This window comes from Triticum aestivum, chromosome 3B, assembly GCF_018294505.1.
Source record: "Triticum aestivum cultivar Chinese Spring chromosome 3B, IWGSC CS RefSeq v2.1, whole genome shotgun sequence".
NCBI lineage: Eukaryota > Viridiplantae > Streptophyta > Magnoliopsida > Poales > Poaceae > Triticum > Triticum aestivum.
The window spans coordinates 815,223,404-815,295,492 of NC_057801.1; the positions used below are offsets into that span (position 1 = coordinate 815,223,404).

Sequence of the window (72,089 nt, forward strand, 5' to 3'; positions counted from 1 at the left end):
ATAGTAGGTTCAACATTATTAGAAGTTAAGGATTCTCCAATCTCACTTTTACCAAATTTAGCATTAAGATCTAAAGACTCTGAATTCTTGGGACGCCTTCTAGGCAAAGTTGATTCATCATCAGTCCCATAATCATCAAAATTCATATTGCAAAACATAGACATCATTATTTTTGCTAGGTTGAGCATCAACATGAACGTCATTGTTTTTGCTAGGTTGAGCATCAACATGAACATCATTATTAGCATTATCATCAGGTTCATGTTCATCTCCGGATTGTGTTTCAGCATCAGAGATAGAAGTATTATTAGGATTCTCAGGTGTTTCTACATTAGGTTCACTAGAAGTTTGCAAATTCCTATCATTCTTCTTTTTCTTCTTCTTAGAAGAACTAGGAACATCTAGATTATTATTCTGAGAATCTTGTTCAATTCTTTTAGGGTGGCCTTCAGGATACAAAGGTTCCTGAGTCATTCTACCAGTTCTAGTAGCCACTCTAACGACAAAGTCATTTTTACTGTTCAATTCATCAAGCAAATCATTTTGAGCTTTGAGTACTTGCTCGGCTTGAGTAGCAACCATAGAAGCATATTTGCTAACGCGGTGAAGTTCATCTTTAACTCTAGCCAGATTATCACCTATGCATCCTATCTCGAAAGCATTATTCTTTAACTCTCTACCAACATAAGCATTAAAACTTTCTTGTCTAGCCATAAAGTCATCAAATTCATCTAAGCATGGGCTATGAAATTTAGTAGAGGTTATTTCAATTTTATCATATCTATAGAGAGAATTTACCTTTACTACCTGTGTCGGGTTATCAAGACAATGTGGTTCGTCAGGCGGCAAATTAAGTCCATGTATTTCTTCAATAGGTGGCAAATTCTTAACATCTTCGGCTTTAATACCTTTTTCTTTTATTGATTTCTTTGCCTCTTGCATATCTTCAGGACTGAGAAATAAAACACCTCTCTTCTTCGGAGTGGGTTTAGGAATAGGCTCAGGAGTTGGCTCAATTGGTTCAGGAATTACTTCAGGAACTGGCTCAGGAAGAGTCCAATTATTTTCATTAGTCAACATATTATTCAATAATATTTCAGTTTCAGCAGCTGTTCTTTCCCTGAAAACACAACCAGCACAACTATCCAAGTAGTCCTTGGAAGCATCGGTTAGTCCATTATAAAAGATATCAAGTATTTCATTTTTCTTAAGAGGATGATCAGGCAAAGCATTAAGTAACCGGAGAAGCCTCCCCCAAGCTTGTGGGAGACTCTCTTCTTTGATTTGCACAAATATATATTTCCCGCAAAGCAGCATGTTTCTTATGAGCAGGGAAATATTTAGTAGAGAAGTAATAAATCATATCCTGGGGACTACGCACACAACCAGGAGCAAGAGAATTATACCAAGTCTTAGCATTACCCTTTAATGAGAACAGAAATATCTTAAGGATATATAAATAGCGAGACTTCTCATCATGAGTAAATAGGGTGGCTATATCATTCAACTTTGTAAGATGTGCCACAACAATTTCAGATTCAAGGCCATAAAAAGGATCAGATTCAACTAAAGTAATAATATCAGGATCAACAGAGAATTCATAATCCTTATCAGTAACACAGATAGGTGAAGTAGCAAAAGCAGGATCGGGTTTCATTCTAGCATTAAGAGATTGCTGCTTCCATTTAGCTAATAATTTCTTAAGATCATTTCTATCATTTCAAGCAAGAATTTCCATAGCAGCTGCTTCATTCATAACATAACCCTTAGGAACAACAGGTAATACATAATCATTGGGGGAACGTTCATCATCACTATCATCAATAATAGGTTCTTCAATATTTTCATTCCCCCTAACTCTAGCAAGTTGTTCATCTAGAAATTCACCTAGTGGCAAAGTAGTATCACACACAGAAGTAGTTTCATCATGCATAGCAGAAGTGGCATCATCAATAGCATGCGACATATCAGAATTCATAGCAGTAGCAGGTTTAGGTGTCGCAAGCCCACTAATAACGGAAGGAGAATCTAGTGCAGGGCTAGATGGCAGTTCCTTACCTCCCCTCGTAGTTGAGGGCAAAATCTTGGTCTTAGCGTCTTTCAAGTTCTTCATAGTGATCAATAGATATAAATCCCAAGTGACTCAAAGAATAGAGCTATGCTCCCCGGCAATGGCGCCAGAAATTAGTCTTGATAACCCACAAGTGTAGGGGATCGCAACAGCTTTCGAGGGTGAAGTACAACCCAAATTTATTGATTCGACACAAGGGGAGCCAAATAATATTCTTGAGTATTAGCAGTTGAGTTGTCAATTCAACCACACATGGATAACTTAGTATCTGCAGCAAAGTGTTTAGTAGCAAAAGTGGTATGATAATAATGGTAACAGTAGCAACAGTAAAGATAAATGTTTTCGGGTTTTTGTAGTAGTTGTAATAGTAGCAACGGAAAAGTAAATAAGCGGAGAACAATATATGAAAAGCTCATAGGCAATGGATCAGTGATGGATAATTATACCGGATGCGATTCCTCATGCAATAGTTATAACATAGGGTGATATAGAGATAGCTCCAATACATCAATGTAATGTAGGCATGTATTCCGTAAATAGTCATACGTGCTTATGGAAAAGAACTTGCATGACATCTTTTGTCCTACCCTCCCGTTGCAGCGGGGTCCTTACAGAAACTAAGGTATATTAAGGCCTCCTTTTAATAGAGAACCGGACCAAAGCATTAACACATAGTGAATACATGAACTCCTCAAACTACGGTCATCACCGAGAAGTATCCCGATTATTGTCACTTCAGGGTTGTCGGATCATAACACATAATAGGTGACTATAGACTTGCAAGATAGGATCAAGAACACACATATATTGATGAAAACATAATAGGTTCAGATCTGAAATCATGGCACTCGGGCCCTAGTGACAAGCATTAAGCATAGCAAAGTCATAGCAACATCAATCTCAGAACATAGTGGATACTAGGGATCAAACCCTAACAAAACTAACTTGATTACATGGTAAATCTCATCCAACCCATCACCGTCCAGCAAGCCTACAATGGAATTACTCATGTACGGCGGTGAGCATCATGAAATAGGTAATGGAGGATGGTTGATGATGACGACAACGACGAATCCCCCTCCTCGGAGCCCCGAAAGGACTCCAGATCAGCCCTCCCGAGAGAGATTAGGGCTTGGCGGCGGCTCCGTGTCGTAAAACGCGATGAAACTTTCTCTCTAATTTTTTTCTCCCCGAGACGGAATATATGGAGTTGGAGTTGAGGTCGGAGGAGGTCCAGGGGGCCCACGAGATAGGAGGTCGTGCCCTAGGGGGGGACACCCCCCTGTCTCGTGGACAGGCTGTGGTCTCCCTGGCATTAATTCTTTCGCCAAAAATTCTTATTAATTCCAAAAAGTGCCTCCGTGGATTTCCAGGACATTCCGGGAACTTTTCTTTTCTACACATAAAACAACATCATGGTAGTTCTGCTGAAAACAGCATCAGTCCGGGTTAGTTTCATTCAAATCATGCAAGTTAGGGTCCAAAACAAGGGCAAAAGTCTATTAATAGACATACTATCGTCCTCGGGAATATCAAGAATAACAAAGTCTATTAAGATAGTGACATTTGCAACCACAACAGGCACATCCACATAAATGCCGACAGGTATAGCAGTTGATTTATCAGCCATTTGCAAAGATATTTTAGTAGGTGTCAACTTATTCAATTCAAGTCTACGATATAAAGAGAGAGGCATAACACTAACACCGGCTCCAAGATCACATAAAGCAGTTCTAACATAATTTCTTTTAATGGAGTATGGTATAGTTGGCACAACCGAGGAAGGTTATACAAACATAGAGTCACAGGCCACGTGCTATGGTTGCTGCTCTGCTCCCCAAACGGATTAATGCCATCTGCGCTTAGACCAAACCATACGTTCCTTGGGTCACCTACAAACTCCTCCCTGTACTTTCTCTCGATTTTTCTCCACTGCGACCCGTCAGCGGGTACTCTCAACTTTCCGTCTTTCTTACGGCCTTCTCCGTGCCATCGCATCGCCTTCGCATGCTCTTTGTTTTGGAACAAACGTTTCAACCATGGTATTATAGGAGCATACCACATCACCTTGGCAGGAATCTTCTTCCTGGGGCGCTCGCCCTCGACATCACCAGGGTCATCGCAACTGATCTTATAACACAATGCACTGCATACCGGGCAAGCGTTCAAATCCTCGTACTCACCGCGGTAGAGGATGCAGTCATTAGGGCATGCATCTATCTTCTGCACCTCTAACCCTAGAGGGCAGACAACCTTCTTTGTTTCATATGTAATCTCGGGCAATTCTTTGTCCTTTGGAAGCATATTCTTTATCATTACCAGCAACTTTCCAAGTCCCTTGTGAGATACACCATTCTCTGCCTTCCATTGCAGCAATTCCAGTGTGGTGTCCAACTTTTTTTGTCAGCTTCGCAATTCGGGTACAACAATTTCTTGTGATCCTCTAACATGCGCTGCAACTTCTTATTCTCCAAATCACTTGCGCAGTTTCTCTTTGCATCGGCAATGGCCCGACCTAGATCATCAGCGGGCTCATCTGATGCCTCTTCTTCAGCTTCTTCCCGCATTGCCGGCTCAGCTTCTTCCCCCATTGTTGTATCATCGTATTCAGGGAACCCATGGCCAGGATAGCTGTCGTCGTCCTCTTCTTCTCCGTGCTTGGTCCAAATATTATAGTGGGGCATGAAACCGGACTCAAATAAGTGGACGTGAATGGTTCTTGACGTAGAGTAATTGTGATCATTCTTACAGCCAGCACATGGACAAGGCATAAAACCATCCGCAAGCTTGTTTGCCTCAGCGGCAAGCAGAAAAGTATGCACGCCATTAATGAACTCGGGAGAGCATCGGTCATCATACATCCATTGTCGTCTCATCTTCATTATACAGCACCGAAAAGACCAAATTAATACAAGTTCATACATAAAGTTCATACATATATATAGTTCATACAACACTTAAATGCAACAAATAAATAACTCTCTAGCTAAAGCATTTAAATGCAACAACAAATGCGATCAAGATTAACTAAGGTAACAATTGATCCAACAGCATAATGATACCAAGCCTCACTATCAATGGCATATTTTCTAATCTTTCTAATCTTCAAGCGCATTTTCTCCATCTTGATCTTGTGATCATTGACGACGTCGGCAACACGCAACTCCAATTCCATCTTCTCCCCCTTAGTTCTTTTCAATTTTTCTTTCAAATACTCGTTTTCTCTTTCAACTAAATTTAACCTCTCGACAATAGGGTCGGTTGGAATTTCCGGTTCACATACCTCCTAGATAAAAATATCTATGTCAACTTGATGGGCATAATTTGTCATAAACACGAAATGCAACAACTAGTTTTAAAAGAGAATATACCACATCTGAATCATAACAAGGACGAGGGACGACGGGGACGGATATCAAAACCATGGCACTATGTATAACAAACAACGTACGGGTAAGATAATTATACGAGTAACTATATATCCAAATCACACAAACATCAATTTGGTAATGTAAAACATTCATGAAAAAGAGCCTCACCACAAGGTGGTGCCGGCGACGGGACGGTGCGGGCGATCGACGGTGGTTACGACGGAGATTTAGAAAGCACTAAGTAAACCACACCTACATATGCAAACTAAGTGTTATTTTTTACCTCTAATTGCATATAAATCAAATACTAGCAAATATAATTCCTCCCAAATTACTAAACTCACAAAGTAATCACTATACAAAGCATTGCAAGAGCTAATCTAGCAATGAGAGATGAAAGGACAAAGTTGCTAACCTTTGTGATCATTTGAATGGATGGGGGCCTTCAAATCTTGACAAATTTTTGGGAAAATGTGTGATGAGCTCAAGGAAGAGGGGAAGAACAGAGGAGGAGAGGGGAAAGGGGAAGAACAGAGCGAGCTCGGGTGGACGAAGGGTTTATGTAGGACGATCTTTAGTACCGGTTCGTAACACAAACCGGTACTAAAGGTGCTGGAGGGGCCCCAGACTGACAACATCCTGCCACCACTCACTTTAGTACCGGTTTGTGGCACGAACCAGTGCTAAAGGTTTGCCACGAACCGGTACTAATGAGAGCGGCCGGCTAGCCGTTGGAACCGGCACTAATCGACACATTAGTGCCGGCTCAAAATCAAACCGGCACTAATGTGCTTCACATTTGACCCTTTTTCTACTAGTGGTTTCGGGTCGTTTCGGATATTTACCGGAGTACCGAGGGGTTACCGGAACCCCCCGGGGAAGTAATGAGCCAACATGGGCCATAGGGGAGAGAGAGGGGAGCCCACAAGGGGTGCCCCCCCCTGGGTTGTGTGAATTGGACAAGGGGAAAGGGCATGCCCCCCCCTTTCCTTTCCCCCTCTCCCTCTCCTTCCCCCTTTTTCCCCTCCATGAGAAGGAATAAGAGGGGGGCGAATCCTACTAGGACTAGGAGTCCTAGTAGGACCCCCCCTCATGGCGCGACCCCAAGGGACGGCCTCCTCCCTCTCCCTCCTTTATATATGTGGGCAGGGCACCCCTTGGAGACACACCAATTGTTCCAAGCCGTGTGCGGCGTCTCTCTCCACAGTTTACTCCTCCGGTCATATTCATGTAGTGCTTAGGCAAACCCTGCACGGATCACATCACCATCACCGTCACTGCGCCATCATGCTGACGAAACTCTCCCTCGACCCTCTACTAGGTCAAGAGTTCGAGGGACGTCATCGAGCTGAAAGTGTGCTGAACTCGGAGGTGTCGTATGTTTGGTACTTGATCGGTTGGATCGCTAAGATGTTCGACTACATCAACCGTGTTAACCTAACACTTCCGCTTTCCGTCTACGAGGGTATGTGGAGACACTCTCGCCGTCTCGCTGCTATGCATCTCCTAGATAGATCTTGCATGAGGGTAGGAAATTTTGAAATTGCATGCTATGTTCCCCAACACAGACAAGATACGAGAGAGTTACAAGATCGAGGGGTACGCCCCGGGGGCTAGGGGTGCCCCTGAGCTTGTGGCCCCATGCAACTCCGTTTGACCTAATTCCACTTCTATAAACTCGGAAATATTCCCAAACCAACAGAGAGCCACCTGAAACATTTTTTTCCGCCGCCACAAGCTTCTGTTCTTCCATGATCCCATTTGGAGGCCTTTTGCGGTACTCTGCCGGAGGTGGAATCGATCACGAAGGGCTTCTACATCATCCTTATCGCCTTCTGATAATGCGTTAGTAGTTCACAGCAGACCTACTGGTCCATAGCTAGTAGCTAGATGGTTTCTTCTCTCTCTTTGATCTTCAATACCATGTTCTCCTCATTGTTCTTAGAGTTCTATCCGATGTAATCTTCTTTTGCGGTGTGTTTGTTGGGATCCGATGAATTGTGGGTTTATGATCTGAATATTCATGAGAAGTAATTGAGTCTTTTTCAAACTTTATTATGCATGATTATTATAGCTTTGCATTTATATCCGATCTATTTGTTTGGTTTGGCCAACTAGATTGATTTATCTTCAGTGGGAGAGGTGCTTTGTGATGGGTTCAATCTTGCGGTGCTCTATATCCCAGTGACAGAATGGGACAAGACACGTATTTGTATTGTTGCCATTAAGGGTAAAACAATGGGGTTTATTCATATTGATTGGGTTTACTTTGTCTACATCATGTCAACTTGCTTAAGGTGTTACTCTGGTTTTCATGAACTTAATACCATAGATGCATGCTTGATAGTGGTCGATTGGTGGAGTAATAGTAGTAGATGCAGACAGGAGTCGGTCTACTTGTCTCAGACGTGATGCCTATATACATGATCATTGCCTTGGATATCGTCATAACTATACGCTTTTCTATTAATTTCCCAATAGTAATTTGTTCACCCAGCATATGCTATGTGTTTGACAAAGAAGCCTCTAGTGAAAACTATGGCCCCCAGGTCTACTTTATCATGTTACAAAAACCAAAATTCCTTTGCTACAATTTTATTGCCTTTATTTTGTTTTGCAACTTATCCATATACCTATATAAGATTTGATCCTTGCAAGTAACGAGTTCAAGGGGATTGACAATCCTCTTGCCGGCGCTTGGTGCAAGTATTTGCGTTTGTGTGTGCACGTGTTGTTCACGAGGCTCTGCGTGATTCTCCTATTGCTTCGATAAGCCTTGGTTCTCACTGAGAGAAATTACTTATCTCTATTGTACTGCATCTCCCTTCCTCTTCGGGGAAAATCCCAATGCAACTCACAAGTAGCAGTTGCGAATGCTTGCGAGAGGGGGTAATCATAAGTGGGTTACTTGTTCAAGTAAGTACATCACCTAAGCACCGGTCCACTGACATGTCAAATTATCAAAGTAGGGAACACGAGTAAACTAAAGATGATGAACATGACTAGACGATAATTCCCATGTGTCTTTTAGAGCAATTTGCTTTATATAAGAGAACTTTCCGGCTTGTCCTTTGCTATAAAAATGATTGGGCCACCTTGCTGCACCTTTGTTACTATTGCTACCTGTTACTTGTTACGAATTACCTTGCTACAAAACTATCTATCACTGCAACTTCCAGTACTTGCAGAGAAAACCTTGCTGAAAAACCGCTTATCATTTGCTTCTGCTCCTTGTTGGGTTCGACACTCTTAATTATCGAAAGGACTACGATTTATCCCCTATACTTATGGGTCATCAAGACTCTTTTCTGGCACCGTTGCCGGGGAGTGAAGCGCCTTTGGTAAGGAAACTTTTTCATTATGTGATGAAATTTTCTGTCACTTGTCACTATGGAAAATAATCCTTTGATGGGTTTGTTCGGGGTATCTTCACCTGGAAGCAATAAGAGTATCCCCTCAACGAACTGAACCTACTAAAAATATTTATTATGAGATTTCTTCGGGTATGTTAGAGAAACTGCTAGCTAATCCTTATGCAGAAGATGGAACAGTACATCCTGATATGCACTTGATATATGTAGATGAAATTTGTGGATGATTTAAGCTAGCAGGTTTGTCCGAGGATGGAGTTAAGAAGAAGGTATTCCCTTTGTCTTTGGAGGGAAAGGCATTGACATGGTATAGGCTATTGGAAGATACTGGAACATGGGATTGGAACCGGTTGAAATTGGAATTTCATCAGAATTTTTATCCTACGCATTTGGTTCATCGTGATCAGAATTATATAAATAATTTTTGGCCTCGTGAAGGAGAAATTATCGCTTAAGCTTGGGGGGGGGGCTTAAATACATGATGCATACATGCCCCAATCATGAGCTCTCAAGAGAAATAATTATACAAAACTTTGACGCTCCACTTTCTTATAATGATCAATCCATGGTCAATACTTCTTCTACTGGTTTGTTTATGAAGAAAAATATTGAATTCAGATGGGGTCTTCTGGACTAAACGCAACTCTGAAGATTGGGAAATCAACAAAGGTAAAGAGTCGGGTATAAATCTTGAGTTTGGTTGTGTTAAATCTTCTATGGAAATGTATGCTTTTCATAAGTTTAGTACCAAATATGGACTTGATTCTGAGATAGTAGCTACCATTTGTGAATCATTTGCTGCTCATGTTGATCTCCCTAAGGAGAAGTGGTTTAAATTTCATCCACCTATAGAAGAAAATTGTGAGGAACTTGTCATAGCTAAAGATGAAACAATCATTTATAATGTTGATCCAGTTGTGCCTACTGCTTATATTGAGAAACCACCTTTCCTTGTTCGTATTCAGGAACATGCTAAAGCCTCAACTGTGGCTAATAAAAGTAATATTAAAACACCTAGACCCTCTAAACAAATAAGTATGGAACCTAATGTTGCAACGATCAAGGATCTGATAATATTGATGGACATGTCATATATTTATGTGATGAGGCAACTAGGATTGCTAAACCTAATCCTATAGATAAAAACAAACATGTTATTGGCATGCCTATTGTTTATGTTAAACTAGGAGATCATTGTTATCATGGTTTATGTTATATGTGTGCTAGTGTAAGTGCTATGTGTTTTACTTTATATCAAGAAGTCATGAATGATATTGCACCTATTGAGATAGAAGATATTGATGTTACTATTAAGCTTGCAAACGGACATACTATTTCACAACTTGGGATTGTTAGAGAAGATGAAGTCTTGTGTGGTAAGATTAAATACCCTACTGATTTTCTAGTTCTTGGATCTCCATAAGATGTTTTTTTCCCATTATATTTGACACCTTTCCTGAATACAGTTAATGCTAAGATTGATTGTAGTAGGGGAAACAGTCAGTGTTAATTTTGGTGATGTATCTCATGAGTTCAATTTCTATAAATTTCGTAGAAAACCTCATGATAAAGAATTGTCTAGTAAAGATGAAATAATTGGTCTTGCTTCTATTGTTGTACCTCCTACTGATCAATTAGAACAATTTTTGCTAGACCATGAAAATGATATGCATATGAATGAAAGAAATGGAATAGATGAAATATTCTTTAGGAACGCACCTATCCTTAAACACAATTTGCCTGTTGAAAGTTTGGGAGATCCTCTCCCACCTAAGAGTGATCATGTGTTTGAATTAACGAAACTGCCTAATACATTGAAATATGCTTATCTTGATGAAAAGAAGATATATCATGTTATTATCAATGCTAACCTTTCAGGGCATGAAGAACAGAGATTACTTAAAACTCTGAGGAAGCACCGTGCTGCCATTGGGTCTACTCTTGATGATCTTAAGGGCATTAGTCCCACCTTATGTTAGCACAGCATTAATATGGAGCCTGACGCTAAGCCAGTCGTTGATCACCAACGCCGTCTGAATCCTAAAATGAAGGATGTGGTAAGAACTCAAATATTGAAGCTTCTTTAAGCAGGTATAATTTATCCTATAGCTGATAGTAGATGGGTAAGTCCTGTTTATTGTGTTCCTAAGAAAGGAGGCATTACCGTTGTTCCTAATGATAAAAATAAACTTATCCCACAAAGAATTGAAATTGGTTATAGGATGGTAATTGATTTCAGTAAATTAAATAAAGCAACTAGAAAAGAGCATTGCCCCTTGCCTTTTATTGATCAAATGTTAGAAAGATTATCGAAGAATACACAATTTTGCTTCTTAGATGGCTATTATGGATTTTCTCAAATACCTATGTCAAAGGAAGATCTAGAGAAAAATACTTTTACTTGTCCTTTCAGAACTTATGCTTATAAATGTATGCCTTTTGGTTTACCCAATGCACCTACTACCTTTCAAAGATGTATGACTGCTATATTCTCTGATTTTTGTGAAAAGATTGTTGAGGTATTCATGGATGATTTTTCCATTTATGGGACTTATTTTGATGATTGCTTAAGCAAGATTGATCGAGTTTTGCAGATATGCGAAGAGACTAATCTCGTCTTGAATAGGGAGAAGTGCCACTTCATGGTGAACGAAGGTATAGTCCTTGGGCATAAAATTTCTAAACGAGATATTGAAGTAGATAAAGCTAAAGTTGATGCAATTGAGAAAATGCCATGTCCTAAAGATATTAAAGGTATAAGAAGTTTTCTTGGCCATGCTGGTTTCTAAAGGAGGTTCACTAAACATTTCTCTAAAATATCTAGGCCTCTTACTAATCTTTTGCAAAAAGATGTTCCCTTTTTTTATGATGATTGTGTAGAAGCCTTTGAAATACTCAAGAAAACCTTAATTTATGCACCTATATATTGTTCAATCACCCGAGTGTAATTTGCCTTTTAAAATTATGTGTGATGCTAGTGATTATGATATTGGTGTTGTTCAAGGTCTAAGAGTTGATAAGAAATTGAATGTTATTCATTATGCTAATAAGACTCTAGATAGTGCTCAAAGAAATTATGCAACTACTGAGAAAGAATTTTAGCAGTTGTGTTTGCATGTGATAAATTTAGACCTTATATTGTTGATTCCAAAGTTACTATTCACACCGATCATGCTGTTATTAAATATCTTATGGAAAAGAAAGATGCTAAACCTAGACTGATTAGGTGGGTTCTTTTACTTCAAAAATTGGATTTGCATATTATTGATAGAAAAGGAGCTGAAAATCCTGTGGCAGGTAATTTGTCTAGGATGGAAAATGTTCTTGATGACCCACTGCCTCTTGATGATAGTTTTCCTGATGAGCAACTAGCCGTTGTAAATGCTTCTTCTCGTAATAGTCCTTGATATGAAGACTATGCTAACTACATTGTTGCTAAATATATACCACCTAGTTACACCTACCAAGAAAAGAAAAAGTTCTTCTTTGATTTAAGACATTACTTTTGGGATTACCCATATTTATATAAAGGAGTTATTAAACGTTGTGTACCTGGGCATGAACAGGAACAAATCCTACGGAAGTGTCACTCCGAGGCATACGGAGGACACCATGCGGAAGACAGAACTGCACATAAGGTATTACAGTCTGGTTTTTATTGGCCTACTCTCTTTAAAGATGCATGTAAGTTTGCGAAAAGTCCATTCTGCACCCGAGCTCATATGCACCCGCATGAACAGTAAAATCGAAAAAAAATCGAAAAACATTCAAAAAATTCCAATTTTTTTTTGAGAGAAACATTGACAAAAGTTCTAAGTGCCTGCAAAAATTCATCACGAAATCACATTCCTGTAAGGTGTGGCAAAAAAAAACAAATTCAGTGCTTCAAAATGCGTTTGAAAGTAGCTTTTTCAGAGTACTATTTTTGTTTTTTTGCCACGCCTTCTAGGAATGTGATTCAATGACGAATTTTTGCAGGCACTTAGAACTTTTGTCAACGTTTCTCTCAAAAAAAATTGGAATTTTTTGAATTTTTTTCGATTTTTTTTATTTTACTTTTCGTGCGGGAGCATATGAGCTCGGGTGCAGATTAGCCGCGTCCGTAAGTTTGTCCTTTCTTGTGATGAATGTCAAAGAATAGGTAATATTGGTAGACATCGGGAAATGCCTATGAACTATTCACTTGTTATTGAACCGTTTGATGTTTGCGGTTTTGATTTTAATGGACCTTTTCCTTCCTTTAATGAGTACACTCATGTTTTAGTTGTTATTTAAGTTACTAAATGATGAGTGATACTTTTACATTCATTTCACCTTTGTTTAAATCGAGAGATTTCAATCAAAAGAGATATTTGCTCCGATATTGATACTAATGACTAATCAATCGTCCCACCCGCGTCGGATTTTCCGGTAAAAAACGTCCACTCCTTTGCTTTTTTTTTCCTCCTCAAATTGTTCCCGTGCCCCGCTAGATCTCATCTCATCCATCCTGTCTCTCCCGGTACGAGCACTCCAGCGCCGCCACCGCGCACTGCACCACTCCATCGACCGAGCACAAGTATTATGCTCCTCCGTCCTCCTCCCTCACGCGCGCGTGTACGCTCCTCCCATCTCACATGTGTCGGCGCCCTTACTTGCCCCACCCGCCGGTCTGGTCCACCTTCCCCTCCACATCTACTTTCCCACCACGGCTGCAGGAATTCTCCTCTTCTCGTACATGCATGTTTGTTGTTGAGCCGAAGCCTCTCGATTTTACCATCTGCTATAGTGTTCGGTTGTGATTTTATTTCCTGGATCAGCACATGTTGTTCCATGCTCTCGGGGACGCCAGGCTGTTGCGGCGGGGACTTTGCACCGTGTGCGTCCACGCCGACGACCCGCACCGCTGTGACGTGATCGCCACCTGGCTCCGGTATGAGCGTCGCGGTACGAGCGCCACCTGGCTTGGTCTGTGTCGACTTGCTCGGTGGACGCCGTTCGGCCCCTCAGGACGCTGAAAAGGCGCCGTCAGGGGCCGAACCGGCATTTGCTTTCGGCGTGGGGGCGATTGTTCCCAGTCGTCGCCCCCAGTTCGCCCCCAAAATCGCGCAAACTCGACGATCTGATACGAATCTGGCACAAACCCAGTGATTTTTCATTGAAATTTATACAAAAACAGATAAACATACAAGCTACACCTAAAACTACGCCTAGCCCTACTACGCCGCGGCCGCCGCCCGCCTTCTACATGCCGAGGAGCCTGTAGAACTGGGTGTAGTCACCGCAGCCGTCGTCGTCGTCGTCGCCGCCTTGCGCCCAGCCGCCGCCATCCCAACTGCACCCCTGACCAGGGTCGCCGACGCGCGGAGAGTTGGACGGCCCGGGCTTGTCCTCCTCATCGCTATCGAGGACGACAATGCCGCCCTCCTCGCGTCTGTAGCACCGGGCATTGATCTTCGCGTACGCCCGGCGCTGGCGCACCACCTGCTCGCGGACGTAGTCCGCCTTCGCCTACTTGAGGGCGGTCTCCTCGTCGGCGACCATCTCCACGTGCTCCGGCTTCACGGGGAGCAAACCCGGCTCGGTCTTCGGCCGGACTAGGCGGAGGGAACGCGGGGAGGGGCGGCCGCCCTCGTTGATGACGAGGGCGTCGCTACCGGTGCGGCGCCCAAGCGGCGTCTCCTGCGGCCCCGGCTTGACAGGGCGGAGCGCCGGCGAGCCGGAGGAGAGCGAGCCGGAGTCCGACGATGAGGTGGTCCCCGCCTCCATTCGTCGCGGCGTCCAGGAGCTGCCACGGCGGCGAGAGATTGACGGGCGCGGCGGGTACTCGAGGCGCGGCGTGTTGCTGGTCTCGATGTGATCGAGGACGGCCTCGAGGGTGCGGCCGGCATGCCCCACCACTCGCGCCACCCGTCGGCGTTGAGGTGGACGCGGGGGATGATGCCGTTGGCGGAGGCGATCTGGTCTTCACGGCGGCGCTCGAAGTACATTGTCCATAATGTGTGGCTGTCGGCAGCGTACCTCGACTCGTTCCGCTGCACCTCCGTCAGCGACGAGCGGATGCGGGCGATCTCGGCCTGTCGTTCAGCCCCGGTGGGCACCGGTGGTACCGGGACGCCGTCGGCGCTCAACTTCCACGAGCCCGACATCCGTATGTCTGGGGCGCCGGATAGTCGGCCTCGTAGAGGAGGCGCACCTCGTCCTCGTGGAGATGGCGCCACCCGAAGCCGTTCGCCGCTGCGGAGTCGCCGGGGTACCGCTCAACCATTGCTCGTCAGCGGGGAAAGATGGGGGGAGAGGTGGCTTCTGTGGGGAGACAAGGCGAGAGAAGGAGAGTTGTGGCGACTGTGGCGTTCATCGGCGGGGAGGTCAGCTTTTATAGCCGAAGCGGGGCGGTGAGAATCTGCATGTCGGACGACGCGTGGCGGGAGCGGGCGGGGCGCGCGTCGCGGCGCCTTCACTGCCCCGCCTGTGAGGCATCAATGGAGGCTGACCGGCGCGGTAGCCTTGGCATTGATTCCCGTGGGAACTAAGGCGTTGAGGACGACGAAGCGGCGTGTCGCTGACTCGGCAGGCCCATTCCCGTTTGCGCCAAAATCGCTTTCCCCGACGCCCCCCAGCGCGTCGGGTTTGGCCTGGGTCCGCCGGCGCCAGTTTCGGCGAAAGCGGCGAAAAACGTGCTCCTAAGGCGCGACTGGGCCGTTTTTAGGCGCCGACGGCAAAAAATGGCCTGGGGGGCCTGTTGGGGGCGCGGCTGGAGATGCTCTTAGGGACTCCATGCTGCGTGGTGCTGATCAAACTGTTACGGTCCCAGTTACGTGTTGAACTTGATGGTGCTCAACAACTTCATGTTGTTTATGTTACAATGTACAAACAGGTATTGTGAGCTACTGATTTCCTCTTTGTACATACATGAACCTGGGCGGAAGTCAAGGCATATGCAACTATTTCCAATATTCTTTTTTTAGGAGATTATTTCCAATGTTCTGTTGGTTAACTAACAGTGGAGAAATAGTTCACTTCATATATCTTACTTGTCAAAAAGGTATTCCTTGTGCTTTCTAGAGAGGAATTTAAATAAATGTGTCTTGGACTATGTGGTGATTATGTTGGGCTCAAATGAGAGTATTGTACTTCATCAAGCAAAAGAGGGAAAGAGAAAAAAAGTTAAAAGCAAGAGAACAACTAGTGACAGACTATACCATCTGTAATTCATGTAGCCATCGATCATATAATTAGATTTGTGTGATGCAAGGAAGACTGTTAAGGAGACACGATGACTGCAGATGAGGAAAGAATCCGGATTTGTTGCTATATCCATGGAAAACATGTGTCATCTCTTTTCGGAAGATCGTCGAATTGGTAATTATTGAATCAGATGTTTGATTTCTGTATCTGCTTTTTTTTTACATTTGTTTGATCAATTTATATGCATTCTTTTGTTGTTGAAAGATTTGGTGGCAAAAGGCTGAATAGAAAGGGCTTGTGGTCTTGCTCTAAACAAGGTGGAAATACATTCACGCTAGAGAAGAGATTCGTTGAGGAGAACCCAAAAATATATGACATGACCATTGGAATATGGTGACCCCGTTGCAACGCACGGCCAATTACCTAGTCACAGAAAAAAAATGTGGAGGCCTTGGAGAAAGAGGTCGACATCCTGAATACCAGTGTTGTCAATACTCGTGGGAACTGCTATGAACTATCGAAGCTGCTTGGTCCAGCGATGCGCGCCGCAGAAGAAAAGACCAACGCAATTGAGGCTTCAGTTGAATTCTGCTTATCTGTTGGCATCGTGAAATTGCTCACTTTCCTCAACTTGAATCTGCTTTTCCATCCTCCAGGCCTGGTTTGAGTTTGATATTTATGACAGAAAGTCAAGGGACTAATGTGATAGCTAAGTGCTAAATCAGGTTTTAGGCCAAAGAGCTCAGTTTATCGAGCATCGTTTTAATTAACTATGAAGCTTTTTTAGTAAACAACAGAAGATGTAATGGTGCGGAATCTGAATTAAACTAGACAGCTAACTAACTGAAGGAACATGACAGCTAAGCTCGCGACTGAATTAAACACTGGAGCCCCTCTCCGGACAGGTTTCCGCACCACTGCGAGATTGTACTCCAGATGTTTACAACTCCAGCATACTCCGCATAGATTCAGGGAAGCTTACTCTCTAAAAAAGAAAAAACAGCAACAAAACAAAACATCTCCTCGTCGATCTCTTACTGATACAAGTAACGAACAACAAAATTTAGAAAGGCCTCTGCATCCAAAAAGGCGCCTCGTGAGCAGAAACCTGTCGATACTAACTTGCAAAACACCTATAGAAAAACACCAAAAAGAAAACTACAATCAGTGTACGTCAAAGCAGATATCACATGGAACCTAGAAGCACACGCAACCATCAAATAAGATAAACATGCCCCTCCACCATAAAATTTGAAGACACAGCTACATTTGCAACTACCACAGATTTATAACACAAACAAAAGAAAAGAAAAAAGGAGATGCCATCACAAGATAATAGCTAAATCATTGGCAACGAGTACTTTAGATGAATAACAATAATAACAAATCCTACACAAGCCACCAACCATGGGCATCCCCAACCTGGCCCATGCAGTTCCAAGAAATATTTGCTGGATAGACTACAAAACTTCACAGGAAGTTTCCTCACAGAACGCAAGACGGGTGTACTCTGTACACCACATTATATCAAATACAGATCGCAATATAGGTGTACAACATGGCAGCCTTGCAGAGAACTGTACCTAGGTATTGAAGTTACAGCATGAAAAGAAAAAGAAACATGCATCGCATAACCGACCTTGTTTTGAAGAGGGCAAAAACATTCTTCATTGCCTTCTTCTAGAAGACTTCTCCTGCACATCATACAAACATCAGCAATAACAACTTTCAAGCAATACTTGTTAAACCACAAACAGCAAACCCTACCCGCTAGCAACCTATGCAGGATAAGACACAATTCTGGCTGGTGCTTTTGGACAGCCACATCCACTGATATTTTCTTGCGTTCATGATCTTCAATCGCATCCTGGAAGAACAATTTTAATAACATGTGTTGTTATTTATTTTGTTTCAATCAATTAATGTACTCAGGTTTTAGTGCTTACCAATAATTTGTCTTGGTGGGTGTAGGCCCCACTCATACATTGTATGTTGTGAATTGGATCGTTTCCATCGTAATGATGTTTTTTCAGCTCCTCTGGACCTGGATCTTTTCCATCGTATTTTTCTTCTATAGCAACTTCTTCACGATACTTGTTCATAGCTTCTATGAGTCCCCCATGTGGATTAGCGTCCCATGGTAACTGCCACGTGAGGTTCCTCGCCCATTTAACAAGCTCCTCATTTTTCAGCAAATTTGGGACCTCATGAATGAAAAATATTGTCCGTATTCGACTGTCCCAAAAATACATATCATTGAGGATCTCCTCTTTTAACATTGGAAGACGGGAACTAAAAGAGAAGAAAAACGGGTCAGGAAAAGAAAATTATATCTCAAAATCCCAAGGGTCAATTATGGAGCATGAGACGTCAATTCTTTAAGACATACGTATCTGTTAACAACTCCAGTTTTGATGCCAGGCGGTCAATTATGGAGCATGAGGCATGCATATCAGCATACGTTGCTGCAACTGAAATAGCACGAAGAATATGACCTAGCCCAACCCAGTCCTGTAACTGTGCCGCCGCCAAATCCATAGCTGAAATTGCAAAACTTGTATTTACATCCAAAACTACGCCACTATTGAAATGGAGGAATTCAAAGCAGATACCAGAAAACAATAAAGACTATATACATGATGCTGCAAGAAACCCAAAACACAGTATGACCTTCTGAGGCAAATACAATGGCATTGTTTTGAAATTAAGATACTCTAATTGTCAAGCATCTGAAAGTGGAATATATTCAGAAATCACCAAATTTCAATGATCATGTAAGAGCCCATTTTGCATTACTTAAATGCAGCCAAATCATGCATTTATGACTATTGGTATTATAGATCATAAAAGGTAGAAATGGTCTGTCTGTGATTATGAGCTTGCACTATTCCTGTGGGATGAAGATTGAAAAAATCACAGAGAGCTATTCGATAATTATTATTCACAGTATCCTTTTAGTGCACAAACATCTCACCCCTATATTTCCATTTTTATAGTTCATATTATTTCTTCATCTAGTGCTGAACTCTTAGTCATGCCTGTTTTTCTTGTTTGCCAAATTACTATCCTAGATTATACATGAGGATACAAGTTGGCAAAGAGATTCTGGTCGGCTGTACAGATAGGCATGATGAACAAACAAATAAAGTATAAAAATCAAGATTTAGTCGAGTCTAAATACCTCTCTTTCGGAAATTAAAGAACTTAACTACGATAGCACCATCAGCTTTAGAATAATATATGTTATGGATTGTAAGATCCCCATGATAAAATCCATTTATCCTAAGCTCCTCAATAGCATACACCATTTGTCTGCAATGGTATTTCAAGTTACATACTAATAGTAAAAATGCAAACACATATGGAAACAAAATGAATTGTATTTTTACCTTGTAACAACTCTGAGAGATTGTGATGGGACAGCCATAGTGTAAGCCTCAAATAGATCCAACCACATCAAAAATAAAGACAATGGTCCGTCATGAGGTTCCACAAAAACAGCAAGATTTTTCTGGATCACATCAGACTTCGCCATTTCCTGTATAGCTTCAATTCGTAAAATATTCGGATGCTTTAGGTTCATGATAGATAGTAGGGGTGCATCTTCCGACTCTAGATCCAAACAGACTGTAGGCCAATCTTTTCTTTTGAGTTGAGCAGATGAAATCAGATCTGAAGGCTTATTTATTTGATAGTAAGCCACTACATCATCATCTCCTCGATTTTTGATTGCCAACCGATGTAACTCCAAAGGAATAAGTTTATCAAATTCCGTAAGTACGGGTGGTGTCATCTGACAGAAAAAACAATTTAGCATGCATCAGCTAATGTGGAATTCAACTTACAGTTCCATTACTTATGCAAAAAAAAAACAGATCTAAAATGTCTACTGTTTCATGGTTACGGACATTATTGTAAGCTTAGACTACATTATGGTCAACCAACAAACAAAATTACTACAAAGACAAGGCTATTACTGAAATTAGACTACATATCAAACAAAAACTTACGTGTGCATGAAATAAATTACGAAACTTACGTATGCACGAAATAAATTACGACAGGATAGCAATAGCACACGAAATTAGAGAATATACCATGCATCAAGCAAGGCATTGCAATTACACATCCCAAACTAACAATAAGCAATAGTAGAGAACAAATAATTTCAAAACATCAACATATGAAGTACTGAACTTTAAAGAAAAGCCAACGACGGCGGTAACTGTTGTAATAAATCATAGGTCAAATAGACAAAAAAAACATGCAAAGGTCTACTCTGTCTGGCACAACATCGATGCATGATTCGTGTATTAAGCACGTTCAAAATGTGACAGGGTCAATCAATGTGAAAATGAATCAACTTCACAAAGCAACGCAACACAAGCTGATCCATCAACTAGTAAACAGCTCATTAATTTTCAAAAGCGGTAACACTTAACAGAATATACGGATCCATTGCTGACAAGCAACTGCAGAATTATAAAAGTACTTCCAGCACAGGAAATTAACACAGCACAAATGCCAGGTCCTTCACCAATTATGTCGATCCTGATTGACACAAAGCAAATTCCGGCCCCTCAGATCACCTCTTGAGGTCACAGAAAGATACAAGCACAGGAATCCATAGAGATAGTCAAGAGAGAAAGAAAGTTTTACCTTGAGGAACAACACACGTCACGAGTTCCTTTCTTCCTGCTCTTTGGGGAAGGCAAGCTGCTGCTCCTGCTGTCGCTCGAGCCGCTCCTTCCTCTTGGAGGCCTGAAAGACATGACATTTTTTTTTAGTTTCAGAAATAAGCTAGTAATTCAGTTTCAAGATCAAACATGATGCAACAAAACATAAGATGCAACAACAACGGATACATCCGCTTACCTTCTAAGGCTGTGACACCTTGAAACCCGTCTTGGTGCCTTTGCTAGAGGACTGGGTAATGATGAACAGGATGAATCCAACCTTACTCGCCTCAATGGTGATCCCCAGCCCCTGCTACCACAAGGAGAATTAGGAACACCGCAGGGCTATCATTCAGGAAGCTTGACGAAGAGATGAACTCATTTGTAAGGTTTACAAGGCAGAATGGCATCGTAATTACACATCCCAAACTAACAATAAGCGATAGTAGAGAACAAATAATTTCAAAACATCAACATATGAAGTTCTGAACTTTAAAGAAAAGCCAACGACGGCGGTAACTGTTGTCATAAATCATAAGTCAAATAGACAACAAAAACATGCAAAGGTCTACTCTGTCTGGCACTGCATCGATGCATGATTCGTGTATTAAGCATGTTCAAAATGTGACACGATCAGTCGACGTGAAAATGTATTGACTTCACAAAGCAACGCAACACGAGCTGATCCGTCAACTAGTAAACAGCTCATCAATTTTCAGAAGCGGTAACACTTCACAGAATACCCCGATTCATTGCTGACAAACAACTGCAGAATTATAAAACTACTTCCAGCACAGGAAATTAACACAGCACAAATGCCAGGTCCTTCACCAATTATGTCGATCCTGATTGACACAAAGCAAATTCCGGCCCCTCAGATCACCTCTTGAGGTCACAGAAAGATACAAGCACAGGAATCCATAGAGATAGTCAAGAGAGAAAGAAAGTTTTACCTTGAGGAACAACACACGTCACGAGTTCCTTTCTTCCTGCTCTTTGGGGAAGGCAAGCTGCTGCTCCTGCTGTCGCTCGAGCCGCTCCTTCCTCTTGGAGGCCTGAAAGACATGACATTTTTTTTTTAGTTTCAGAAATAAGCTAGTAATTCAGTTTCAAGATCAAACATGATGCAACAAAACATAAGATGCAACAACAACGGATACATCCGCTTACCTTCTAAGGCTGTGACACCTTGAAACCCGTCTTGGTGCCTTTGCTAGAGGACTGGGTAATGATGAACAGGATGAATCCAACCTTACTCGCCTCAATGGTGATCCCCAGCCCCTGCTACCACAAGGAGAATTAGGAACACCGCAGGGCTATCATTCAGGAAGCTTGACGAAGAGATGAACTCATTTGTAAGGTTTACAAGGCAGAATGGCATCGTAATTACACATCCCAAACTAACAATAAGCGATAGTAGAGAACAAATAATTTCAAAACATCAACATATGAAGTTCTGAACTTTAAAGAAAAGCCAACGACGGCGGTAACTGTTGTCATAAATCATAAGTCAAATAGACAACAAAAACATGCAAAGGTCTACTCTGTCTGGCACTGCATCGATGCATGATTCGTGTATTAAGCATGTTCAAAATGTGACACGATCAGTCGACGTGAAAATGTATTGACTTCACAAAGCAACGCAACACGAGCTGATCCGTCAACTAGTAAACAGCTCATCAATTTTCAGAAGCGGTAACACTTCACAGAATACCCCGATTCATTGCTGACAAACAACTGCAGAATTATAAAACTACTTCCAGCACAAGCAATCAACACATAAGTCATCATCATAGAGTGTATATCAAAGTACAAATGCCAGGTCCTTCACCAATTATGTCGATCCTGATCGACTCAAAGCAAATTAATTCCAGCCCCTCGGATCACCTCTTGAGGTCACAGAAAGATACAAGCACAGGAATCCATAGAGATAGTCAAGAGAGAAAGAAAGTTTTACCTTGAGGAACAACACACGTCACGAGTTTCTTTCTTCCTGCTCTTTGGGGAAGGCAAGCTGCTGCTCCTGCTGTCGCTCGAGCCGCTCCTTCCTCTTGCAGGCCTGAAAGACATGTCATTTTTTTTTTAGTTTTAGAAATAAGCTAGAAATTCAGTTTCAAGATCAAACATGATGCAACAGAACATAAGACACCTTGAAACCCGTCTTGGTGCCTTCCTTGGAGGACAGATTAATGAAGAACAGGATGAATCCAACCTTCTTCGCCTCAATGGTTGTCCCAGCCCCTGCTACCACAAGGAGAATTAGGAACACCGCAGGGCTATCATTCGGGAAGCTGGACAAAGAGATGAACTCCTTTGGAAGAATGTCATTACCTAGGATACGAGGAGGAACTAATCTGGGAGGGGAGTGGAGGAGGAGGGGTGGTGGCCTTGTCGGAGGATCTCTCAACCTCTTTGGAGGAGGGGGCCTGCTTCCAAAAGCAAGAAAAACACAATTAATGTGGTTACCCAAAATCGACACATGGAGGCTGCTGAATTGAAGAAAAAATACAGTCAGAGGGAGGCGGATGAGGAGGAGAACTTATGGACTTACCCTTATCGTTGCCGATGAGCAGGCGCCTCCGGGTCACGCCGCCGTCAGGGCGGGGGGAAGGTCCGTACCGCAGCGTCAGCGGCGCCGTCGTTCACCAAGACGGATGGGGGTGGCGGGGCAGGACCGGCCGAGACGCTGGCGAGGGAGTCGGAGGGGGAGAGCAGGTCGGAGCGCGGCGTCGGCGGCCAAAAAGGGGGAGGGCAGGTCGAAGGCGGCGTCGGCGGCCAAAACCCTAACGTCGGCGACGAAATGGAGGAGGGCGCGTCCCGCTATCCCAAAACCCTCGCGTCCCGCTCGCGGCGCTCCCTATGTAGGAGGAGCCGCCGAAAACCCTGCCGCCCGTGGGCCGTGGGCACGCCTCCTGCAATCTATGATGGGCCGGCCCGGTAAGGCCCGGCCTGTTTCATTTCTTTTTCTGCTCATTTCTTTGCTTCTCTGTTTCTTTTTTTCTTTTTCTTTGTTTTCCTTTCTCGCTTGTTTTTTCAATTCATTTTATCTGTGTACTATCGTTTTTTGTTTTTTTATTAATTTTTATAGGGTTTCCTTTTCCACTCTTCGCTTTAATATCTCTCCCACAGATACACATGAATATATTTCACAGTATGTAAATACTTCTCTTAATATTTTAGTTTAATCAATATTAATTTTAATTTTAACTTCTCTTAAAATCAGGGCTTCACCGATTTGGTTTTGTACAAGCTTTCCTCAGGAAAAAGATAGTAACATACTGTATTTAGCAATACTGTCATTTGAAGGACAACATTTTCTAATGTACCAAACAGAGTCTATCTAAAAGAAATATATCTTTTCATGCTCCTACTGTTCATACCTATACTCCTGACCTCACCAGGGTATTGAGGGGAGAAGATCAAAACACTCTTCACCTGTGTACTACTGCAGGACAGGTCATAAGCATAGCAGAGCCAAAAACATTCTCGCGTTTATTTGGTATTTCAATCCAGAACTGGAGCTCAATTTTGCTCTTTCTTCCAAAAAAATAAATAAATATTACAACACTACCTAGAGAATACGGTAGACGGTGAAACCATTATACACACACGTCCCAGAAGGAACCAGCAGCAAGGCTCTAGACTCCCTTCCTTCTCTTATCTTGTGACGATGGCCTGTGGCAACTAGCATCTCTCCAAGATCTTGTAGAGTTTGTCTAGAGAGGCAACCTGAATAACAGGTTAAAAAACAGCTCGATATCAGTATACACATCATCTGTAAAAAGGTAATTTGTGCAGCTTCTAGTGGTTGCAATTGAAGTCGTGCCTCTTTTTTTTTTAATGACTAGTTGTCGAAACAAAACCGGGTAACCTACTGGGAACAACGACCCATGCATGTGGTTTGGTGATTCTTCAGGAAATTATTACTACTACTTTGGTTGGTGCTTGGCAACTTTCTAAGCAGTGCAATTTCAATGCTTGTGCAAGAAAGGGTAATGCATGGACAGATAACTTCTAGACATGCATTTCAGGAATTCTAGTGCTAGCATTGGGCATTCCATGGACAGGAGTGCAGTTTACTAGTTAACACTTGCGTCTTCAACGGGGATCAAACGGGGATCAACCCTCTGTCCCCTTGCTGGACAAGAAAATGAGAGCCGAGGCAGCGCTCTGGGGCTGTTGCTCTTCGCTTGGTGATCCCAAACACCTGGGATATCCAATTAAATCATTGCAACACAAACTGTAAACCACCTCCTATGAGGCCTGTAACTTTTATCCCCCCTTTTCAATGAAAAGAAACGCAAAGTCTTTGCATTTTCTCAAAGAAGAAAATCTAGATTTTACAAGTCCAGAGCATAAGTAGAAGACTGAAGCACATATAACTACCGAACATAAAGCAGAACTGAACCAACGTTAGGAGAGGACCTGAGCAAACGTCCCATCTGCCGCGATCGACTTCGGAGGCTTGAGGAAAAGCCGCATGGACGGAAACAAGACGTGCTGGATGGTCCACTCACGTTGAGCCCATGCGGCTTCTGCTTCCGCAAGCAGCTCTTGATCAATGTCGTCTTCATCTGTAATGAAATGTATATTTAGCCCCAATGGCAATTAACTCTAAATGACTAATACAATGCAATTGGCTCCATCGAATATCACTGTACGCCAACGATGTCATGCTTTTCTGTCATGCCACCGAGAGCGATGTGACCGGCTGCATTGGCTCTGGTTCTCTCACACAGACCCAAAGCGTGCATGGCAGGGGCTTGACCTTAAGTTCTCCACCAATGAGCGCGCACTGTTTTTCGGCATCTACCTACATGACCATTGGGAATAGATTGACTGCCCTATTTTGGGAGGATCATTGGCTTAATGGGCAGTCCGTTTGCGAGCTTATGTCCATGCTCTACAGCTGCATCCCCAAGCGTCGGCGCAAGGCCAGAACGGTGGCGGATGGGCTTCATGGCAACACCTGGGCACGCGACATACATGGCGTCCTTGGCACCCACGAGATCGGCAGTACCTGCAGCTATGGCAGAATGTGCAGCGCACCACACTTTCTAACGCCCCGACCAGCTGATCTGGAAATGGTCCGCGAGTGGCACCTACTCTGTGCAATCCTGCTATGCGGCAACCTTCCAAGGATCAACGTACTGTTACTCCTGGAAGCTGATCGGGAAGAGTTGGCCGCCGCCTCGGGTCAAAATTTTCCACTGGCTGGCCAACCTGGACCGCTGATCGACTGGCTCGCCACGGTCTGCAGCATCACCCACAATACCTCATTTGTGACCAAGCACCGGAAACGCTCCAGCACTTGCTGCTGAACTGCCCCTTCGCCCGGCAAGCCTGGCACGAGGCCCTGGCTTGGCTCCGCATCCGGCGCCGACGCGCAATCAGGAGCCCACCCTCATGGACTGGTGGCTGCACGCCAAGGGAAAACACGCCGCTAATGCAAAGCAAGGCCCTGCAATCTGTCGTGCTACTTGTGGCTTGGATGGTCTGGAAGTATAGGAACAGCTGTGTCTTCAAGAATGCGATGCCGTCCATTGACATGCTAGTTGATAGGATCAAGGAGGAAGAAGTCTGCTTCTGGGCAAAGGCTGGGGCAATTGGGCTCAGAATGGTGCTGCCCCCTTCATGGGATGTGCACTGCTGTACTGTATTTCGAACGTCCTAGGACGCCTGTAACTGACTTCCCACCTTTTCAATGAAAAGAAACGCCTCGAGAGAAAAAAAAACTACTGTAGCATCATCTGTAATGGATATTTCTTTAGTATGTCGATTTTAGTGTCATGTTATCTCTGTGTTAATGGGTAGTAAAGTGGCAGAAACTACAGATTCAGTTAACTACTAGGGTGTAACACTAAGCATATATGTTCTTTGTGCACTTTAACGGTATATATATAACTATAGGATACGGATACCCAACAAGCTCACCTGTACTACCAGCCTGTTCAGCAGTTTCCATGCAATCTTTATTTTTCTTTTGTAACTGAATGCCTTTGCCAGATGGATTTGGAACGATGGGAGGATGAAGTGCATAGGAGTTTCCAATAGCAGCTGCTGCCGTTCTGAAGCACTCTTTCTTAACGTCCCAGGAAATCTATTTGGTAATTACTAAAATTCAGAACTGACAGTTTGCATAACTGAAGTACAATCTAAAACAAAATATGTCATCAAGCAACAACTCCCAGAAATGAAATTAAACAACTTAAAATATAAAATAAGAAACACAAGTTACTTCCGGACAGCTAGCTGCCATGTCTACATGAAACACCAAAATTAAAATTTGAACATGGTATAAGCCTGAAAACCTACTTGACATCGCCTCAGCATGGGAATGGATAATCAAATATCATGACCAAACTTAAAATACCATATGTAATGAACGTGATAGCATAATAAAAGGAAACCTACATCATTTACTAGAGTCAACATGAACTCTGGAAGGCGATCCATATCAGGGGTGTACTGATCAAGTAAAACAGGAAGTCTGGCCAGGTTGCCATCTTGATCGATGTGAATAGAGAAGTACTCATTAATCATCTCAGCATTTTCTTTCAGTATCTCAGTGTTCACCTGCAAACAAGTACTATCTTCATCAACAAAGCGATGCTACAGGAATTAAACGATCGAGACATACTGCCGCAGCACAAGAATCAAGAAACAAAAACAATATGCAGGTGGAAAAATAAAAAACTTACATCTGCTCTATCACCTACAAGATCAACTAAGACTCGAGGAATTAAGAAAATAGCTTACTTCTGCAATTTCTAGTTTGTCCTTCTAGTTTACATCACTCATTGATTTGTCATCTTTCAGTGCCATTGTCAGCAACTCCAGAAGCGGAGCTGGTTCACTGAGCTGTATAGCATTGAAGTTCCCAAAACGGCACAAGGATTGCTGGTACATGAGTTCTTTGCTGAATCATCAATATCACATTGTACAGAAAAGAAAACAATGCAATATTTGGAAGAGGTGTGTCATGGTGTTCTCACGGCAGATGCCATGGGGCTCCTGGGAGGTCTTATACTTGGGCCTCCCATGTTACAAAATATATGAGAGAGGGGCCGGCCCCGGCTGCCAGCGCCTCTGGCCTCCAGTGGGGCCTGCCAGCTGCGGGGTACTACTGGCTGTGGGTCCCGCCGCCTGCGGGGCCCGCCGGCTGCTTGTCACTGTGGCGCGTAGGTCATGGCGTCACGGAGTGGTTGACGCAATGCTTCTAAAGTGTCGGGACATCCGGGAGTTGGTCGCCTCGATCAGCGGTACCGATGGAAAGCTCCGTGGCTCCGTCGAGCAGGCGCACGCGTGCCTCCTCAAGCTCGGCCGCGGCAGCAGCGGGGTCGGTGTTGGGCACGATGGGAGTGCGCAGGTTCTAAACCGCCGCGTGCGACGGGTTCACCCGGCTGGCGCGGCCGCCGGCCGCGGCAGTTGCGGCTGGAGCCGGTGGTCAGCACATCCACGCGAGTGCAGAGGTCCGTGACGTCATCGGAGACGCCGCAGCCGCTTGGGAGCGGCGGGTCGACGAAGGTGAGCACCTGCTAGGGTACTTGTCGGGGACGAGAGCGACATAGACATGGAGCTCGCCAAAGGGGACAATGGAGCCGCTTGCGGGGGAGGCGGCGTCGGCGAAGCGCGCTGCATCATCGTCAGCACCGTCGAACGCATCGAGACTGCTGACTAGGCCGTGCACTATGCGCTCGCTAGAGGGAGTGAAGGGTCTCGTCCAGAACGTGACTCTAGCCGGAGCCACGTCAGGCCCCACGGTGGGCACCAACTGTCATGGTGTTCTCACAGATGCCATGGGATGGCTTATCGAGGGTGGTTGGGGCCAATGAGCACCGGTGGCATCCGAACGCGAGATTAGGCACAAGCACTGTGAACAGAGACGTACTCAGGTTCAAGGCCCTCCGAGGGAGGTAATACCCGTAGTCCTGCAAGGATCACTATGGAGATCACAAGGAATACACGGTTGCTCCTGGAGCTGTTTGGGTGGCTCCTGGGAGGTCTTATACTTGGGCCTCCTAGGTTACAAAATATCTGAGAGAGGGGCGGGATCTGGCTGCCGGCGTCTCTAGCCTTTGGTGGGGCCCACTGACTACAGGGTACTATTGGCCATGGGGCCTGCCGAATGCAGGGCCCGCCGGCTGCTTGTCACTGTGGCGCATAGGCCGTGACATCACGGAGTGGTTGACGCGATGCGTGTATAGTGCCGCGCAGTCCGGGAGTTGGTCGCCTCGGTCAGCAATACCAACGGCACTATAGCCACGCTCTCCACGATGTGGGGGTCACCTCGCCCTGTTGCTGGCACGGATGGATGGGACGGGCGCTGACCCAGTCGGCCCGGCCAGGGAACGCGCCCAGACGGCCATGAGGGTGTCGAGCCGACCCGATGTTTTGAAATGTTGTCTTGTATCTCTGAGCCTACCCGAGGGGTCATCCCCCCGACAGTAGTCCCCGAAGCTGTTGAGGTCCTGTGCCCTTGGGCGAAGGGCCTCCACAGGTTTCCCCCAAAAGGTGAGTTGTAGAAGGCAGTTCGTAGATCTTTGGGAGCGCTGGTGTAAGTGCATCTATTGCCACCCCTAGTTGGTTTTGGAGTATTGACGACAAAGTTGGTTGAGGGACTAATGCGTTTGTGAGAATTGCAGGATAACGCAGGTAGTGTCCCTCAATGATTCGGTTTACCTACCGGAGATGACCCCTAAAAATGTATGAAGACATTGAAGACAATGGTGGTACGAGAAGATATTCATATTGAAGACTATGACATGAGAAGACATTGCGTGAAGACTATGGAGCGCGAAGACTGTGTGGATTCGTTGCTTCCTTTTCTTCTTTGTTGAGTCATAGGAACCACCGTACTGTTAAGTGGGGTCCAAGTGAACTAAGTCAGAGTGACTGAAGTGATGCTCAAACCAAATCCTATGTCTTCGAGCGAAGACAATGAGAGCAAATCTTATCCAGAGCTGGATGAGTCAGTTTTGCTTGTAGCCCAAGTAAAGTTGCCGTGTGTGTTTGAAATCTGACCGTTGGAACACGTGTCAGTTCCTTAGTGACCCAGGGTCATTTTGGACAAATCAGGTCGGGTTGCCTTGTGGCTATAAATAGCCCACCCCCTACACCATAAATTGGTGGCTGCTCAGAGTTAGTATACGGCTTTTGTCGTTTGAGAGCAATCCACCTCGAAGCATTTGAGAGAAATCCTTGCGAGGACAAAGCCCAAACACCCAGAGCCAAAGAGTGTTAGGCATCACTGAAGTCTTTCTGTCTGTGTGACCTGAAGACTTATTACACTTGAGGACTGTGTATCCTCCAGCCGGTTAGGCGTCTCGTTCTGAGCATCCAAGAGTCATTGTGGATTGCCGGGTGAACGGAGTCTGTAAAGGTTCGGAAGTCTACCTTGAAGACTTACCAGAGTGATTGGGCGAGGACTGGGTGTCCTTAGCTCAAGGGGAATAAGGTGAAGACACGGTCTTCTGAGTTGAATCTCAGCCTCCCTAACCAGACGTACAGTTGTCACAGCAACTGGAACTGATCCAACAAATCCTGTGTCTTCAACAAGTGACTAGTTCTATCTCTTCCCTCCTTTACTTTGAGTTTGTCTTCTTGAAGTCATTGCTTATCTGTCTTATCTGATTGACTTCATTGCTTGACTACTATTGTTGATTGGCTTCATACTATCTTCCATCCTGATCCTACTACCTAGCTGCTATTAGTCTTCGTACGATAACGCTATTGCATACTTGACTATGGCTTGCTTGTTGTAGTCTATCTTCCGCTGCATATCAATTAGGTTATTTCTATTGTTTGTCTTTGAAACTTCCAAGTTTTGAAGACTTTCATAAAAATCGCCTATTCACCCCCCCTCTAGTCGATAACTAGCAGTTTCAGCTGGCCTAGCTGGCGACAGCTTCCCAGCCAAAGGTCGGCCAAGCGCCACGAACACGCGTCGCTAGGCTGCACGTGGCACGCCGCTAGCCCGCGTCAGCCTGAAGCTAGCAGCCTAGCCGGTGAACGCCCAGCCGACGTGACGACCAGCGCACGCCGCAAGCCAGTGGTGTGCCACGTGCAGCCTAGCGAAGGGCCTAGCCCTGCCAGGCCACACGTGACAGGACGCCGCCGCAGGCCACGCCCACCATGCCGCAGCCTTGGCCCTTGCGTTGGATCCATTGTGGCCAACCCCAAAGGTTACGCTTCTGCCGTGCATTAATGCACCCGTGTATCGTAGGGTAGTGGGGATATTGGGTGCAAACGATCCCACTACCCCATGTCCCCCTCAGGTTTTAAATGGAGGGGGAGGGGGAGCGGCCGAGGCACTCTCCACTCTGCTACAACACGCTCTAACCCCCTCGCTTCGTCTTCTTCCTTGTGCACGCCCGCAGAGCTTCATCGCCACGCCACTCGGCCCCGTCGCCGTTCCGTCGTGCACACGCGTCCCACTGGGTAACTTCAGAGGTCTCCCCCGCGCCTTCGATCCGCATCCGCGCCGGTGTCCCTGCCCCATACGGACATGGCGGGACCGAAAGGCTCATGGTAGAAGGCTTGGTGGTCACCGAGGACGACATCCAGTAGTTACGCCAGGCGCGAAAGATCCCACCGGCAGAGAGGGTGGCCGCCCACGCCGCCGGGAGCGAGATCGTTCCAGAGCCACGGGAAGGCGAGCACGTGGTGTTCGCCACACACTTCTCCCGCGGCTTCGGCCTCCCCACGAGACCCTTCTTCCGGCGCTTCCTCACCTTCTTCGGGTTGCAGCCGCATCACCTCAGCGCTAACTCCATCCTGCAGCTCGCCGCATTCGTGGTCTTCTATGAGCGGTACCTTGGCGTCTTGCTGTCAACGAACCTTTGGGGCCGGCTGTTCTTCCTCCCGCTCGGACGGTTGGCGGCGTGATGACCGCCTGCGGGGCAGCCTTCATCTACGTCCGGCCGGCTGGCGGCTTCCTGAAGCTGCCCCTAGTCGAGTTGGCCAAGAAATGGCAGCGAACTTTTTTCTACGTGAAGAATGTCGACCCGGCCGCCGAGGGCATCAACCTGCCCTTCTTCGACAAGGCCCCACCGGTTGCGAGGTAGAACTGGGGCCACGATCCGAAGCAGACGAATCAGGTGGTAAACGCCATCTGCAAGCGGTTGAAGCATAGAAGCAGATGCTGGACCAGGAGCACATCGTCCTGACGGATTTTATTGCAACATTCATCGGTCACCGGGTGCAACCTCTACAACGCCGGCCACACCGAATCTGCAACCAGAGCGGCCGACGTGATCCCTGCCAGCTCCCGGTCGTCAACCTTACAGCTACAGCCGGCCCAGATCGCCCACCGCATTAATAAAATCACCAACGCCAAGCACAAGGTGGACGACTAGTTCTGGGGCAAGGAGCCCGCCTGCCGGAACTTCCCGGCGCATACGGTACGTTTTTGCTAGGATCGGTCGTTTGCCCTTTCCGCCTGGCCATTCAATTGTGGGTGCGCAACGGATGCTAGGTCCAGCCATGGTCGGCGCAGAAGCAAGCGAGATAGCCCTTGGCAAAGTTGGTGCCATTTTCTATGATGATGTTGTGGGGGATGCCACAGCGGAGAGGGATGTCTTTGATGAGCATGACTGTCGTGGGGTCGTCGAGTTTTTTTGATCAGCTTGGCCTCGACCCACTTGGTGAACTTGTCGACGGCGACCAACAGGTGCGTCATGCCGCCTCGAGCGGTCTTGAATGGACCCACCATGTCGAGGCCCTAGACGACAAAGGGCCACGTGATGGGGATGGTCTTGAGAGCCGGAGCTGGCTGGTGGCTCCGCATGCTGAAGCGCTGGCAGCCGTTGCACTTGAGGGCCAGCTGTTTGGCATTCTCCAGAGCAGTTAGCCAGTAGAAGTCGTGGTGGAAAGCCTTGGTCACGATGGCTCCTGAGGAAGCGTGGTGGCCACATTCCCCCTAGTGGATGTCTTCCAGGAGCCGGCGCCCCTTGTTATGCTCGACGCAGCGCTGGAACACGCCAGGCATGTTGCGTTTGATGAACTCACAGTTGATGATAGTGTAGGCTGGAGCGCGACGTTGGATCTGCCGGGTCACGACCTCGTATGAGGGAAGCTCACCACTCACGAGGTAAGCGAGGATTGGCTGCGCCCAAGAGGGCGCCTCTACCATCAGGATGGCCGCCTTGACGGGGCCGGCAGGGCCAAGAGCCCCTGGGCCGGAGCCGGCAACCCCCGGGAGCACCGAGACAGCAGCCACGGGGTTGGAGCCAACAGCCCTCGAGTCTGCCGGGCCGAAGATGGATTCGGAGTCCGGGGGAGGGCTTCATGGAAAGCTTGTGCAGATGCTCGAGGGAGACGCCGGCTGGGATGGCCTGCCGGGTGGAGCTGATCTTGGCCAGCGTGTCTGCCGCCTCGTCGTCAACTCGAGGGACGTGATGGAACTCGCAGCCCTTGAAACCGCCGCAAATCTGTTGGGCCAGAAAACAGTGGCTGGCCATGTTGGTGTCCCACTCGTAGGAGGCCTGCTGCACCACCAGGTCATAATCCCCAAAGCAGAGAATGCGCCGGATGCCAGTCCCTTGGCATGCCGGAGGCCGTGGACGAGGGCCTCGTGCTCCGCCACATTGTTAGACGTGGCGAAGTAGATCTGCAGCGCGTACCTCAGCCAGTCACCCTTGGGGCAGGAGAGGACGATGCCAACACCCAAGCCGAAGCACATCTTCGAGCCGTCAAAATGCATCCGCCAATGCATGGAGTCGGGAGGCGGCGGAAGGTACTGGGTTTCCGCCCAATCGACGAGGAAATCTGCCAACGCCTGCACCTTGATAGCCATCCAGGGCTCGTAGAGGATGGTGTAGGCAGCCAGCTCGATGACCCACTTGGCAACCCGGCCGGTGGCAGCCCGGTTGTCGATGATCTTTGAGAAGGGGGACGTGCTCACCACTGTGATGGAGTGCTCCTGGAATTACCGCTTCAGCTTCTTAGCTGTCAGGTACACGTCATAGCACATCTTCTAGTAGTGGGGGTAGTTCTGCTTGGAGATGGAGAGCACCTCGCTCAGATAGTACACATGCCGCTGGATCGGCTGCACCTTGCCCTCCTCAAGGCGCTCCACCACCAACACCACACTGACCACGCGAGTGGTGGCGGCGATGTACATTAGCATGGGTTCCTTCTCAGCTGGCGCGGCCAAGATGGGTGCGGTGGAGAGCATGCGCTTGAGGTCGCGGAAGGCCACGTCCGCCTGCGGCATCCATTCGAACTCGGTTGTCTTCTTTATCAGCTGGTACAGGGGCAGGGCCCTCTCCCCCAGCCGGTTGACGAACCGGCTGAGGGACACCAGGCAGCCGATGAACTTCTGGACGTCTCCCAGGCAAGCCGGCTTGTGCATCCGCTAGATGGCCTTGATCTTCTCGGGATTGGCCTCGATCCCGTGCTCCGCAACAAGGAAATCGAGGAGTTGGCCGGCTGGCACGCCGAACACGCACTTCTCCGGGTTCAGCTTGATCTGGAACTTGTGCAGATTCACGAACGTCTCATTGAGATTGTCCAAGAGGGTGAGGTGTTGCTTGGTCTTGACCACGATGCCGTCGACGTACATGTGCATGTTGCGGCCGATCTGCGAGAGAAGGCACTTCTGCATGCAGCGCTGGAAAGTGGCGCATGCATTCTTCAGGCCAAAAGACATGGTGATGTAGCAATACACCCCGAACGGGGTGATGAAGGATGTCTTGAGCTGGTCGGTCGGGCTCAGCTTTATCTGGTGGTAGCCTGAGTAGGCGTCCAGAAAAGACAGGAGCTCACAGCCAGCCGTGGAATCGATGACTTGATCGGTACAGGGCAGAGCAAAAGGATCCTTGGGGTAGGCCTTGTTCAGGCTGGTGTAGTCAATACACATGCGCTAAGTCCCATTCTTCAGCACCAGGACTGGGTTGGTCAGCCACTCTGCGTGAAACACTTCCATGATGAAGCCGGCTGCGCGCAGCCAGGCGATTTCTTCATCAATGGTTCTTCGCTTCTCCTCAGAAAAGCGGCGGAGCGGTTGCCGGACCGGCTTGCCATCCGGCAGGACGTCGAGGTGGTACTCGGCGAACTCCCTCGGGACACCTGGCATGTCTTTGGGGGACCATGCAAAGATATCTCGATTCTCATGGAGGAAGCCGATGAGTTCGCTTCCTATTTGCTGTCGAGGCGGGTGCCCACGACATCCGGCTAGACAAGTACGCCACCGTACTCGTCGTGGACGCCGTCGTTGCCGGCTGCGAAGGCGGAAGGTCCAACTGCACTGGCAAGTGGTGTGGGTGGACGGCTTCGCACCGTTGTGGTGTTTGCATGGCGCATCGAGCATCTGCTTGAAAGTGAGCTTGGGCTGCCGCTGCTTCCCGCCGGTTCGCTGGCGCCGGCTGCCGGCCTATTCGACCGGTTGCTCCTCCTCGACGTTGCGACTTGACGGCTGTTGTAGCGGTTTTTTGACTGCTCGCCCTTCCGCTTGCTGTTGTCGTTCTGTTGCCACCTCGAGGAGCCGGAGCCGCCGTCTCCAGCCGGTCAGGGCTTAGCCGGCTGGTCGTGGATAGCCTTGCCGGCTACGTCAAGCCGGATCTGCACTAGCATCACGGAGTCAGTGGTAGCGTACTTGTCCTCCATGGCCATGAGATCCGCCATGGTCGCCGTCTCCGAGCGCATGAGCTTGTGTTTGAGCATACCTCTCGGCACCCCTCGGTGAAGTACTGGATCGCATGTACCTCGTGGACCCCCTAGAGGGAGTTGTGTAGCTCCGTCCACTGCGTGAGATAGTCGCGGAGGGACTCGTCCTTCTCCTGGACATTAAGAGAGCTAGCTGGGGTGATCGGGGCACTTGTACATGCCGGTGAAGTTGCGCACGAACACCTCCTCAAAGTCGAGCCTGGGGTTGATGTTGTTGGCGGCAGGCTGTTCAGCCACGCCCGAACCGAGCCAAGCAACATGAGGGGTGCGTAGCGCACTGCCACGTGCTTGTTGCCGCCGGCAATGCCGACGCCTGTGGTGTAGTCGGTCAGCCAATCCTCCGGCTTGGTGAACCCGTTGTACTTGGGGGTGTCTCAAGCTAGCGTGAAACCCTTTGGAAAAGGTCCCTTGCGGATGTGCGGCCCGAAGCAGGCCAGACCGATAGTGCTTTCCTTCTTTAGGGCGAGGGAGCGCCCCAACCGCTCAATGCGTAGCGGGCATCATGCTCATCATGGGGTGCGCGAGGCCCCAATCGGTCGGTGACCGCAGGGCGCGCAACCGGCCCCACGAAGGCCGGTCGGTCCCGCCGCGCGGGCGTGGGTTGCCGGGCTGGCTAGTGGCAAGCCCCACCAGCCGGCGCGTCCACCCGGCTATTGACAGTCGCTTGGTCGCAGTTGTGTCTACCCCGACTGCCCTGTAACCGGCTCCCATGGCTGCTGTCGTGCAGGGAAGATGTTTGTTGCGTGGGCCTAGGACCCCCGATCGGTTGTCGGTTGTCCATCCAAGGCGAGGGGATCCCGAGCCGAAGGCAAACGGCTGGAGCGGATCCCATTGTGCATGTTGCTGGTCCACAACAGCAATGAGGTCGGGGATGTGCTGCTGCTGCAGCCCTTCGCCCTCCAGGCCTTCCTAGTTTGGCCACGGATGACAGGGGTGTTGTAGGTGGGCCGGTTCATGTCCAGCATCTGGCCGAGGGCCCCGCCGCGACGCTGCACCTCCCCGAGCCGACTGCGCCCGTCAGAAGCCGAATTGAAGCCATGGGTGGTGGTGTACTTGCGCCGCGCGGACTCCATACGGCGATGCATGGCGGCAAGCTCCGTGGCCCCGTCGAGCAGGCCACGTGTGCCTCATCGAGCTCTGTCGCGGCAGCAGCGGGGTCGGCGTTGGGCACGATGGGTGTGCGCAGGTTTTGAACCGCCGCGTGCAGCGGGTTCACCCGGTTGGCGCGGGCCGCGGTCGCTGCGCCTAGGTCCTTGCTGAAGTCGGTGTTGTGGCTAGAGCAGGTGGTCAGCCCTCCACCTGAGTGCAGAGATCCATGACGTCGCCAGAGACGCCGGGGAGCGACGGGTCGGCGAAGGTGAGCACCCCGCTAGGGTACTCGTCTAGGACGAGAGGAACATAGACGCGGAGCTCGCCACACGGGATGATGGAGCTGCTTGAGGGGGAGGCAGCGTCTATGAAGCGCACTGCATCGTCGCTAGCACCGTCGAACGCACCAAGCCTGCTGACTAGGTCATGTGCGGTGCGCTCGCCGAAGGGAGTGAAGGGTCTTGTCCGAAACATGACTCCGACCGGCGCCGTGTCAGGACCCACGGTAGGCGCCAACTATTGTGGTGTTCTCACGGCAGATGCCATGGAATGGCTTATCGAGGGTGGTTGGGGCCGATGAGTGTCGGTGGCGTTCGGATGCGAGATTAGGCACGAGCATTGCAAACACAGAGATGTACTCAGGTTCAAGGCCCTTCGAGGGAGGTAATACCCCTAGTCCTGCAAGGATCACTATGGAGATCACAAGGAATACATAGTTGCCCCTGGAACTGTTTGGGTGGAGGAAGGAGAGGGCTCTAGCTCTGCTCTCTGCCTCGTGGGTGCGAGTGTGGTGGTAAGAATGAGCCGACCCCTTCCTAGGGGGGCTCCTAGGAGGTCTTATACTTGGGCCTCCCAGGTTACAAAATATCTGAGAGAGGGGCGGGCCCCGGCTGCCGGCGTCTCTGGCTACCGGTGGGGCCCGCCGGCTGCGAGGTACTATTGGCCGTGTGGCCCGCCGGCTGCTTGTCACTGTGGCGCGTAGGCCGTGGCGTCACGAAGTGGTTGACGCGATGCGTCTAAAGTGTCGGGCCATCCGGGAGTTGGTCACCTCGGTCAGCGGTACCGACGGCACTATAGCACGCTCTCCATGACGTGGGGGTCGCCTCGCCCTGTTGTTGGGACGGATGGATAGGACGGGCGCTGACCCAGCCGGCTGCCGACTACGCCCAGCCGGCCATGAGGGCGCCCAGCTTGCCCGATGTTTTAAAATGTCGTCTTGTATCCCTGAGCCTACCCGGGGGTCTGTTGGAAATATGCCCTAGAGGCAATAATAAATAAGTTATTATTATATTTCTTTGTTCACGATAATAGTCTTTTATTAATACTATAACTGTATTATCCGGAAATCGTAATACACATGTGAATACATAGACCACAATATGTCCCTAGTGAGCCTCTAGTTGACTAGCTCGTTGATCAACAGATGGTTACGATTTCCTGACCATGGACATTGGATGTCGTTGATAACGAAATCACATCATTAGGAGAATCATGTGATGGACAAGACCCAATCCTAAGCCTAGCACAAAGATCGTGTAGTTCGTTTGCTAGAGCTTTGCCAATGTCAAGTATCTTTTCCTTAGACCATGAGATTATGCAACTCCCGGATACCGTAGGAATGCTTTGGGTGTACCAAACGTCACAACGTAACTGGGTGGCTATAAAGATGCATTACAGGTATCTCCGAAAGTGTCTGTTGGGTTGGCACGAATCGAGACTGGGATTTGTCACTCCGTGTAAACGGAGAGGTATCTCTGGGCCCACTCGGTAGGACATCATCATAACATGCACAATGTGACCAAGGGGTTGATCACGGGATGATGTGTTACGAAACGAGTAAAGAGACTTGCCGGTAACGAGATTGGACAAGGTATCGGTATACCGACAATCGAATCTCGGGCAAGTAACATACCGATAGACAAAGGGAATTGAATACGGGATTGATTAAGTCCTTGACATCGTGGTTCATCTGATGAGATCATCGTGGAACATGTGGGAGCCATCATGGGTATTCAGATCCCGCTGTTGGTTATTGACCGAAGAACGTCTCGGTCATGTCTGCATGGTTCCCGAACCCGTAGGGTCTACACACTTAAGGTTCGATGACGCTAGGGTTATAAAGGAAGTTTGTATGTGGTTACCGAATGTTGTTCGGAGTCCCGGATGAGATCCCGGACGTCACGAGGAGTTCCGGAATGGTCCGGAGGTAAAGATTTATATATAAGAAGTCCTGTTTCGGCCATCGGGACAAGTTTCGGGGTCATCGGTATTGTATCGGGACCACCGGAAGGGTCCCGGGGGCCCACCGGGTGGGGCCACCTGCCCCGGGGGGCCACATGGGCTGTAGGGTGTGCGCCTTGGCCTACATGGGCCAAGGGCACCAGCCCCTAAAGGCCCATGCGCCAAGATATAGGAAAACGGGGAGAGTCCTAAAGGGGGAAGGCACCTCCGAGGTGCCTTGGGGAGGATGGACTCCTCCCCCCCTCTTAGCCGCACCCCTTCCTTGGAGGAAGGGGCAAGGCTGCGCCTCCCCCCTCTCCCCTGCCCCTATATATAGTGGAGGGAAGGGAGGGCATCCATACCTGAGCCCTTGGCGCCTCCCTCCCTCCCGTGACACCTCCTCCTCTCCCGTAGGTGCTTGGCGAAGCCCTGCAGGATTGCCACGCTCCTCCATCACCACCACGCCGTTGTGCTGCTGCGGATGGAGTCTTCCTCAACCTCTCCCTCTCTCCTTGCTGGATCAAGGCGTGGGAGACATCGTCGAGTTGTACGTGTGTTGAACGCGGAGGTGCCGTCCGTTCGGCACTAGGATCATCGGTGATCTGAATCACGACGAGTACGACTCCATCAACCCCGTTCACTTGAACGCTTCCGCTTAGCGATCTACAAGGGTATGTAGATGCACTCTCTTTCTACTCGTTGCTGGTCTCTCCATAGATAGATCTTGGTGACGCGTAGGAAAATTTTGAATTTCTGCTACGTTCCCCAACAGTGGCATCATGAGCTAGGTCTATTGCGTAGATTGTTTGCACGAGTAGAACACAAAGTAGTTGTGGGCGTTGATGTTGTTCAATATGCTTACCGTTACTAGTCCAATCTTGTTTCGGCGGTATTGTGGGATGAAGCGGCCCGGACCGACCTTACACGTACTCTTACGTGAGACAGGTTCCACCGATTGACATGCACTTGGTGCATAAGGTGGCTAGCGGGTGCCAGTCTCTCCCACTTTAGTCGGAACGGATTCGATGAAAAGGGTCCTTATGAAGGGTAAATAGCAATTGGCATATCACGTTGTGGTCTTGCGTAGGTAAGAAACGTTCTTGCTAGAAACCCATAGCAGCCACGTAAAACATGCAACAACAATTAGATGACGTCTAACTTGTTTTTGCAGGGTATGCTATGTGATGTGATATGGCCAAGAAGAATGTGATAAATGATATGTGATGTATGAGATTGATCATGTTCTTGTAATAGGATTCACGACTTGCATGTCGATGAGTATGACAACCGGCAGGAGCCATAGGAGTTGTCTTTATTTTTTGTATGACCTGCGTGTCATTAAAGAACGCCATGTAACTTACTTTACTTTATTGCTAAACGCGTTAGCCATAGAAGTAGAAGTAGTCGTTGGCGTGACAACTTCATGAAGACACGATGATGAAGATCATGATGATGGAGATCATGGTGTCATGCCGGTGACGATGATGATCATGGAGCCCCGAAGATGGAGATCAATGGAGCTATATGATATTGGCCATATCATGTCACAACTATATAATTGCATGTGATGTTTATTATGTTTATGCATCTTGTTTACTTAGGACGACGGTAGTAAATAAGATGATCCCTTACAAAATTTCAAGAAGTGTTCTCCCCTAACTGTGCACCGTTGCTACAGTTCGTCGCTTCTAAGCACCACGTGATGATCGGGTGTGATGGATTCTTACGTTCACATACAACGGGTGTAAGACAGTTTTACACAGCGAAAACACTTAGGGTTAACTTGACGAGCCTAGCATGTGCAAACATGGCCTCGGAACACGGAGACCGAAAGGTCGAGCATGAGTCGTATGGTAGATACGATCAACATGAAAATGTTCACCGATGATGACTAGTCCGTCTCACGTGATGATCGGACACGGCCTAGTTGACTCGGATCATGTGATCACTTAAATGACCAGAGGGATGTCTATCTGAGTGGGAGTTCATAAGATGAACTTAATTATCCTGAACATAGTCAAAAGACCTTTTGCAAATTATGTCGTAGCTCACGCTTTAGTTCTACTGTTTTAGATATGTTCCTATAGAAAATATAGTTGAAAGTTGATAGTAGCAATTATGCGGACAGTAGAAAGCTTATGTCCTTAATGCACTGCTCAGTGTGCTAAACCCCAAACGTCGTTTGTGGATGTTGCGAACATCGGACATACACGTTTTGATAACTACGTGATAGTTCAGTTAAATGGTTTAGAGTATAGGCACCAAAGACGTTTTTCGAAATGTCGCGGAACATATGAGATGTTTCGAGGACTGAAATTGGGATTTCAGGCTCGTGCCCACGTCAAGAGGTATAAGACCTCCGACGATTTTCTTAACCTGAAAACTAAGGAAGAAAAGCTCAATCATTGAGCTTGTGCTCAGATTGTCTGAGTGCAACAATCACTTGATAGTGATGTTTCTCCAAAGTCATTACCACCAAGCTGCTAGAGCTTTGTGATGAACTATAACAAATCAGGGATAGATATGATGATCCTTGAGATATTCGTGATGTTTGACACCGCGAAAGTAGAAATCAAGAAGGAGCATCAATTGTTGATGGTTGGTGACACCACTAGTTTCAAGAAGGGCAAGGGCAAGAAGGGATACTTCATGAAACGGCAAATCAGCTGCTGCTCCAGTGAAGAAACCCAAGGTTGAATCCAAACCCGAGACTAAGTGCTTCTGTAATAAGGGGAACAGTCACTAGAGCAAAATTACCCTAGATACTTGGTAGATGAGAAGGCTGGCAAGGTCGATAGAAGTATATTGGATATACATTATGTTAATGTGTATTTTACTAGTACTCCTAGTAGCACCAGGGTATAAGATACCGGTTCGGTTGCTAAGTGTTAGTAACTCGAAATAAAAGCTACGGAATAAAACGGAGACTGGCTAAAGGTGAGCTGACGATATGTGTTGGAAGTGTTTCCAAGTTTGATGTGATCTAACATCGCACGCTCCCTCTACCATCAAGATTAGTATTAAACCTGAATAAGTGCTCTTGCACCTAAAGGAATGGTTTATTGAATCTTGATCGTAGGGATACACATTTTCATGCCAAAAGATATAAGATAGTAATGATAGTACCACTTACTTGTGGCACTGACATGTAAGTCATAATGGTATAAAACGCATGAAGAAGCTCCATGTTGATGGATCTTTGGACTCACTCGTTTTTGAAAAATTTGAGACATGCGAACCATGTCTATTGGTATATACGCATGAAGAAACTCCATGCAGATGGATCGTTTGGACTCACTTGATTTTGGATCACTTGAGATATGCAAATCATACCACATAGGCAAGATGACTGAAAAGCCTCGGTTTCAGTAAAATGGAACAAGATAGCAACTTGTTGGAAGCAACACATTTTGATGTGTGCAGTCCAATGAGTGCTGAGGCATGCAGTGAATATCGTTATGTTCTTACTTCACAGATGATTCGAGTAGATGTTGAGAATATTTACTTGATGAAACACAAGTCTGAATTATTGAATAGTTCAAGTAATTTCAAAGTGAAGTAGAAGATCATTGTGACAAGAGCATAAAATGTCTATGATATGATCATAGAGATGAATATCTGAGTTACGAGTTTTGGCACACAATTAAGACATTGTGGAAATTGTTTCACAATTAATACCGCCTGGAACACCATAGTATGATGGTGTGTCCGAACATCATAGTTGCACCCTATTGGATATGATGCATACCATGATGTCTCTTATCGAATTACCACTATTGTCCATGGGTTAGGCATTAGAGACAACCACATTCACTTTAAATAGGGCACCACGTAATTCCGATGACACCGTATGAATTATGGTTTAGAGAAACCTAAGTTGTCGTTTCTTAAAAGTTTGGGGCTGCAACGCTTATATGAAAAAGTTTCAGGTTGATAAGCTCGAACCCAAAGCGGATAAAATGCATCTTCATAGGAAACCCAAACAGTTGGGTATACCTCCTAATTCAGATCCGAAAGCAATATGGATTGTTTCTAGAATCGGGTCCTTTCTCGAGGAAAAGTTTCTCTCGAAAGAATTGAGTGGGAGGATGGTGGAGACTTGATGAGGTTATTGAACCGTCTCTTCAACTAGTGTGTGACAGGGCACAGGGAGTTGTTCCTGTGGCACCTACACCAATTGAAGTGGAAGCTTATGATATTGATCATGAAACTTCGGATCAAGTCACTCCCAAACCTCGTAGGATGACAAGGATGCGTACTACTTCAGAGTGGTACGTAATCCTGTCTTGAAGGTCATGTTGCTAGACAACAATGAACCTACGAGCTATGGAGAAGCGATGGTGGGCCCGGATTCCGATAAATGGCTTGAGGCCATAAAATCCGAGAGAGGATCCATGTATGAAAACAAAGTGTAGACTTTGGCAGAACGGCTCGATGGTCGTAAGGCTAATGAGTACAGATGGATTTCAAAAGGAAGACGGACAATGATGGTAAATGTCACCATTAAGAAAGCTCGACTTGTCGTTAAGATGTTTTCCGACAAGTTCAAGGAGTTGATTACGATGAGATTTTCTCACTCGTAGCGATGCTAAGAGTCTGTTGGAATTATATTAGCGATTGCTGCATTATTTATGAAATCTTGCAGATAGGATGTCAAAACATTGTTTTCTCGACGATTTTAATGAGGAAAGGTTGTATGTGATACAACCGGAAGGTTTTGTCAATCCCGTAAGATGTTAATAAGTATGCAAAGCTCCAGCAATCCTTCTAAGGACTGGAGTGAGCATCTCGGAGTTGGAATGTATGCTTTGATGATGATCAAAGATTTTGGGTTTGTACAAAGTTTATGAGAAACTTGTATTTCCAAAGAAGTGAGTGGGAGCACTATAGAATTTCTGATGAGTATATGTTGTTGACATATTGATGATCAGAGATGATGTAGAATTTCTAGAAAGCATATAGGGTTATTTGAAAGGTGTTTTTCAATAGAAAACCTGGATTAAGCTACTTGAACATTGAGCATCAAGATCTATAAGGATAGATCAAAATGCTTAATAATACTTTCAAATGAGCACATACCTTGACATGATCTTGAAAGTGTTCAAGATGGACCAGTCAAAGAAGGAGTTCTTGCCTGAGTTGTAAGGTACGAAGTTAAGACTTAAAGCTCGACCACGGCAGAAAAGAGAGAAAGGACGAAGGTCGTCCCCTATGCTTTAGACGTAGGCTCTACAGTATGCTATGTTGTGTACCGCACCGAAAGTGTGCCTTGCCATGAGTCAGTCAAGGGGTACAAGAGTGATCCATGAATGGATCATAGGACAGCGGTCAAAGTTATCCTTAGTAACTAGTGGACTAAGGAATTTTCTCGATTATGGAGGTGGTAAAAGAGTTCGTCGTAAAGGTTACGTCCATGCAAGCTTAACACCTATCCAGATAGCTCTAAGTAGAGATACCGGATACATATAATGGAGCAACAATTTAGAATAGCTCCAAGTAGAACAGTTATTTGGAACAGCTCCAAATAGAGCGTGGTAGCTGCATCTAGGAGATGACATAGAGATTTGTAAAGCACACACGGATCTGAAAGGTTCAGACCCGTTGACTAAAACCTCTCTCACAAGCAACATGATCAAACATAAAACTCATTGAGTGTTAATCACATAGTGATGTGAACTAGACTACGGACTCTAGTAAACTCTTGGGTATGAGTCACATGGCGATGTGACCTGTGAGTGTTAATCACATGGCGATGTGAACTAGATTATCGACTCTAGTGCAAGTGGGAGACTGTTGGAAATATGCCCTAGAGGCAATAATAAATAAGTTATTATTATATTTCTTTGTTCATGATAATAGTCTTTTATTCATGCTATAACTGCATTATCCGGAAATCGTAATACACGTGTGAATACATAGACCACAATATGTCCCTAGTGAGCCTCTAGTTGACTAGCTCGTTGATCAACAGATGGTTACGGTTTCCTGACCATGGACATTGGATGTCGTTGGTAACGGAATCACATCATTAGGAGAATCATGTGATGGACAAGACCCAATCCTAAGCCTAGCACAAAGATCGTGTAGTTCGTTTGCTAGAGCTTTGCCAATGTCAAGTATCTTTTCCTTAGACCATGAGATTGTGCAACTCCCGGATACCGTAGGAATGCTTTGGGTGTACCAAACGTCACAACGTAACTGGGTGGCTATAAAGGTGCATTACAGGTATCTCCGAAAGTGTTTGTTGGGTTGGCACGAATCGAGACTGGGATTTGTCACTCCGTGTAAACGGAGAGGTATCTCTGGGCCCACTCGGTAGGACATCATCATAACGTGCACAATGTGACCAAGGGGTTGATCACGGGATGATGTGTTACGAAACAAGTAAAGAGACTTGCCGGTAACGAGATTGGACAAGGTATCGGTATACCGACGATCGAATCTCGGGCAAGTAACATACCGATAGACAAAGGGAATTGAATACGGGATTGATTAAGCCCTTAACATCGTGGTTCATCCGATGAGATCATCGTGGAACATGTGGGAGCCATCATGGGTATCCAGATCCCGCTGTTGGTTATTGACCGGAGAACTTCTCGGTCATGTATGCATGGTTCCCGAACCCGTAGGGTCTACACACTTAAGGTTCAATGACGCTAGGGTTATAAAGGAAGTTTGTATGTGGTTACCGAATGTTGTTCGGAGTCCCGAATGAGATCCCGGACGTCACGAGGAGTTCCGGAATGGTCCGAAGGTAAAGATTTATATATAGGAAGTCCTATTTCGGCCATCGGGACAAGTTTCGGGGTCATCGGTATTGTACCGGGACCACCGGAAGGGTCCCGGGGGCCCACCGGGTGGGGCCACCTGCCCCGGGGGGCCACATGGGTTGTAGGGGGTGCGCCTTGGCCTACATGAGCCAAGGGCACTAGCCCCTAGAGGCCCATGCGCCAAGATATAGGAAAAAGGGGAGAGTCCTAAAGGGGGAAGGCACCTCCGAGGTGCCTTGGGGAGGATGGACTCCTCCCCCACTCTTAGCCGCACCCCTTCCTTGGAAGAAGGGGCAAGGCTGCGCCTCCCCCCTCTCCCCTGCCCCTATATATAGTGGAGGGGAGGGAGGGCATCCATACCTGAGCCCTTGACGCCTCCCTCCCTCCCGTGACACCTCCTCCTCTCCCGTAGGTGCTTGGCGAAGCCCTGCAGGATTGCCACGCTCCTCCATCACCACCACGCCGTTGTGCTGCTGCTGGATGGAGTCTTCCTCAACCTCTCCCTCTCTCCTTGCTGGATCAAGGCATGGGAGACATCGTCGAGCTGTACGTGTGTTGAACGCGGAGGTGTCGTCCGTTCGGCACTAGGATCATCGGTGATCTGAATCACGACGAGTACGACTCCATCAACCCCGTTCACTTGAACGTTTCCGCTTAGCGATCTACAAGGGTATGTAGATGCACTCTCTATCTACTCGTTGCTGGTCTCTTCATAGATAGATCTTGGTGACGCGTAGAAAAATTTTAAATTTCTGCTACGTTCCCCAACAGGGTCATCCCCCGACAAGGTGCCTATTATTTAGTAGTTGGAGGCATTCAACTGTATGTGATATGAATGGGTAGCAGCTTGATGGTGGTGTGTCCAAGCAATATTGTTTGTGCGCGCATGCATTTGCATATATGTACATGTAATTGGGGTACCGATTACCTTCAAAGAAATATGTCAGATATTAGAAAGAAAGAAAAATCTAGCTTACATAAGAGATGTACAGGTATGGGCATAGAAGAGTAAGACTAGTCATCCAATGTATAGAGTTTACCTTACATTTACCACGTTGACAAGGTATAAGAGGGCATTGTGCTGTATCAAAGCTAAAACTTCATTGGCAACTCCAACATATGTGTGCAATTCTTAAAAATATCGAAAAGGCCTAGCAGAAATACATAAATCATCAGTCTACCAAAATGGAGACAGATTCAGACACCACAGGTTAAGATGAGCTTACTGGGATGTAAGTTAGGATCTATTTCTGTAAGAAGCTCATGGCGACTGGAAAAATCACCAGCATCTTTTGGATTTCTCCTTGATCTTACAACATTTCTTGGGGAACCATATACAAATAGAAGAAAAAGAATCAGCCACAGTAAAAAAATTATTGAACCACTGTACTCCCTTCTTCAAATAGAACTCGTGAATTGGCAACCAATGTAGAAAAACGTCCAGCACTCACAACTTAACTAGAGTTATAGACTTGTAGCATGTAAACAGCATGAATCATTAAAGCCAAACATGAGGAAAGGCAAACAACAGGTATTCAATGCACAATTTGATGGGCATGCAGAAAATATTCAGTGATCACAAACAGACGAACAAATCAGACAGCATAAACAATACAGAAAATGGTGAACGCTGTCAACTTGGTAATGAAGATCATACCTTACAGAAACAAGGTCAGATTTCTTTTCTAGATTTGAAGATTGACCTTGCCAATAGGTGTGCAACCTTCCAGATGGATCGCATGGATCAGTTCTGACCATTTGGCTCACAGGAACCTTTTGAGATTTTTCTCCTACAGCATGATATAATTATAGTAAAGATTATTCGCTGTAACGGGAGGTGGTGGTTTCACACGCCCTTTACTAGATATCTCAATAGTAATACACAGTTAACTAATGTGCTGTAGCAGTATACTTAGAAAACATTTTAGCTTGAAATATGGATATGATATATGCTACGTACATACCAGTAGGGGTGCTGACCTCGGTACCCATATCCTTTAGTGTGTTAGCTTGAGTATAAGCGCTAGAGGTTAGTGCCTGCAATGCACATGGAACAAGCATCACTGACGTGCGCAAAAGTTCACATCAAAACGCAAAATACACATGCATATAGCTTTCATAACTGATATAGCTAAAGTTTATCTGCAAATTATATTTGTTTATATTCGCATGCCATAAATTGTTGGACTGTTTATTCCAGAGAATACGGGGGTAAGTTGCTTCCGCAAACAGGCACGTCTACAAATTAGCTACTAGCACATCCATCAACTATTAAACTACAAGATGTGCTTGGCCAAATGTAGAAACCCAGATGGATTTTTGTAATATACTGCACTTTAAAGTTTAAACATTCAAAGAGCCAAAGATTATAACAATCTACTCGGAAGGAGCAAATGTACACCATTGACCATAGACGTGCCATAGTATGAGTACAAGGTGAGACTTGACTCTAAATCTAGTCTTGACTATTCCAGCAAGGATCATCTAGTAATGTCAATTTTCCAGGAGAGCAAGTTTTGAGAAAATGACAACACACGAATTTCAGCATGACTTTCTGCAAGTGTTTGTGTATATTTGAAAATTGATGCACTATGCAACTGGTAGTAGCTTTGGAAGATATACTGTCTCCAAAGATAGAGAGAAGCAACCATATGAACACTTAACAATTGATCTCTGGCAATTGCCGCACCATATCAACTGTGATGAGACACAAAAAAAACTATCTTTGGGTTTGTGTAAGTGTAAATTGAACAATCGAATAACCTGAGTTTGGAATATCCTTGTGTTATTACAGTTCATCAGTTTTTCCTCAATAGCATCTTTAATATTTTTTTCAATAATACACCCTTGATTTAAGATGCTAACCTGCAAGACAAAAAGGAATCAGTGAAATCGTTTGTGCTCTAATTGAAAATTTTCAGATATGCTTGAACATCAGGCACAAAATTTTGCCACAAAATACCTCCTTTTTGGTTGGATGTATATTGACATCCATGTGTTCTGGTGGAAGATTGAGGGACAGTATATGAAGGGTTTGGATGCTTGAGGCAGTATTGCAGATTACACAAATTCAGTAGCCCTTTTCAAAGAAGTGCAGTCTACAAGTCTATCTGAAGAGGAGATATGGACAGTTATGGGATAAAGCAAACTAGGCACAGCCATGATAATAGAGAAACTATACTTTACTAATTCACTGACAGAAAATACATAACAGTTCAATCACAGTGGATGCATCATTTAAAACATTGTTGGTATTACAAAATTATTCTTTAAAAGATATCCCTTGTTCATTGAAAATATATGAACAAGATGCGGCCAGATTACTCTGATCAGAGTACATAGCATCTGAAGTTCTGAACATGTGTATCTACATGGGCATCGCATTACATTTTTAGTGCATATGAAATCAACAGAATTTACTTACAGAGGAAAAGGCTCTAGTGCCTTGTAATTTGTATACCATTTATGAAAAGAATCATAGTAGTCTTTTTTGCCACATAATTTGCATTTGAGATGAAACCATCCATCTTGAATATTTCATCTACAGCATCTCATATGAAACATGTATTTCCATCAGATCACGAACAACCGAAGCCCCATAGACATTCCTAATAGCATCTAGCCTTGAAGACATGTTCCCACTGTGAACATCTGCTCTATTGACTCCATGCTGTGACAGAGGAGGAGGCAAATATCACCTTCTTAAAACTCACGAATTCACAAAAGACTGCTATATTTACCTTTCTGCAAGAGAAGTTCACATTGATGTGATGGACCGTAAACCGACTGATGAAGTCCACTATCTTTGGATAGTCATCACTGGAGTTCTGCAGTGTTTTCCTACGAGCTACCATATTGTAAAATAAATTTTCAACCTGCATATTAAGATTTTTTTTCTTGTAAAACTCGCAATGCATAGCCCATAGAGCAATAGTACTATGCAAAGTTGCAAACTCACCATGACTTGAGTTCCTTTAACCGCAGCACAGGGCTTCGGGTCATTCTCCATTACTCCATCCCTATAAGAAACTCTGACAAGAAAACATGATGATAATAATAATCATTAACAAACGACCCTAGAGTCAAGCAAAAAGATTTAATAAAGTTGCTCATGGACTGACCTGTAGCCATGCAGTTGGCCTTCTGTTATTGTTGTCACCGTAACATGGCCAACATAAGTCATACTGGCCAAAGCCTCCCCTCTGAACCCCATGGATTTTATTGTCTGTAGGTCCTCATATGCAGACAGCTTTGAGGTAGTATGTCTCTCACACAATATTGGCAAGTCCTCACACTGAAAGGAAACCAAGTTTAGCTGACAAAAGTGATGGTCAACAATGCTAGCGCAAATGCTTGACATATGAGACGCTTAAGAAATACTCCGTATTCTCAACATGCCCAACTCTTCAAATACCAACAATCAATACTGTAATCATATGGCACCCTGCAGGCGCCTAGACCTGCCCCCTTTATAGCACAAAACAAGCCCAGTTCGTAGTATCATAGACAACTAAATGCTGCTCAAAGGCAATTAGCACTAACAATCTCAAATGCCCTCATTTGCCCATGGCATAGCAGCCCCTATGCAGTATTTTACTACCTGAGTCGGAACAAACAGACACAGATCCAGTGTAGAAAATCACCAAGACCAAAATTCCCCAATCATTCGCCCACATGGCCCTGTACGCACTAAGGATTAACAGCTCGCAGTCAACAGAAATCACGATTAACAGCTCGGATTTGAAGGATTTTCGCACTAGCAGGCGCCCGCGGCAGCACCAAGGGTTGGGGGGATGGGGAATTGGTTCCGGGGTTTAGGGTTTAGGAGGAAGCGAGCGGGCGAGCGTACCCGGATGCCGTGGCCGTCGTCGGAGACCTGGATGAGCTTGAGGCCGCCGTCCTTGACGGTGACGGAGACGGTGGAGGCGCCGGCGTCGATGCTGTTCTCGACGAGCTCCTTCACCGCCGCCGACGGCCGCTGGATCACCTCCCCCGCGGCGATGCGGTTCACCACCGACTCCTCCAGCCGCCGGATGCGGGGCGGGGCCCCGCCCCCACCCCCGCCGCGCGGCGCCGGGTCGTCGGCCTCCATGCCCGCCGCGCCGCGCCGCGTGTGGGGACCGGGCCGAGGAGGTGGGGAATGGGGAGGGGAGGGAGGTTCCGCCGATTTTGGTATTCGCGCGCGCGACACTGATTATTGTTGGGTTTATTTTCAGCTTTTGTATTTATCTAGACCACAAGATTTTGATCCAATAGCCCAAAACAGATCAGCACTATTCATATTCTTCCTAGGTTCCTTCTTCCTTCTCACGCACGCCCCCAGCATGTCCCGCCCCAAACGCCGGCCTCCACCACCCGCGGCCGGGCGGGCACTACCGCGCACCGCCTCGCCTTGCCGCCCTTCCCTCAACATCTCCCCACCGTCATTCTTAAAAAAAAAACATCTCCCCACCGTCGCTGCTGACCACCGCATCAATCATCCCTTTAAGCACCACACCGGTGAACAATTACAATTACGGTGATGGCCATGCCCCCGTGCACCCCTAAGACAAATAGCGAGGTTGATGCTTCCAGGCGAACCTGCACCTCCAGATCCCTAAGAGAGATAGTGGGGCTTCTGCTTCTCCGGACAGGTTGCTTCTTCTCCGACGAGGTCCGGCCTCCCCATCTCGCGCTCGGGGAGAAGGAAAAAGTGACTGGTGCCAACAGAATTTTCAGGCAGCTGAGGTTTAACAAAACCGATAGTTTATGGTTTAGTTTCTTTCTTGTAACCATCGTTTGCAATTTATAAAGCAACCATGAAAACGTTCCCTCAAACAAAAATTATCATTGGAAACATTTTCCAATATGAATAGAATGGTATACTTTGGATTATACCTTAATTTATGAGAAAGGTTATGTTCCGACTAACCGGGTAGAAACTCAACCAGTCGTTGATGGTGTCCCGGACTGGGGGTCTCTTATCACATCATATCTTGCCTTGGTGGACCGGGCCGAGCCCCCCCCCCCCCCCGTAGGTTCACCAATGGGTCACGTTTGAGCGGCCCATGGCATACAAAAAGAAGGCTTCCGAAGACTTGTCGTACACTCCAAGATGTTGGGATTGTATAGAACTCGTCCTTCCTGTTCGTACCCAACTAGGATGAAACTATAGCCCCCCTCCCGAGTACCCATATAAGTCGAGGAGCAGGGCACATAGGGGATACACATTGATATCGAGGTAGATCATCTGTACTTTGCAATGTTCCGGATATCGATAACTTGTATTTGCTCGGTCCGGTGAGGAGTAGGGATTATCGGCGAATCGGCCTATTAACTAAATTTATCGACAACCCATTTATCGGTAGGTTAATTAGGGCCATATCAATATATCTTAGCTACATGTAGAAATAATGCAATAGTAGCAACAATAAAGGAGAGGCAATAAACAACAACATCATCATCATCATCAACAATAACAACAACAACAACATGGAACATGGAACAAAATATATTATCATATAGAACAAACTGATATATGATGATCTGCAGGTGTTGCTCTCGGGAGGGGGAGGGCGGAGAGCTCGAGCAGGAGGAAGAGGCTCGGTGTCTGGATCATTGAGGAGTGCAGGCGCCTCTGGCGGACGGTGCGACAACTACTCGGAGAGGGGGGCGGCGGCAGCTGCTGCTCCTAGCCTCCACAAATGAGGATTACTACGGGAGGGGAGGGGAGAGTGAGAAGGGAAGGAATAGGCTGACCTAAACCAGCAAAGGAATGAATCGGCCAAAAAATTTGAGCCCAAAATTCTCTCCCTTTATTCAGTTAATCGGCCCAGTGGGATAAATCAGCCCGACAGCCGATTAATCTGCTGGACCAGTTAACGTGATGGATAAGGTGTTATCGGTCAATTTTTTTAATAGTGGTACTTTGTATTCCACTTGAAAGCAATTAACACAAGCATGACGTAGGATGTTATCTCTAACGAGAGCCCGAACCTGGGTAAAAAACCGTAGCCATGTTACCATCGTATGAAGACCCAAAGTCCAGGATCCCCCTACCCAGGATCTGCTAGTTTTGAATCCATCATTGGTTGCGTATACAAGTACTGCTAAGTAGTCGCATCGATTCAATGGGGATCACGATCAGCAAGCAGGTTAACGCCGACATGACCTTCATACCAGGCCAAACCTTTGTCTTTGGCAACATCGCCCTCCTCGCCGACTCAGCTGGCATTCTTGATCAAGTCAAAATTGCTGCCTTGGGCCAAAATATTAGTTTTGTCGATCTGGAGTATATCGCGAACTCACGTGGAGGGTTGGTCCCTGCAAAATTGGGTATCAAACACGAGTAGAGTATCAGAGAGAATCAAATGTGCAAGATACAAGAAAAATGATGGCTATTGGAGCGATAAGAAGCTTTCCAAGTATGCTCAGTTCAATTGATTGCAAGCATTGGCAAATGGAAGAGTCGCCCCAAAGATTTGCGAGAGGTATACCAAGGTCATACCAAAGAGGCCACAATCATACTCAAAGCAGTGACATCAAAAGACTTGTGATTTTGGCATCCTTTCTTTAGCATGTCTGGTTCTCACGACGACATCAATGTGTTCCATCAATCTCCCATGTCCAGGAGACTTTGCAGTGAGGAAGTGATTTAATTCCGACACTCTGGATAGTGGTGTTGACATATGTCGGATGCCAGCAATAAAATATGTATCTCCGGCATGGCTCACACACGCCTGTAGTAAGACCTTACTGCTGGAGTTGGAGGAAGACGCCGCTAGTGAGACTTACCACTTATGTTATACTGCCGGTGTCTTCCCTCTGTGCTGGTAGCGACGTTTTTTGAACGCCGCTACTAGGCTCTTTCCTACCAGTGGAGGCACCTGACAACATCATCTGCAGCGGATGTCGGGGTGCAGAGGTTTAGTCGATGGTGGTGGGCGACACCGGGAGATGGGGTGCAAACCCATGGAGGCAGAAGAAAAAAAAGCACACGGAAAGGAAATAATTCCAGGCGTTTGATATAAATATATACGGGCGCTTGATGTCTACTACGCAATCTTCTTCTTGTAGACATTGTTGGGCCTCCAAGTGTAGAGGTTTGTAGGACAGTAGCAAATTTCCCTCAAGTGGATGACCTAAGGTTTATCAATCCGTGGGAGGCGTAGGATGAAGATGGTCTCTCTCAAACAACCCTGCAACCAAATAACAAAGTGTCTCTTGTGTCCCCAACACACCCAATACAATGGTAAATTGTATAGGTGCACTAGTTCGGCGAAGAGATGGTGATACAAGTGCAATATGTATAGTAGATATAGGTTTTTGTAATCTGAAAATATAAAAACAGCAAGGTAGCAAGTAACAAATGTGAGCAAAAATGGTATTGCAATGCTTCTAAACAAGGCCTAGGGTTCATACTTTCACTAGTGCAAGTTCTCTTAACAATCATAACATAATTAGATAATATAACAATCCCTCAACAGGCAACAAAGAGTCACTCCAGAGTCATTAATAGCGGAGAACAAACAAAGATATTATTGTAGGGTAAGAAACCACCTCAAAGTTATTCTTTCCGATCAATCCATTGGGCTATTCCTATAGGTGTCACAAACAGCCCTAGAGTTCGTAGTAAAATAACACCTTAAGACACACATCAACCAAAACCCTAATGTCACCTAGATACTCCAATGTCACCACAAGTATCTGTGGGTATGATTATACGATATGCATCACACAATCTCAGATTCATCTATTCAAACCAACAAAAAGAACTTCAAAGAGTGCCCCAAAGCTTCTACCGGAGAGTCAAGACGAAAACGTGTGCCAACCCCTATGCATAAGTTCACAAGGTCACTGAACCCGTAAGTTGATCACCAAAACATACATTAAGTGAATCAATAGAATACCCCATTGTCACCACGGGTATCCCACGCAAGACATACATCAAGTGTTCTCAAATCCTTAAAGACTCAGCCCAATAAGATAACTTCAAAGGGAAAACTCAATCCATTACAAGAAGGTAGAGGGGGAGAAACATCATAAGATCCAACTATAATATCAAAGCTCACGGTACATCAAGATCGTGCCATATCAAGAACACGATAGAGAGAGAGAGAGAGAGAGAGAGAGATCAAACACATAGCTACTAGTACATACCCTCAGCCCCGAGGGTGAACTACTCCCTCCTCATCATGAAGAGCGCCATGATGATGAAGATGGCCACCGGTGATGGACTCCCCCCTCTGGCAGGGTGCCGGAACAAGGTCCCAAATGGTTTTTGGTGGCTACAGAGGCTTGTGGCGGTGGAACTCCCGATCTAGGTTTATTTCTGGGGGTTTATGTATTTATAGGAATTTTTGGCATAGGTTTCAAGTTAGGGGGAGTCTCCGAGTCAGCCACGAGGTAGGGGCACGCTACCAGGGGGTAGGGTGCGCCCCCCACCATCATGGATGACTCGAGACTCTTCTAGCCCAACTCTTTTGCTTCGGGGGCTTCTTCTGGTCAATTAAATATCTACAAAAATTGGCAGGTCAATTGGACTCTGTTTGGTATTCCTTTTCTGTAAAACTCAAAACAAGGAAAAAAAACAGAAACTGGCACTGGGCTCTAGGTTAATAGGTTAGTCCCAAAAATCATATAAAATAGCATATAAAACATCCAAGATGGATAATATAATAACATGGAACAAACAAAAATTATAGATACATTGGAGACGTATCAAGCATCCCCAAGCTTAATTCCTGCTCGTCCTCGAGTAGGTAAATAATAAAAATAGAATTTTTGATGTGGAATGCTACCTAACATATTTATCAATGTAATCTTATTTATTGTGGCAAGAATATTCATATCCATGAGATTCAAAACAAAAGTTTAATATTGATATAAAAATAATAATACTTCAAGCATACTTATAAAGCAATTATGTCTTCTCAAAATAACATGACCAAAGCAAGCTATCCCTAAAAAATCATATAGTCTGGCTATGCTCTATCTTCATCACACAAAATATTTAAATCATGCACAACCCCGGTTTTAGCCAAGCATTTGTTTCATACTTTAGTATTCTCAAACTTTTTCAATTTTCATGCAATACATGAGCGTGAGCCATGGACATAGCACTATAGGTGGAATAGAATGGTGGTTGTGGAGAGGTCAAAAGGGAGAAGATAGTCTCACATCAACTAGGCGTATCAACGGGCTATGCAGATGCCCATCAATGGATATCAATGTGAGTGAGTAGGGATTGCCATGCAACAGATGCACTAGAGCTATAAGTGTGTGAAAGCTCAAAAAGAAACTAAGTGGGTGTGCATCTAACTTGCTTGCTCATGAAGACCTAGGGTATTTGAGGAAGCCCATCATTGGAATATACAAGCCAAGTTTTATAATGAAAAATTCCCACTAGTATATGAAAGTGACAACATAGGAGACTCTCTATCATGAAGATCATGGTGCTACTTTGAAGCACAAGTGTGGTAAAAGGATAGTAGCATTGCCCCTTCTCACTTTTTCTCTCATTTTTTTATTTTTTTATTTTTTATTTGGGCCTTCTCTTTATTTTTTTATTTTTTTATTTTTCGTCCGGAGTCTCATCCCGACTTGTGGGGAAATCATAGTCTCCATCATCCTTTCCTCACTAGGACAATGCTCTAATAATGAAGATCATCACACTTCTATTTACTTACAACTCAAGAATTACAACTCGATACTTAGAACAAAATATGACTCTATATGAATGCCCCCGGCGGTGTACCAGGATGTGCAATGAATCAAGAGTGACATGTATAAAAATTATGAACGGTGGCTTTGCCACAAATACGATGTCAATTACATGATCATGCAAAGCAATATAACAATGATGGAGCGTGCCATAATAAACGGAACGATGGAAAGTTGCATGCAAATATATCTCGGAATGGCTATGGAAATGCCATAATAGGTAGGTATGTTGGCTGTTTTGAGGAAGGTATATGGTGGGTGTATGGTACCGGCGAAAGTTGCGCGACACAAGAGAGGCTAGCAATGATGGAAGGGTGGGAGTGCGTATAATCCATGGACTCAACATTAGTCATAAAGAACTCACATACTTATTGCAAAAATCTATTAATCATCGAAACAAAGTATTACGTGCATGCTCCTAGGGGAAGGGTTGGTAGGAGTTAACCATCGCGCGATCCCGATCTCCACACAAATGATGACAATCAATAAATAAATCATGCTCCGACTTCATCACATAACGGTTGATACGTCTCCAACGTATTTATAATTTTTGATTGTTCCATACTATTATATTACCTGTTTTGGATGTTTATGGGCTTTATTTTACACAATTATATCATTTTTGGGACTAACCTACTAACCGGAGGCCCAGCCCGTATTGCTGTTTTTTTTGCCTATTTCAGTATTTCGAAGAAAAGGAATATTAAACGGAGTCCAAACAGAATGAAACCTTCGGGAGCGTGATTTTTGGAACGAACGTGATCCGGAGGACTTGGAGTGCAAGCCAAGAAGCAGCCGAGGCGGCCACGAGATAGGAGGGTGCGCCCACCCCTCCTGGGCGCGCCCCCTGTCTCGTGGGCCCCTCGAGCGGCCACCGACATACTTATTCTTCCTATATAAGCCTACATACCCCAAAAACATCTAGGGAGCCACCAAAGAAATATTTCCGCCACCGTAACCTTCTGTATCCGCGAGATCCCATCTTGGAGCCGTCGCCGGCGTTCTACCGGAGGGGGAATCCACCGAGGGCTTCTACATCAACACCATATCCCTTCCGATGAGTTGTAAGTAGTTTACCATAGACCTTCGGGTCCATACTTATTAGCTAGATGGCTTCTTCTCTCTTTTTGGATCTCAATACAATGTTCTCCCCCTCTCTTGTGGAGATCTGTTCGATGTAAACTCTTTTTGCGGTGTGTTTGTTGAGATCCGATGAATTGTGAGTTTATGATCAAGTTTATCTATGAATAATAGTTGAATCTTCTCTGAATTCTTTTATGTATGATTGAGTTATCTTTGCAAGTCTCTTCGAATTATCGGTTTGGTTTGGTCTACTAGATTGATCTTTCTTGCCATGGAAGAAGTGCTTAGCTTTGGGTTCAATCTTGCGGTGTCCTTACCCAGTGACAGAAAGGGTTGCAAGGCACGTATTGTATTGTTGCCATCGAGGATAAAAAGATGGGGTTTATATCATATTACTTGAGTTTATCCCTCTACATCATGTCATCTTTCTTAATGCGTTACTCTGTTCTTATGAACTTAATACTCTAGATGCATGCTGGATAGCGGTCGATGTGTGGAGTAATAGTAGTAGATGCAGGCAGGAGTCGGTCTACTTGTCATGGACGTGATGCCTATATACATGATCATGCCTAGATAATCTCATAATTATTCTCTTTTCTATCAATTGCTCGACAGTAATTTGTTCACCCACCTTAATACTTATGCTATCTTGAGAGAAGCCACTAGTGAAACCTATGGCCCCCATGTCTATCTTTTATCATATAAGCTTTCAATCTACTTTTATTTGCATCTTTATTTTCTGCATCTATATTATAAAATACCAAAAATATATTTATCTTATCATATTATCTCTACCAGATCTCATTTTCGCAAGTGGCCGTGAAGGGATTGACAACCCCTTTATCGCGTTGGTTGTGAGTTCTTTGTTTGTTTGTGTAGGTTCGTGGGACTTGTGAGGAGCCTCCTACTGGATTGATACCTTGGTTCTCAAAAACTGAGGGAAATACTTACGCTACTGTGTTGCATCACCCTTTCCTTTTCAAGGAAAACCAACTCAGGCTCAAGACGTAGCAACGGTTCACCATACGTGCATGCTATGAGAATCACAAACTTTAACACAAGCTCTCAAATTCACAACCACTCCACTAGCATTACTCTAATATCACCATCTTCATATCTCAAAACAATCATAAAGAAACAAACTTCTCATAGTATTCAATGCACTTTATATGAAAGTTTTTATTATACCCCCCTTGGATGCCCATCATATTAGGACTAAATTTATAACCAAAGCAAATTACCATGCTGTTCTAAAAGACTCTCAAAATAATATAAGTGAAGCATGAGAGTTCATCTATTTCTTCAAAATAAAACCACCGCCGTGCTCTAAAAAGATATAAGTAAAGCACTAGAGCAAATGACAAACTACTCCGAAAGATATAAGTGAAGATCAATGAGTAGTCGAAAAATTACGTAACTATGTGAAGACTCTCTAACATTTAAGAATTTCAGATCTTGGGATATTATTCAAACAACAAGCAAAACGAAATAAAACAAATAGATGCTCCAATAAAAACACATATCATGTGGTGAATAAAAATATAGCTCCAAGTAAGGTTACCGATGAACAAAGACGAAAGAGGGGATGCCATCCGAGACATCCCCAAGCTTAGGCTCTTGGTTGTCCTTTAATATTACCTTTGGGGTGCCCTGGGAATCCCCAAGCTTAGGCTCTTGACACTCCTTATTCCATAGTCCATCGAATCTTTACCCAAAACTTGAAAACTTCACAACACAAAACTCAACAGAAAACTCGTAAGCTCCATTAGTATAAGAAAATAAAATCACCACTTAGGTACTATTGTGAAATCATTATAAATTCATATTGGGGTTATATCTACTATGTTCCAACTTCTCTATGGTTCATACCCTCCGATACTACTCACAGATTCATCAAAATAAGCAAACAACACATAGAAAACAGAATCTGTCAAAAACAGAATAGTCTGTAGTAATCTGTAACTCTTGAATACTTCTGTAACTCCAAAAATCCATCCAAATTAGGAAAACCGGAGAAATTTGTGTACCAATCCATAGCAAAAAGAATCAGATCAAAAGCCTGTTTCTGTGAATTAGTAAAACTAATTTACTGGGCACAAAAGTTTATGATTTTCAGCAGGATCAACACAACTATCACAATAAGCTATCCCAAAGGTCTTACTTGGCACTTTATTGAAACAAAAGGTATAAAACATGATTACTACATTAGGTTAATCATGTTAACACACAAATACAGTAGGGTAAATATTGGGTTGTCTCCCAACAAGCGCTTTTCTTTAATGCCTTTTTAGCTAGGCATGATGATTTCAATGATGCTCACATAAAAGATAAGAATTGAAACACGAAGAGAGCATCATGAAGAATATGAGTAGCACATTTAAGTCTAACCCTCTTCCTATGCCTAGGGATTTTATGAGCAAACAACTTATGGGAACAAGAATCAACTAGCATAGGAAAGCAAAACAAGCATAGCTTCAAGATTTTCAACACATAGAGAGGAAACTTGATATTATTGCAATTCCTACAAGCATATATTCCTCCCTCATAATAATTTTCAGTAGCATCATGAATGAATTCAACAATATAACCATCACATAAAGCATTCTTTTCATGAGCCACAAGCATAGAAATTTTATTATCCCCCACAGAAGCAAACTTCTTCTCATGAATAGTAGTGGAAGCAAACTCAATAAAATAACTATCATGTGAGGCATAATCCAATTGAAAATTAAAATCAAGATGACAAGTTTCATGGTTATCATTATTCTTTATAGCATACATGTCATCACAATAACCATCATATATAGGAACATTGTTCTCATAATCAATTGAACCTCTTCCGAAATAGTGGATTCATCACTAAATAAAGTCATGACCTCTCCAAATCCACTTTCATAGATATAATCATCATAAATAGGATGCATGCTTTCATCATAAGAAATATTCTCATCAAAACTTGGGGGACAAAAAATATCATCTTCATCAAACATAGCATCCCCAAGCTTGTGGCTTTGCATATCATTAGCATCATGGATATTCAAGGAATTCCAACTAACAACATTGCAATCATGCTCATCATTCAAAAATTTAATGCCAAACATTTTAATGCATTCTTCCTCTAGCAATTGAGCACAATTATCGGAATCCTTATTTTCACGAAAGATATTAAAAATATGAAGCATATGAGGCACCCTCAATTCCATTTTTTGTAGTTTTCTTTTATAAAATAAACTAGTGATAAAACAAGAAACTAAAAGATTCGATTGTAAGATCTAAAGATATACCTTCAAGAACTAACCTTCCCAGCAATGGCGCCAGAAAAGAGCTTGATGTCTACTACGCAACCTTCTTCTTGTAGACGTTGTTGGGCCTCCAAGTGCAGAGGTTTGTAGGACAGTAGCAAATTTCCCTCAAGTGGATGACCTAAGGTTTATCAATCCATGGGAGGCGTCGGATGAAGATGGTCTCTCTCAAACAACCCTGCAACCAAATAACAAAGTGTCTCTTGTGTCCCCAACACACCCAATACAATGGTAAATTGTATAGGTGCACTAGTTCGGCGAAGAGATGGTGATACAAGTGCAATATGGATAGTAGATATAGGTTTTTGTAACCTGAAAATATAAAACAACAAGGTAGAAAGTAACAAAAGTGAGCAAAAACGGTATTGCAATGCTTCGAAACAAAGCCTAGGGTTCATACTTTCACTAGTGCAAGTTCTCTCGACAATCATAACATAGTTAGATCATATAAAAATTCCTCAATATGCAACAAAGAGTCACTCCAAAGTCACTAATAGCGGAGAACAAACGAAGAGATTATTGTAGGGTACGAAACCACCTCAAAGTTATTCTTTCCCATCAATTCATTGCGCTATTCCTGTAAGTGTCACAAACAGCCCTAGAGTTCGTAGTAAAATAACACCTTAAGACACACATCAACCAAAACCCTAATGTCAACTACACACTCCAATGTCACCACAAGTATACGTGGCTATGATTATACGATATGCATCACGCAATCTCACATTCATCTATTCAAACCAACACAAAGAACTTCAAAGAGTGCCCCAAAGCTTCTACCGGAGAGTCAAGACGAAAACGTGTGCCAACCCCTATGCATAAGTTCACAAGGTCACCGAACCCGCAAGTTGATCACCAAAACATACATCAAGTGAATCAATAGAATACCCCATTGTCACCACGGGTATCCCACGCAAGACATACATCAAGTGTTCTCAAATCCTTAAAGACTCAATCCGATAAGATAACTTCAAAGGGAAAACTCAATCCATTACAAGAAGGTAGAGGGGGAGAACCATCATAAGATCCAACTATAATAGCAAAGCTCATGGTACATGTCGTGGTGGGCGCATGGCAGATGCCATGGGATGGCTAAAGAGAGGAGGAGGCTCGACGGCACTGGTGGGCTCCATAGGCAGGGTTGTCATGAGCGAGCGCGGGACGCAAGACATACCCAAGTTCGGGGTTCTTCAGAGAGATAACACCCCTAGTCCTGCCGAGTGTAGTTTGATGTCCAACAGGACAAGGTTGCTCCTAGAGTTGTATGGAGGAGGAAGGAAGGCTAACCAAGGCTTTGGCTGCTCCTTCTCCCCGGGTGGACGCTACTGTTTGGTGGCTAGTTCCTCTATGCTTTCCTGCTTGCTTACTTCTCTACCTTCTTTCGTATGCGTGGGCTCCTAGGGGGTTTTATAGGCCAACCCCCCAGGGATACAATGGTAATGTTACAAGTTAGTGGGTCTGGGTCGTCGACGTCCGGGGACCCGGGCTGGGGCCCGCTGGGGGCCTGTGGTTTGCTGAGTTCCCTTAGGTGCGCCCCCCACATGCCTAGGGGGACTATGCGTTGTCTTATCGATTGTCAGGTCATGGCCGAGTCGAGTCGTGTACAGTGGCACTCCGTCAGGTTGCCGCTTGCTGTCGTCAGCGGTGATGATGGGGGCACTGTAGCCACACCGGCCCTGGTCAGCGGATAGGCGAGGGGCACTGTTGCCACGCTCCGACTGACCAGAGGCATGGGCAGGGCACTGTTGCCTTAGTCGTCAGTGGCTGAAGAGTCGTCCCATCGTACGACCTGGATGGGACGGGAGCTGACCCGTGGCTGGGTTGCGGAACACGCCACGGGTGGAGCTGGCTTGTTCAGGAAGCCTTGGTTGCGCCGGGTTCGGCTGTCTTGTACTAATTGTTGAGGCCGAGTTGATGTGCCTGGCCGGGTCGGAGAGTTTGGCCGGGTTGCGGGGTTTGGCCGGGTCGAGCGAGCCGGCCAAGCGCGTGCCGGCTTGAGGGGCGACGCCGACCCCGCTGTTTTTGAAAAGGATCCGGGTTCCGTTGCCTGCCCGGGGTTCATCCCCCCGACAGTAGTCCCTGAAGCTGTGAAGGTCCGCCGTCTTCAGATGAGTGGTCCTTCGCAGTTTCCCCCTTAAGCAAGGCGGATTTTGCAAGCGCCGGTCCGGCAACACCCACTGGTACGGGAGCTGTAGAGGCGCTCTTGCCTCATCGGTGAGATGGCCGGTCTTCAAGACCCCAATCGCATGGGGACGGCACGCCTGACGGTGGAGCAGATCATGCGTCGAGTGAACGACATCTGTAAGGCCAACCTTGGGGAGGACTGGCGGTTCGGCAAGGTGCCATACAGCGAGTCGAATCCAGCGCCACTAGTCAGTGTTTGGTCTCCTTACTTTGCTGCTGCGCATCTCCTTGTTCGCCCTGACGCGACGTGGGAGGTGCTTCTGAATGCCATCCGACATCCTTACGCCCAGGCTCCATCGCAGGTGGTGTGGGCGGCGTCGGAGGAGCCCACGGCCCACGGCGGGGAGGAGGAGGCCGAGGTCGACGCCGGTGCTGGGCGTCGCGCGGGTAAGTCTTGTCCCTTCCTTTGTGTTTCTCGATTTGTCGATCGCGACACAACACGGGCGACGCTAACGCCAGTTGTTGGTGTAGTGGCGCTGGGTGGGGGAGGCAGCGACAAGGGCGGAACTGGGTCGTCGCGTGGGGCGGCGCCGAGCCGCCCGCATGGGAAGCCCTAGGCCCCGAAGCGCGTCGCGGACCCGTCCGGGAGCGGGAGGCCGACCAAGAGGAAGCGTGGCGCCGGGCATGGGAGGCCGGCCCCCATCCCGGTCCTGACAGGGTAAGTTTCTTCTCCTGTGCTCGTCCGAATGGTCAAGCCGGCTTTGCTTTTGCTCATTCTGTCTTCTTTTTCTGGTCGCCGATCGCGCTGGCGAGGGCGGCGGCGAATGCCGCGGCCGCAGAGGAGGCCGCGTTCCATAGGAGCTGGTCTGACCCCGTCGACCAGGTCGAGGAGGAGGAGCGGGCCGACCCGGACCTCGTCCTAGACCCGACCGACGCCGAGGGCCTGGCCTGGCGGGACAGGAACAGGGCCGAGGCGGAGTTGGAGGCGGCATCGGTCCGGGCTTGGACAGACGCCGCGGTAGCATGGGCGCGAGCCGGCGAGGAGCCGGCATGGCGCGAGATGTAGGAGGGATCGATGGTGGCGGCGACGGTCTTCGAGCCGTCGTCGGTGGGGGAGCGCGGCCGTGGAGGCCGGGCTGAGGTGGTGATCGTCGACCAGGAGGTCGTGGAGGTGGAGGACGACACCCCGCTGTGGGTCGACGCTGTCGAGCGGGCGAGGGCCGATGGAGGCGGCGGCGGCACCGTCTTGGAGGAGGCGCCGCGGGCGGCGGCGCGAGGGGCGTCGCCGGTGTTGGAGGAGGCACCGTGGGTGGAGGTGCCGCAGGCCACCCTGGATGCTGGGCCGGTGGTGGTGCAGTAGGCTGTCCTGGCGTCCGGGTCATCGATGGCGCTGGAGAGGGCGTCGGAGGAGGTGCTGGCCGCGTCGGGAGCGGCCAGTGGGGAGCATGCTCTGGTGCCCCGGCAGGGAGGGCGTCGGGCCGGCGCGCCGCAGCCGACACAAAGCGGGAGCGCCATGGTCTTCAGACCTCAGACCCAGGAGGAGGCGGTGATGGACGCCGTCAGCCGCCATCTGCGCGGCCGGACGGACCGGCTCGAGGCCTTCGCCCAGGCCGAGGTGGAGCGGACGCGGGACCTGGAGTGCGCCATGCTGGTAAGCTTCTTCTGCAACTTCTTCTTTGTGGGGGCGCGCCAGCGCGTCCACTGGGTGTAGCCCCCGAGGCTCGGACCAACTATGTAGTAGTTGGGTCGAATCTTTAGAATGTCGTCCTTGTTCTGATTACTGCCTTCTTCAGCAACTCGACGCCTACCGGGTCGGCGCCTTCAACCGCCTCCTGGGCGAATGCCGGGAGCTCAAGGAGCAGCTCGCCGCTAAGGAGGAGGAGCTCCGCGTTGCCGCAGGTATCTTCATGCTCTTTTCTAGTGGGGGCGCGCTAGCGCACCCACTGGGTGTAGCCCCCGAGATTCGGGCCAACTGTGTAACAGTTGGGTCAAATCTTAAGTCTTGCTTTTTTTCCTTTGCTGAATCTTCCTTTTTGAAGCCAAGGTGTTGTCTTGGCAGACCTGGCTGCTCCGGGCTGGTCATCACTATGACCGGCTTTTTGCCGACACTGGCCGTCTTGGCGCCGAGGTGGCGCAGGCGAGGACGGAGGCGGCAGTGGCCCGGCGGTCGTTTGACGGGGCCCACCAGTTGCGGGAGCAGCTAGTGGGCCATAAGAGCCGCCTCGAGGCCGAGGTGGAGCTCCTTAAGGCGGAGGCCACCAAGGTGGTGGAGGCGTAGCAGGCCTTGGTCGAAGCGGACCAGCAGCGCGGCAGGCTGGCCGACGACAAGGGCCGGATCCAGGCCGAGGTGGAGCACCTGAGGGAGCAGGCTGCCATGGTAGAGGGGGCCCGTCAGGATGAGGCCCGTCGCCGCAAGGCGGCCGAGAAGGCGACCGATGACAAGGACACCAAGTTGAAGACGGCCCTTGCCAAGGCGGCCGACTTGGAGAAGGCACTCTAGGAGCGTGACCGCACCATTGACCGGGAGCAGCGCGGTACATTGCTCGAAGTGCAGCTCCTGGAAGAGTCCTTCTGCATTAAGTGCTTTTCTTGTGTTTCGCCGGGTCGGGATCCGCCTTTTTGTCCTTGTTGTCCTCTTTCCTGACATGCTTAGTTTTCTGGCAGGGGCCTTCCCGGAGACACATCGGCTCGCGGAGGAGGCCGTCCGCTTCCAGCGCGACCCGACGGGAGTCGTCGGATCCGAGACGGACCCGCAGGTGGCGTGGACCTTCCCAGAAATCATGACCACCCGCCGAGGCCCGCCTGTGGGTTCTGGGGGAGCAGATGGGGCGGCTGTCCCAGGCCGGCACAGCGATGACGACGACCCTTTGGCCGGGCTCCGTCGAGTCGAATAGCTTCACGCGGCTGGCGCGTTGGCTGGAGATGGGACCAGACCGGCTTCATGAGGGGCGCGTCTCCGCCGCCCGTGCCGGTGCTGAGATGGCGCTCCGGTTCGCGCTGTCTTGGCATCCGGATCTGCAGCTGGACGCGCTGATGGGCCAGCGGGCCGGCTCGGAGCAGCTGTTGCGGGAGCAAGTCGGCCGGATTGCCTCCCGGGCCAGCTACATTGCCGAATTCGCCTTCCATGACAAGTTCCTCCCAGAGCGGGCGGAGGACGGCGGGGTCGTGGCCGGCGGGGTCGTGGCCGGCGACGACTACGGCCTGCTTCTTCATGACCCAGAGGGGTGCTCCGAGGAGACAGGTGTCTATCGCGACGGGGGTGGCGAGGAGGACGCTGGTACCTCGCTAGACCCGAAGGCCGCCAGGGGAGAGCCGTCGACGTTGTGACGCGGTGCTGGAGATGCCTGAGATGCCTTAGTAAGATTTTTTAGGTAGCAGGTCCACCCACCCACTGGGGGTTCAGGGTGTAATGAACTCGGGCCGTGGGCCTTTGAATATTTATGTGTATATGTCATGAATGTTTCCACTCTTGCTTTTCGTTTTTTGGACCGATTTCTTGCACTTTTCCTTTCTCAAACTTCCCCGCCCCGCGAGTCAGACGGCCGAGGCTCCGGTCCATGACAAGTAGTTCGGTTCTTCAAGAGGAGCACGCAGTACTTTGGGTTTTTCAAAACGTTGAGCGCGAGCGAAACACCCACTGGGCCAGTTGGCGGCAACCCGGCGGAGCCGGTTGGCGAGCAGCCGGTCGTGCGGCTGTTTATTTTTATTTTCTCACTGACGGGCCGGGTTGGTCAACCCGGCAGCCTTTGACTTGGCGTTTGAAGCGTGAAGGAGCTCTGGCCCGTTGTGCTTGCCAGCCGACAGCCAAAGCCGGGTCTGTGGCCTAGGGCAAAGTGGGGGACCGCGGCGTCCTTAGTGCATCAGGAATCACCAAGTAAGGCGGCGGGGTGGCGATCAAGCCGGCCAGCCCCCGAGCCCTCGGGTCGAGCGTGTCAGACCGGTGGCCGGGTTCAGGAGCATAGTGATGCAAAAAAGTAGGGACACAATAAATTGGTCGACAAAAGGCAGCCCCCGAGTCTCGTTCTGGGCCCGCATAGTTTCATGCGTTTACAAAAGGCGACGATACGTACACTCATGCGGCTAACTGTAAAACGGGCGGAGGAGTTCCGTGTTCCACGGCCGGGTCGTTTCTTCACCGGCGGTGTCTCTCTTGCGCTTGTTTGCCTTGCGCGCGTCGATGAGGTAGTAGGTGTTGCGATCGCGCAAGGCCCTGCTCAGGATGAATGAGCCCTCCCATGGAGGGGATAGCTTGTGCTGGCCGGCTTGCTCTTGGACGAGTCGGAGGACGAGGTCACCCTCGCGGAACGCGAGGGGCTTGATCTTCTTGCTGTGGTAGTGCCTCAGGCCTTGCTGGTAGATGGCCGAACGGCTGAGCGCCAGGAGGCGGGCTTCTTCGAGTAGGTCGACGCCGTCTTCGCGGGCTTCTATGGCTCCAGCTTCGGTGTACATCGCGACACGCGGCGAGTCGAACTCGACGTCGGTCGGGATGATGGCTTCGACTCCATAGACGAGGAAGAACAGGGTGAACCCGGTCGACCGATTCCGCATGGTTCGAAGACTCCAGAGAACGGCCGGCAACTCGTCGAGCCAGCTGTCGGGTGAGCGGATGAGTGGCTCGATGAGTCGTGGCTTGATGCCGGATAGGATGAGGACGTTCGCCCGCTCGACCTGCCCTTTGGACTGCGGATGTGCAACGGAGGCCAGATCGAGGCGGATGCCGGAGAAGGAGCAGTATTTCTCGAGTGCACCCTTGGCGAAGTTGGTGCCACTACAAAAAAAAGACACATCCCTAACATTTTGGGCTGAACGAATTTTTTCTGTCATACATATGACACTTCTATGACGATAATTGTGACAAAACCCGGTATCATCATAGATGTGGTGGGCTCCTACTTCTATGACAAAAAATCATGACAGAAAATGGGCTTTTCGTCCTGGGCGGGCCGGAGACGCAGCTGCATGACATTCTTTGGGCCGTCGATGACGGAAAAAACCGTGGTAGAAGCGAGGGGGAGGAAAATTTCGGGGAGTTCCCGGTTACGGTGGGAGGTCGGGGGCCGAGCGATGCGCGTTTCTCTCATAAGGTACGCGCGTGTGTGCGAGGCGTTGGCTCTAACTGAACCCGAGCGAGGCGTTGGACTCTAACTGAACCCGAGCAATTGCACTGCAGGCTACACGTTACTGAACCCGAGCGATCGATCGATGGCTGTTAACTGAACTCGATCGAGCGATTCCTTCGCTACTGCTGCTAACTGAAGCCGATTGATGCTGCCTCTCTAGATGAACAGTGAGCGTTGCGGGGGGGGGGGGTTGAATGAACAGTGAGCGGTGGGAGTGGATGAACAGGACCCGTGGCGTTGCCTCTAGATGAACAGGATCCCAATCGATCGAGCCGGTTGGGGCTGGATGAACAGGACCCCATGGAGGGCTGGATGAACATGACGACCCCGTGGAGGGCTGGATGAACAGGACCCCATGGAGGGCTGGATGAACATGACGACCCCGTGGAGGGCTGGATGAACAGTAGACGGTGGAGGGGTGGATGAACAGTAGCCCGTGGAGGGGTGGTTGAACAGGAGCCCGTGGAGAGGGGTGGTTGAACAATAGCCGGTGGAGTAGCATGCGGTGGAGGCTGGATGAACAGGAGCCCGTGGATGAACAGTCGCAGGTGGAGGCTAGAGGAGGTCGACGGTGGATGAACAGTAGCCCGTGGATGCTGGAGGAGGTCGACGGTGGAGATGAACAGTATCCCATGGAGTCCCGTTTTGCGGTACGCCACACCCCTCCCGATGAACAGGACCCCCGTTTCGACCGTAGCGCTCCAACACAAGTCCGTTTCGTCCGTTTTGCGGTACACCACACCCCTCCCGATCAACAGGACCCCCGTTTTGACCGTAGGAGGTCCTTTTCCTCCGTTTTGCGGTACGGCAGACCCCTCCCGATCAACAGGACCCCGTTCTGAACGTAGGAGGTCACTAATAGGAAAAACCCTAGCAGTAGCGCTGGTTTTGTGCTCACTAGTAGCGCGGGTAGGCGCGCTACTAATAAGGCACTACAGCTATTGCTTAGCAGTAGCGCGTGCCGGCGCGCGCTACTGCTAGGACGAATAGCTGTAGCATTTGTTCATCCCCACGCTACTGCTAATGAAACTAGTGGCAGCGCATTTTCTGTCCATCGCTACTAGTATTCATTTTTTATTTTTTTATTTTTAGTGTATTTATGCGGTTTTCTCTCCATCGTACAAATATTGGTACAATACCAGTTATGAGGTTTACATCATTATGTCCAGTGTGTCAAATGAAGGTGGATTAGGTTCAAGTGGAGGCAATATGTGGTGCATGTCAAAAGTATACTACTAATCCAAACTTGATCTAGTTTGGACTAGTAGTACTTTCGATGTGCACCACATGTTGCCTCCACTTGAATCTAATCCGCGAGCACAAGCTATTTAATCATCATCATAGTAATTACCAGCAACATTAATTATTTAATCACCACTAACACTAGCTAATAATAATCATCATAGTCATTACCACCAACACTAGTTATTTTATCATCATAGTAAATGTGTAGCACATCATCATCCTCAAACTCATTTCTAGCTAGCTAATCACCCCTGCTGCTCTCTCTTAGGTAAAATAACATAAAACATGTGTAGCTCTCCTTCTTGATCAAGTTGGAGCATGCAGATGAACCTGTCTCCTAATCATGGGATGCGCTTCTGTTTGTTGCCCCCTAGTACTTCTCTGCGCTCCCCCATCACATATTTGGTTCAGTCTTGCACTATTAAGCATCCGTCGCTAATCTTGAATGCACTACAGTAATCTGTAGGATATCTTGGCCGTAAGCTAATAATACTCATGGTACCTTTAGTCTCGATCCCATAAGGCACAACATTCATCGGGACTCCCTGTTGAAGAACATCGTATGGTAACATACTTAGCAATGAAGTTTAGCTTCAAAAATAATGTATGGAAAAGATGCACTAAGGACAAATATTAAAAATCTTACCATCCTTCCTAAATAGATGTGATCGTAGTTCAGTACGAACACTATTGGTCACATGTTTTCAGTACTAACATTTCTAAATCCAGGAAGAAATTTGTCTTGATAGTATCAAGATCCGCAAGCCATGAAACATAATGACTGAGCTCCTCGCAGTTGAGTTCAGCCCCGGCACAGTATACGGTCCTGTCTACCAAGCGCTGGACATGTTTGCTTGCACCGAAATAAACTATCAATAGAAATTAATTGTCAACTATTTTTGAATAAACAATATCAAAGACATAAATATGGTTGATAAACTCACATTTTGGTATAACTGGAGGCGTCTGCACATCGACCCAGATGTTGGTATTACCTTCAATATCATCTTTCGGACGAATATCAAAGGTGATAACCATATCAGGCTCAAATGCATAAGTCTTGCATAGTGCTCGCCATGTTTTGCATCCAAAATAGGTGTAGTCGTCTAAATTGTATACTTTTGTGTGGAAAATATAACCATGCTCGGTCTTCAAGTAAAATTTCTTTACCTCCATAGTACGACTGCAACCTATCTTATCCAATACAAAAATCTTGCATGGCAAGGGATACGTTAGTAGAATAGTAAAAACAAATTATAAGTTGAAGCAAATGAAGCATATGTCATGCTTAATTATGAAAAAAGACTTGTCATTGTGACTTACTGTATCCACTTCGAAGTTCTCGTCAAGCTTGATGCTGAAGCGTCTATCATCATCTAGGAAGATTCCGTCGCACAGGCCGCGCTCGTCTTCGCAGTATTTGCAAATACCGAAATCCTTTTCGTCGTCAGACATTTCCTATGTTCATCGTTAAAACATTAATTGAAAATTGATCAAAGACAAGTACCAGGATAATCAACACACAAATCCGGGGCACTCGATATTTCCTACATATTCTGGCACAAGTCATGCCAAAATTCACAGAAAAATCCGGCATGACCTTTGCTAAAATAGGACATATCGAGCGCCTGAAATTTGCCGGAACGGAAATGAATCAACACTCCGGCAAAACATAGGCTACTCGGAGGTGTAACCTGCAAACATGACCGGCCACTTGGGCAAGCACATATCATATTTGAGCAACACAAGATATACATTTCAAAATATCTTATAGGACTCAAATTAGCATGCATTGAATAAGAAAAAGTAAATCATCTCATGCGTGTTTGTACATCGTCGAATATTATCTCTAATACATCCCAAATAGTGTCATACATATAACATCACTAATACAACTAAAACCCTAGCACACGACGGGTATCGGCGCGGGCGGTGGACACCCACAGAGAAGGAACCATCACGGGATCATAGCTCCAGTGAGATCCCTGGAGAACCTGCCAGGTATTGGAGAACCTGTGCTCCAACGCAAACAAGTAGCGACGGACGTGCGCGTCCTCCTCACTGACACGGTGACGCACCACCTCTGCGGGGTCCTCGAGCCTCTGGACCGTCACTGGCCCACGCGACCGCCACCAAAGAAGGTTCGGGTCAACGACAGGCTGGCTCCTCACCAACCTGCGCCCCCCGGTAGGTAGTGCCTCCCAGTACCACCCTGGCGGAGCCCAGTCCCGGACATGGCCCATCTAGTCAAGCAGGTGTCGTCCTCCACCGACTCGACGGCGAGGATGCGGGATAGGCATTGTCCAAGTCAATGCGGGAAAAAATGCTTTAACTAAAAAAATAGCAACAAGTTCTTACTAACATGTTCTATTAATTCAATTAGTTCTTAGTGAAAATAAACTTACTATAAATAAAAATAAACTAGTACCTAGCTAATTAGTACCTAGTTCTTACTAATTAATTAGTACCTAGGAACTACTGCTAAGGGTTCATACTAACTAACTAACTAACACTAAATTAACTAACTAACACTAAAAATAGCCTAGGGTTCATACTAACTAGCACTAAATAGCTAGGGTTATACTAAGCAAATTAACAAGAGGGATTGGAAGGGGAGAGTGCTTACAGAGGGCGGGGAGAGAGATGGGGTCGGGGGAGACGGCGACGAGGCGGGGTCGGGGAAGACGGCGGCGAGGCGGGGTCGGGGGAGACGGCGGCGAGGCGGGGTCGGGGGAGACGGCGGCGAGGCGGATCGAGGGAGACAGCGGCGAGGCGAGGCCGAGGGAGACGGCGGCGAGGCGGGGTCGGGGGAGACGGCCGCGAGGCGGGGTCGGGGGAGACGGCCGCGAGGCGGGGTTGGGGGAGACGGCAGTGAGACGGCGGCGAGGCAGAGGCGACGAGGGGGAGAAGAGAGAGTGGTGAATTGGGGGAGGAAGAGGAGGGAATCAGGCCGTGCGGGGGGTTAGGTGAGAATAGACATAACAGCAGCGCGCGAGGGGAAAACGCGCTGCTGCTAAAATCGGTAGTAGTAGTGCCGTTTCTAGAAGGACGCTACTACTATACCTAGCACGTCGGGAACAGTGTGGCAATTATAGTAGTAGCGCGTTCAGTC

The 72,089-nt window shown here is 47.0% G+C and overlaps 1 protein-coding gene and 1 pseudogene across 1 annotated transcript; both read right to left on the reverse strand.

The window, feature by feature from the left end:
• Positions 1-17,014: 17,014 nt before the first annotated feature.
• Positions 17,015-50,577, reverse strand: LOC123067990 (uncharacterized; annotated as a pseudogene).
• Positions 24,130-29,351, reverse strand: LOC123072618 (DNA mismatch repair protein MLH1). The gene is made up of 5 exons (XM_044496207.1): positions 27,416-29,351; positions 27,071-27,232; positions 26,591-26,756; positions 25,082-25,230; positions 24,130-24,385 (listed from the first exon to the last, which is right to left on the reverse strand). The coding sequence occupies exons 2-5, from the start codon at positions 27,197-27,199 to the stop codon at positions 24,341-24,343; spliced, it is 489 nt and encodes a 162-aa protein (XP_044352142.1). The 5' UTR covers positions 27,200-27,232; positions 27,416-29,351; the 3' UTR covers positions 24,130-24,340.
• Positions 50,578-72,089: the final 21,512 nt, after the last annotated feature.

Excerpts from the sequence above, each read along its gene's own strand:
- LOC123072618 (XM_044496207.1), bottom strand. The coding sequence starts at position 27,199 with ATGATTAATGAGTACTTCTCTATTCACATCGATCAAGATGGCAACCTG. Across the intron at positions 25,231-26,590 it reads TGAACAGGCTGGTAGTACAG|ATGAAGACGACATTGATCAA; the intron begins GTGAGCTTGTTG and ends ATTTCATTACAG. Across the intron at positions 24,386-25,081 it reads CAGATGGGACGTTTGCTCAG|GTTGCCTCTCTAGACAAACT; the intron begins GTCCTCTCCTAA and ends CCTGTTATTCAG.